The sequence below is a fragment of the Phyllobates terribilis genome, unplaced genomic scaffold (genome assembly GCF_046119375.1).
Source record: "Phyllobates terribilis strain yellow unplaced genomic scaffold, ASM4611937v1 Scaffold_36__1_contigs__length_13169755, whole genome shotgun sequence".
In the NCBI taxonomy this organism is placed as follows: domain Eukaryota; kingdom Metazoa; phylum Chordata; class Amphibia; order Anura; family Dendrobatidae; genus Phyllobates; species Phyllobates terribilis.
Window position 1 is genome coordinate 11,242,914 of NW_027362796.1, and position 72,089 is coordinate 11,315,002.

Genomic DNA, 72,089 nt, shown 5'->3' on the forward strand with positions numbered 1-72,089 from the left:
GCTACAGTGTTGAGGACACAAACACACACCCCATTAGTGCAGGGACACACAAACCACACAGCCACCCCTTTATTGATGGGGCCATAGAGACACTGCCCTTCATTGCTGGGGTCACAGACACACATCCCTTTGGTGCTGAGGTCACACAAACAGACACAGACACACACCTTCAGTGCTGGGGCCACACACACAGCCCTTCAGTGCTGCATTTCAGGGGACATGTACACGTGTGCCAAACACATGTGCACACACCCCTTCAGTGCTACAATGTTGAGGACACAAACACACACCCGATTAGTGCAGGGACACGCAAACAATCACACAGCAACCCCATTATTGATGGGGCCATATCAACACACATCTTCAGTGCTGGGGTCACAGGCACAAATCCCTTTGGTGCTGAGGTCACACAAACAGACACAGACACACACCTTCAGTGCTGGGGCCACACACACAGCCTTCAGTGCTGCATTTCAGGGGACATGTACACCTGTGACAAAAACACGTGCACACACCCCTTCAGTGCTGCAGTGTTGAGGACACAAACACACACCCCATTAGTGCAGGGACACACAAACCATCACACAGCCACCCCTTTATTGATGGGGCCATAGAGACACAGCCCTTTGGTGCTGGGGTCACAGACACACATCCCTTTGGTGCTGAGGTCACACAAACAGACACAGACACACACCTTCAGTGCTGGAACCACACACACAGCCCTTCAGTGCTGCATTTCAGGGGACATGTACACGTGTGCCAAACACACGTGCATACACCCCTTCAGTGCTGCAGTGTTGAGGACACAAACACACACCCCATTAGTGCAGGGACACACAAACCATCACACAGCCACCCCTTTACTGATGGGGCCATAGAGACACAGCCCTTTGGTGCTGGGGTCACAGACACACATCCCTTTGGTGCTGAGGTCACACAAACAGACACAGACACACACCTTCAGTGCTGGAGCCACACACACAGCCCTTCAGTGCTCCATTTCAGGGGACATGTACACGTGTGCCAAACACACGTGCACACACCCCTTCAGTGTTGCAGTGTTAAGGAAACAAGCACACACCCCATTAGTGCAGGGACACGCAAACCATCACACAGCTTCCCCGTTATTGATGGGGCCATAGAGACACACATCTTTATTGCTGGGGTCACAGACACACATCCCTTTGTTGCTGAGGTCACACAAACAGAGAAAGACACACACCTTCAGTGCTGGGGCCACACACACAGCCCTTCAGTGCTGCATTTCAGGGGACATGTACACGTGTGCCAAACACACGTGCACACACCCCTTCAGTGCTGCTGTGTTGAGGACACAAACACACACACCATTAGTGCAGGGACACACAAACCATCACACATCCACCCCTTTATTGATGGGGTCACAGAGACACCCCTTCATTTCTGGGGTCACAGACACACATCCCTTTGGTGCTGAGGTCACACAAACAGACACAGACACACACTTTCAGTGCTGGGGCCACTCACACAGCCCTTCAGTGCTGCATTTCTGGAGACATGTACACATGTGCCAAAAACACGTGCACACATCCCTTCAGTGCTGCAGTGTTGAAGACACAAACACACACCCCATTAGTGCAGGGACACACAAACCATCACACAGCCACCCCTTTATTGATGGGGCCATAGAGACACAACCCCTTCATTGCTGGGGTCACAGACACACATCCCTTAGGTGCTGAGGTCACACAAACAGACAAAGACACACACCTTCAGTGCTGGGGCCACACACACAGCCCTTCAGTGCTGCATTTCATGGGACATGTACACGTGTGCCAAACACACGTGCACACACCCCTTCAGTGCTGCAGTTTTGAGGAAACAAGCACACACCCCATTAGTGCAGGGACACGCAAACCATCACACTGCCACCCCGTTATTAATGGGGTCACAGAGACACACCTTCATTTCTGAGGTCACAGACACATATCCCTTTGGTGCCGAGGTCACACAAACAGACACAGACACACACTTTCAGTGCTGGGACCACACACACAGCCCTTCAGTGCTGCATTTCTGGAGACATGTACATGTGTGCCAAACACACATGCACACACCCCTTGAGTGCTGCAGTGTTGAGGACACAAACACACACCCCATTAGTGCAGGGACACACAAACCATCACACAGCCACCCCTTTATTGATGGGGCCATAGAGACACACATCTTTATTGCTGGGGTCACAGACACACATCCCTTTGGTGCTGAGGTCACACAAACAGACACAGACACACACCTTCAGTGTTGGAACCACACACACAGCCCTTCAGTGCTGCATTTCAGGGGACATGTACACGTGTGCCAAACACACGTGCACACACCCCATCAGTATTGCAGTGTTGAGGAAACAAGCCCACACCCCATTAGTGCAGGGACACGCAAACCATCACACAGCCTCCCTGTTATTGATGGGGCCATATAGACACACATCTTTATTGGTGGGGTCACAGACACACTGTTATGATCTGCTACAAGCACTAAGGAAAGACAGGAGATCTGTCCCTACAATAGAACTATGCTAGATCCCTACGATGTAACGGGGAACCTGATCCTGCGATCAGACCCGCTAAAGTCCTCAGCTTGTCTGAACGAAGACCTATAGATGTGAGGGAGGGATCCCTACAAGAACTAGGGACTGGGAGAAAGATGGACACCTCCTAGCAGAAATTGTAGCAGTAAAAAGACAAACAAACAACATAGAACATAGAGGTCAAAAGACCAAGCTAAACTGACTGAGAAAGGTAACAAAGCACCTGGCTAGCTAAAGAGTAGAAATTACAATGAAGGCCAGCAAGGCCAGAAGGGCGGAGCAGGATTAAATAGGCAAAAAAGGTCATGTGACCAGCAAAATAGAAAAAAAACTAACAGGAGGGTTCTAACAGTACCCCCTCTTCTATGAGGATCCTCCAGATCCCCTAGGCCCAGGGTTATCAGGAAACCTCTTGTGAAATTCTCTGACAAGTCTGGAAGCAGAAACATCATCCGCCCTCACCTATGAGTTATCCTCGGGACCGAAACCCTTCCAAGCGGCGAGATACTGCAAACTCCCCCTATACCGTCTAGAATTAAGGATGCGGGAAATCTCATATTCCCCGTGCTCCACCACCGGAGGAACAGTGGCAGTGGCGTCTCTATCTGATACATCAGCTTTTTTCAAAAGAGAAACATGAAACACCGGATTAATCTTCCAGGAGGTAGGAATCTCCAACCTAACAGCAGATTGGTTAACTACCTGAAGCACCTTAAAGGGCCCTACAAACTTGGGACCCAATTTTTTAGAAGGAATCCTCAACCACAGATTCTTAGAGTACAACCAAACCATGTCACCAACCGTAAACAAAACCTCTTGACGTTTCCTGTACCTTTTAGATTTTTTGTTAGCCTCCTGAAGATTACACGCACATCCGTCCAAACTCTCTCCATATCACCGGAAAAACTCTCCTCCTCAGGCACAGCCGATACCAATTTGGAGAATGACCCAAAAGACGGATGTCTCCCAGAACAACAAAAAAGGCGAACACCCAGCAGAAGAGGATGTATGGTTGTTAAGCGCAAATTCAGCAAGCGGCAGAAACTCAGACCACCCCTCTTGATTGTCTGCCACAAAACAACGCAAGAACTGCTCAACATCCTGATTCTTCCTTTCTGTCTGGCCATTAGACTCAGGATGATATCCAGAAGAAAACGACAAATGAACTCCCAACCTGTCACGAAAGGCACGCCAAAAACGAGCCACCAACTGAGGTCCCCTATCAGAAACAATGTCAGTAGGAACACCATGGAGTCTGACAATTTCCTTAACAAAGGCCTTAGCGAGTGTCTTAGCGCAGGGCAGTTTGATGAAGGGAACCAAGTGACACATCTTGCTAAAATGGTTCACGACCACCCAGATGACCGTGAAACCCTCAGAGGAGGGAAGGTCAGTAATAAAGTCCTTAGCCAGATGTGTCCAAGGTGCACTAGGAACCTCCAGAGGGCAAAGCAACCCCACAGCAGGAGTATGAGAAGACTTAGATCTAGCACACACAGTACATTGACGAACCCACTTAATGACTTCCTTCTGCCATCCAGGCCACCAAAAACTGCGACCCACAAGTCTCTTGGTCTCAGAAACTCCTGGATGACCTGCCAACCGAGACTCATGACACTCAACAAACAAATCTCTCCTAAAGGTCCTAGGCACAAACAACCTCCCATGGGGAGTGTTAGATGGGGCATTCTCCTGTACTTTAAGAATCTCATCTTCCAAAACGGAGTCCAATGCAGCAATCACAACACCTTCTTGTAAAATGCTCTCCTCCTCAGCACCGACCATGGGAGAAAAGCTGCGAGACAAAGCATCAGCTTTAACATTCTTGGTACCCAGGATGTAAATAACAGAAAAATTAAACCGCGAAAAAAAAAGTGCCCACCTAGCCTGACGGGCATTCAAGCGCTTGGCAGCATCAAGATAGATCAGATTTTTATGATCAGTGAAAACCTGAATGGGAAATTCAGCACCTTCCAAGAGATGACGCCAGTGTTCAAATGCGAGTTAAATAGCCAGCAATTCCCGATTACCAATATCGTAATTAAGTTCAGTCTCAGAAATTTTTTTTTAAAAAAAGGCACAGGGATGTACTCCATCCTTGATTTCCTGAGACAACACCGCACCGACCCCCACAGAAGAAGCATCAACCTCAATCAAAAACGGCTTAGTCACATCAGGCTGCATAAGGATGGGGGCAGAGCTGAACATCTCCTTTAGAAACACAAAAGCTTCAATGGCCTCAGTAGTCCACTGAACCGTATTAGCACCTTTCCTGGTGAGATCGGTCAGTGGTTTAACAATAATAGAAAAATTTTTAATGAATTTTCTGTAATAATTGGCGAAACTCAAAAACCTCTGTATCGATTTCAAACCAATAGGCCTAGGCCATTCCTGCACAGCTTGAACTTTAACCGGGTCCATCTCAAAACCCTCGCTGGAGATAATGTAGCCCAAAAACGAATTCTCTGTACAGCGAACTCACATTTCTCTAGCTTAGGAAAAAGCGAATTGTCAATTAATAACTGTAATACCTCACGTACGCTCCGCCAATGAGACTCCAGATCAGGCGAATAAATCAAAATGTCATCCAAATACACACCCACATTTTTGCCGATCAAAGGTCTAAGGATGTCATTTATAAGATTCTGAAAAAATGCTGGTGCATTGGTAAGACCAAAAGGCATAACCAGATTCTCAAAATGACCCACAGGAGTGTTAAAAGCAGTCTTCCATTCATCACCCTCCTTCATGCGCAACAAATTGTATGCCCCCCGGAGATCAATTTTAGAGAACCACTTGGCCCCCACTAACTAGTTAAACAAATCAGGAATCAATGGCAGTGGGTAGGGATTGCGTACAGTAATTTTATTAATCTCGCGAAAGTCCAGACAAGGACGTAAACCGCCGTCCTTTTTTTTAACAAAAAAAAAATCCAACAGCCACAGGTGACTTAGAGGGTCTGATATGACCGGCGGCCAAGCTCGTCTGTATGTATTCCTCCAAAGCCTTTCTCTCAGGAATAGTAAGATTAAATAAACGACTTTTAGGAAGAGTCGCTCCAGGGACAAATTCAATGGTACAATCATAGTCTCTATGGGGAGGCAAAATTTGCGACTCCTCCTCAGAAAAAACTTTCCAAAAATCCTGAATAGGTACAGGTAATTCCCCTTTATCCACAGCAGCAATGCGCCCGTTACAACACTTGTCATAACACTTAGGGCTCCAGGACTTAATTTCATTAGTTGACCAATCCAGTACAGGATTGTGCAATTTTAACCAGTGTAACCCCAAAACTACTAGAGAAGGCAAATTATTTAATACCACCAAATCTAAATTTTCTTGGTGAATACCATTAATAGTGAGGGGAAATTCATAAACCTTGTGAGTAACACATTTCAAGGGAGAGCCATCGACAGAAACCTCAGCAATAGGGGATGACAAAGGTTTGGGTATTAATTTAGGTTTTTCCAAGAATCCCCCATCAATCACATTCAGAGTAGAACCACAATCCACAAATACCCGAAATTCAATTAATTCTTCCTGAGCTGCAGTAGTAGCAGAAAGAAATACCCCCTTAGTGTTTAAACAGGCTATACGGGCGTAACTGACCTTTTTTTTTTCTTTGTTCATACGAAGCACACAGTTCTTAATGAAATGGTCAGATTTTCTGCAATAAAAGCACAAACCTTCAGAAAACCTGCGGTCTTTTTCCTGAGAGCGGGGTGACATCGCTCCAATCTCCATCGGCTCTCCAATGTCAGTACAGACCCTCTCAAGACTCGGAGCTGACATGGCAAAGGATTTACTCTCATTAACCCTTGCACGCAGTCTCCTGTCCACCCGTATAGCTAATTGCATTGCCTCCTGCAAGTTTCCAGGTGTAGGATAAGCAATCAGCAGATCCTTAACCCTTTCACCTAGCCCAGCAAGAAACAAACTTTTCAGAGCTGAATCGTTCCACCCCACCTGAGCAGACCACCGACGGAAGTGAGTACAATAATTTTCCACATTACCTGATCCCTGCCTCAAAAGTCTCAATTCCGTCTCAGCTGATGAGACACGATCAGGATCATCATACAACATCCCCAAAGCAGAAAAAAAACTATCCACTAATCTAAAGCACAGATCACTAGGTTGGAGAGAAAAGGCCCATCCCTGAGGTTCTTTGCGCAAAAGTGACATTATGAACCCTATGCGCTGTGATTCATCACCAGAGGATCTGGGTCTCAAACGAAAATACAATAAACAAGCATTTTTAAAGGAAAAAAAATCTTGTTGTTCACCAAAAAATAAATCAGGCAATCGTACCTTTGGCTCCACAAAATGAGCTCCAGATCAGCTACTCACGTGTTGTTGGAGCTCGGCCACCTCCAGAGAGAGTCTCTGCAGGCGTTGAGCCAAATCCTGAACCGACACCATGATGGAAACTAGAGGTCTTTCCTTAGAGATATTTTTGGGCTGGACTTACTGTTATGATCTGCTACAAGCACTACGGAAAGACAGGAGATCTGTCCCTACAATAGAACTACGCTAGATCCCTACGATGTAACGGGGAACCTGATCCTGCGATCAGACCCGCTAAAGTCCTCAGCTAGTCTGAACGAAGACCTATAGATGTGAGGGAGGGATCCCTACAAGAACTAGGGACTGGGAGAAAGATGGACACCTCCTAGCAGAAATTGTAGCAGTAAAAAGACAAACAAACAACATAGAACATAGAGGTCAAAAGACCAAGCTAAACTGACTGAGAAAGGTAACAAAGCACCTGGCTAGCTAAAGAGTAGAAATTACAATGAAGTCCAGCAAGGCCAGAAGGGCAGAGCAGGATTAAATAGGCAAAAAAGGTCATGTGACCAGCAAAATAGAAAAAAAACTAACAGGAGGGTTCTAACACACACATCTTTTTTAGTGCTGGGGTCACAGACACACTTCCCTTTAGATCTGGGGTCACATAAACCTTCAATGCTGTGCCTACACACACAGTCACATGCACGCACACCTTCCTTCTTGCTGAATCCCAAAAAGTCTACTCACTTGATAATTGCCGGAAGTATGATAGTTACTCCACAGATCTCAGAACTGCCTTAAGGAAGGTCAGGAAGAAAGAAAACAATGCAGCTAATAATCATGTGGAAATATCATGGGGATGAGGACACAGTCCATACAGCGCACACTGCAGATCTCTTCCTGATCCTGCTCTGCTGTTTGTGCTGTGACACAATGCTGTGCAGCCAGTCCTTCTCCCTTTCCGATGTGACCCCTTTAAGTGATGAGCTACTTACCTGGACTGGTCCTCTTCAAGCTGTGACACAAGATGGCTCAGGAATAGAACTTTGTACATTCTGTAGCAGTTATGATTTCATGTGAGGTCTATGATGTCATGTTCTCAGTGCTGTCATGTGCTTTGTGATGTCATCATAACGGACACTGCTGTTTTATGTATCAAGTTTACACTTCAGGAAATAAATTACTAAACAAAAAAGTCACAGACTGCAAATATCCCCCAGCCCCATGTTATAATTCATGACAGCTATTTAAATGAACCTTTATTTTAATCCATATAACCTGCTGCTATATGAAAAAAACCTTGAGACCTGAACTGGAATTTAAATTGTCGTGCATGCAGCATGTAAGAGCATGTTCACACATGGCCACTAACCAGAAAAAAACTAAGACAGAAATACAATACACAAACACCCTGCAGTAAATAAATAAATCGCAATAGTGCATGAAAATAATAAAGCGTACTTAGTTAACAGAATTTTGATCTAAATAATGCGAAAGCCATCCTGCCACGTCACGGCGACCCTTATGGGACAGTCCTAACTCTAATATTTAAAACTTTACCGTTTGTCAAGTGACGTACATGTGGATAAGGTAAGAGAGACTGAACCAAAACAGTGGAAATGGAGACATGGGGCGCAAGATGAATAAGCTTTCCAGCTCACAGAAAGCATCTTGCGCCCCTTGTCTCTGTGTCCACTTGACAAACGGTATGGTTTTAAATATTACAGTTAGGACTGTCCCATAAGGGTCGTCGTGATGATGCGGGATGGCTTTCGCATTATTTTGATCAAAATTCTGTTAACTAAGTCCCCTTTGTTATTTTCATGCACTATTGCGGTTTATTTACTGCAGGGGATTTGTGTATTGTGTTTCTGTCTTTGTCTTCTACTGCTATGTGAGTTACAGGAAAACACTGGACTAAAATCACTGACTGCGGTGGAATCCCCAATAAAATGTACATTTTATTTCCTTAAATAACATTTTCCTATACACACCTTACCTAATAATCGTGACATTTTGTGGAGCGTGCGAAATATTCCCCTCCATTTAAAGTCTGCCAGCTGTGTTTTGTTGAACCTATTCACACTTGGTCGCAGACCAATACCACACTACAAGGCCAGTGCCTAAAACCGTGGTCATCAGACGTGATCCCATATCACTGCCGTAAAAATCCTGAAATTTTTGGGAGCTGTCAAATATTATACTCCATTTAACCCCTTTAAAGCATGGGGCGTAATAGTACGCACTAGGCTATCACCTCTGGTTCAGTGAGGGCTCCGGCGCTGAGCCCGCACTGAACCGGGCACATGTCAGCTGATTTATACAGCTGACATGTGCCCCCAACAGCTGCGGGTGGAATCGCAATACACCCGCGGCTGTTAACATGTTAAATGCCGCTGTCAATCTCTGACAGCGGCATTTAACAGCACCGCGCCGGAAGCGCTTCACTTTCCCCGCCCATCGGTGACCCCGTCATGTAATCGCGGGTCACTGATGGGTGGGCATGAAAACCCTGGGTCTGCAGCAGACCCCAGTGATTGTCATGTACTGACGCTATGAGCGCCACCTAGTGGTCGGCGCTCATAGCACAGGAGCATTTCTGATACATAGAGTTGATCTGCTCATTCCCTCTATGTAGCAGAGGTGATTGGACAGTTGCTGCTTCTAGCCTCCTAATGAGACTATAGAAGCAAGCAAAAAGTGTAAAAAAAAAAATGTTTTTAAAAATATAAAAAAAGAAAAAATATATATATAAAAGTTTAAATCACCCCCCTTTCGCCCCATTCAAAATAAAATTCTAAAAATACCACCCACATACACATATTTGGTATTGCCATGTTCAGAATCGCCCGATCTATCAATATAAAAAAAAGAATTAAACCGATCGGTAAACAGCGTAATGAGAAAAAAATTCTAAACGCCAGAATTATGTTTTTTGGTCGCCGCAACATTGAAATAAAATGCAATAACGGGTGATCAAAACATCGGATCTACCCCAAAATGGTATCAATGAAAACTTCAGCTCGGCGTGCAAAAAATAAACCCGGCCCCAGATCCCGAAAAATGGAAACGCTACGGGTCTTGTAAAATGGCGCCATTTTATTTATTTTTTTTAGCAAACTTTTAGATTTTTTTTTCACTGCTTAAATAAAAAAGAACCTATACATGTTTGGTATCTACAACCTCGTAATGACCTGGAGAATAATAATGGCAGGTCAGTTTTAGCTTTCAGTGAACGTGGTAAAAAAAATAAAAAAAAAACATCTGTGGTATTGCACTTTTTTTGCAATTTCACCGTACTTGGATTTTTTTTCCCGTTTTCCGTACACAATATGGTAAAACCAGTAATGTTGTTCAAAAGTACAACTCATCCCGCAAAAAATAAGCCCTCACACGACCATATTGACCAAAAAATAAAAACGCTATGGCTCTGGGAACAAGGGGAGCAAAAAAATGAAAATGAAAAACGGAAAATCCCAGGGTCCTTAAGGGGTAAAACTACAGTGTATGTGTGTGGTGCGTACAGCGTATACAGTGTGTGTGTGGCATACGGCGTATATAGTGTGTGTGTGGTGCGTACGGTGTATTCAGTGTGTGTGTGATGCGTACGGTGTATACAGTATGTGTGTGTGTGTGTGGTGCGTATAGAGTGTGTGTGGTGCGTATAGAGTGTGTGTGGTGCGTTTAGTGCGTATGGTGTATTCAGTGTGTGTGTGATGCGTACGGTGTATACAGTATGTGTGTGGTGCGTATAGAGTGTGTGTGGTGCGTATAGAGTGTGTGTGGTGCGTATAGAGTGTGTGGTGCGTATGGTGCGTATAGTGTGTGGTGCGTATAGAGTGTGTGTGGTGCGTATAGAGTGTGTGTGGTGCGTATGGTGCGTATAGAGTGTGTGTGGTGCGTATAGAGTGTGTGTGGTGCGTACGGCGTATACAGTGTGTGTGCGTGGCATACGGCGTATTTGCATATAAAGGATGTGATGTTGTGTTTTGTGTGTAACACAGACCTGTAGAAGCGTCTTCACGTGAATCAGCTGTTGTCGGCTTTTTTCTTCCCCGCTCTCCCTGCTCGCCGGACTTTTTATCCTCATGGAATAAAGATACTGCTTTGAAGGACTGGTGAGTGCAGCTCATTTTTCTTTCTTATGGTTATCTTGGAATTATTGACAAGTTTATTATGACATCATAAAGGTGAGTGCAACCAGCACTTATTTAATATATATTTGAATCTTGATACTGCACTTACAATCTGCGCTCTCTCCCCTCTACTTATTTTATAGTATGTTTTTGGAGTGTGGGAGGAAACTGGAGAACCAGGAAGAAACCCACACAAACACGGGGAGAACATACAAACTCCTTGCAGATGTTATCCTTGGTGGGATTTGAACCCAGGACCCCAGCGCTGCAAGGCTGCTGTGCTAACCACTGAGCCACCGTGCTACCCTACCTTTCCACCCCTCTTTGTTACTTCGGGAGCCGGGCTAACTATGGGGCAGCCGCCACTGGCCGTTGAGCGCTGGTCAGCTGCCCATATATTGATAGATTGGATGATTCTAAATGCAGCGACACCAAATATCTGTATATTTTATTTTTTTTGTTATTGTTTTATTTTGAATGTGGTGAAAGGGGGCGATTTAAACTTTTATATTTTTTTAATATTTTTAAAAACATTTTTTTTTTACTTTTCACTTCCTTCAATAGTCTCTATGGGAGAGTAGAAGCTGCGATCATCAGATCACCTGTGTGTAGCAGAAATGCTCACTGGCTATGAGCGCTGACCGCTAGGCGGCGTTCATAGCATCTTGGCAATGACAACCGCAGGGGTCTCCTGCAGACCCCAGGTTGTCATGCCAACCCATTGGCGATTCACGGTCATGTGAACTGGTTTTGGCTCCCATTCTTGAGAAAAAATACTGAACAAAAACTGATAGTGGGGCCATAGCCTTAATTTGAGGGTATTCACATCCTAATTGAAGGGTTTAAAATTACAGCTCTTTAATATGGAGCAGTATCTTTTTCATGGGACCAAAGTAATTGGACAATTATCTCAAAAGCTCTTTCATTGACTGCATGGGCTCTTCCCTCATTAATCCATCATCAAGTAAGCAGGTAAAAGGTCTGGAGCTGATTCCAGGTGTGGCATTTGTATTTGGAAACTGTTGCTGTGAACCCATAACGCGGAAAAGAGCTCTCATGGAAGTAAAACAGACTATCATTATATTATATTAATATTAAAGTGTAAGAAATGCACAGTGGCATAAAGTAACCTCACCAGTCAAAAGGGAAAAACACACCCGACGCACGTTTTGCACCTGGCTTCGTCATGGGGAGATGGTGGACTGAACAACCAGGCTATTTACATGTAGGACCCAATCAAAAAAGTTGTAACGCATGTGGATTCCTGCACATACAAAATCAATGGAACATCATCCAATAAGCGGTAGTGACTTCAGACGCTATCTTCAGATGGCACGCCCACTGAAAACAAGGTGCCTGTGCGCATGATTGATGGTGCTGTTTTCATGTGATGCGACCAACACGTGAGAGGAAGCAGTCATCTCACCGGTGACGCGCCAATACTGGAGGTGCTGACGGATTCGGCACATAAAAAAAATCACATGATAATGAATAATGTGGTGGCAGAATGGGAAGTGATGTACGATCACATCATTATAGTCACGGTCATGTGGCTGGGCGGAGAAGATCACATGGATGGCAGTCACATGATCAGTTCTTCACAATACAGATGGACAATGACCCAAAACATAGTGCGAAAGCAACCCTGGAGTTTTTTACTGTAAAGTAGTGAAATATTCTGCAATGGCGCAATGGCCGCGTCAGTCACCAGATCTTTACCCCATCGAGCTGCATTTCACAGGCTGAAGACAAAACATAAGGGAGAAAGACCCACAAACATCCAACAACTGAAGTCACTGCAGTAAAGGCGGCAAAGCCTCACAAAGGAGGAAACCCGGCGTTTGGTGACGTCAATGGCTTCCAGACTTCAGGCCGTCATTGCTGCAACGGATTCTCTACAAAGTATTAATGAGCATTTTATTTATGGTAAAGTTAATTTCTCCAATTACTTTTCAGCCCCTGGAATGAGGAGGCTTCGTAGAAAAATGGTTGTAATTCCTAAACGTTTCACAGGAGATTTTTGTTTAATCCTTTTAATTAAACCTGAAAGTCTCCACTTCAATTACATCTCAGTTGTTTCATTTTAAATCCAGATTAGCGGCCTGCAGAGCTGAAATCACGAAGATTCACTGTCCAAATATTTCTGGACCGAACTGTATTCATATATTTACACTATATGGACAAATATTGCATCTCTTGCCCCCAAAACAAAACCCAAAATGTTCTCCTTCCCCTTTTCCTAACTCCCAATCCCCAAATAGACAAGGACATTCGGAGTTTCCAATCCTCCCTCTTTGGCCACGGCCCCACTATCAGTGTTTGGTCAGTAATCGGTCAGTATTTTTTCTCAGGAGTGGGAGCCAAAACCAGGTGAGGAACAATCAGAGAAAAGGTATAATAGAAACAAGTCACCAATTCTACATTTATCACCCACTCCTGGTTTTGGCTCCCACTCTTGAGAAAAGATACTGACCGAATACTGACCAAATACTGATAGTGGGGCCGTGACCTTTTGTAGACAAAGCATCTTCAGCCTCGGCTCTTTACCTCCTACAGACGAAATGGTGGGAAAACGAACCACTTTTTATTAATCCGTTATATTTTATTACAGTTTTTACTACAGGGAAATTACAATAAAATGTCCCCAATCCCTTTTCCCTTCCCACAATCCATAATGCTGGGGTAAGATTATCTCTACAGAGACCCCTGTACAGGAATATTAGGGCTCCAGCGACATCACATCTATTATACAGAGAATAGCGCTATCTCCATAGCTCTGTACACAAGGACATAGAGATCAGACAAGGTCCTCATATTCAGGCAGCTTCTATTTTACTCCAACCCTCTTTATAAGAACAAGATCAGAGTCTCATTATACCGAGCAGAGAAGCTCCAGGGACAAAGACCCCGTCTGCTCCTAACACGCCGGGGGCCCGGAGTATCCAGCCACGGGGCCCGGATTCTCTCATTTGTGGCCCCAGCGTTTCTTGTAGAATAAATCCCTTTCTCATCCAGTCCTGTAGTAATGACTTTGTTATCAGGTTTTGTAGGAGGGTTCGTCTGACTCCATCTTGTTATCAATACCTGTGCGAGAAACAGGAGACGTCCGAGCGCAGCTTTACCGAGTGTCCAGTGTCAGTTCTTCTACAGTCTGATAAAGAGCCGCGGTGTCTGCGACTGAACCTGGGAGTATACAGCTATAAACAGCGTACACACACGGCTCCTCTCCGTACACCTCGTACACACGCGGCTCTGCTCTGTACACCTCGTACACACACGGCTCCGCTCCGTACACCTCGTACACGCGCGGATCCGCTCCGTACACCTCGTACACGCGCGGCTCCGCTCCGTACACCTCGTACACGAGCGGCTCCGCTCCGTACACCTCGTACACGAGCGGCTCCACTCCATACGCCTCGTACACACGCGTCTCTGCTCCGTACACCTCGTACACACAGCTCCGCTCCGTACACCTCGTACACGCGCGGCTCCGCTCCGTACACCTCGTACACGCGCGGCTCCGCTCCGTACACCTCGTACACGCGCGGCTCCGCTCCGTACACCTCGTACACGCTCGGCTCCGCTCCGTACACCTCGTACACGCGCGGCTCCGCTCCGTACACCTCGTACACGCGCGGCTCCGCTCCGTACGCCTCGTACACGCGCGGCTCCGCTCCGTACGCCTCGTACACGCGCGGCTCCGCTCCGTACGCCTCGTACACGTGCGGCTCCGCTCCGTACGCCTCGTACAGGCGCGGCTCCGCTCCGTACGCCTCGTACACGCGCGGCTCCGCTCCGTACGCCTCGTACACGCGCGGCTCCGCTCCGTACGCCTCGTACACGCGCGGCTCCGCTCCGTACGCCTCGTACACGCGCGGCTCCGCTCCGTACGCCTCGTACACGCGCGGCTCCGCTCCGTACGCCTCGTACACGCGCGGCTCCGCTCCGTACGCCTCGTACACGCGCGGCTCCGCTCCGTACGCCTCGTACACACGCGGCTCCGCTCCGTACGCCTCGTACACACGAGGCTCCGCTCCGTACGCCTCGTACACACGAGGCTCCGCTCCGTACGCCTCGTACACACGCGGCTCCGCTCCGTACGCCTCGTACACACGCGGCTCTGCTCCGTACGCCTCGTACACACGCGGCTCTGCTCCGTACGCCTCGTACACACGCGGCTCTGCTCCGTACACCTCGTACACACACGGCTCTGCTCCGTACGCCTCGTACACACGCGGCTCTGCTCCGTACGCCTCGTACACGCGCGGCTCCGCTCCGTACACCTCGTACACGCGCGGCTCCGCTCCGTACACCTCGTACACACGCGGCTCCGCTCCGTACACCTCGTACACACGCGGCTCCGCTCCGTACACCTCGTACACACGCGGCTCCGCTCCGTACACCTCGTACACACGCGGCTCCGCTCCGTACACCTCGTACACACGCGGCTCCGCTCCGTACACCTCGTACACGCGCGGCTCCGCTCCGTACACCTCGTACACGCGCGGCTCCGCTCCGTACACCTCGTACACACGCGGCTCCGCTCCGTACACCTCGTACACACGCGGCTCTGCTACATCCACACTGTAAACCCCTCCTGACCCCACACATAAACTTCAGCTCATCCAGCACCATGACAACCAGCACAGCAGAGTCCTGCATCCACTGAGGCCCCTGATCATGTGACCCCTGACTCCTCCCCTCCTGTGACCTCATCACAGCTCCTGTGCGCACAGAGCAGCCATATATGTGGTGGCTGTTCTGCAGGTGGAGGTATGTGGAGACCCCCCATTACTGGGCGCAGGGGGCATTAACCCCTTCAGCACGGAGACTCTTTTGGGGTCTTGTGTTGCCCCTTTATAAAAATCATAAGGTTTATGTTCTGTTTCCTGTAATAGATACATACGACCCAACTATGGAGACAGGAAGGTGGAAACGTATTGTTCTCATAGTACAGGACCCCTTTACTGCCCCACAGTGTAATGCCCACATTATGCCCCTTATGCAGGATGTGTGATGCCCCCACACAGTGTAATGCCCCCATTATGCCCCTTATGCAGGATGTATGATGCCCCCACAGTGTAATGCCCCCATTATGCCCCTTATGCAGGATGTATGATGCCCCCACACAGTGTAATGCCCCTTATGCAGGATGTATGATGCCCCCACAGTGTAATGCCCCCATTATGCCCCTTATGCAGGATGTATGATGCCCCCACAGTGTAATGCCCCCATTATGCCTCTTATGCAGTATGTATGATGCCCCATACAGTGTAATGCCCCCATTATGCCCCTTATGCAGGATGTATGATACCCCACACAGTGTAATGCCCCCATTATGCCCCTTATGCTGTATGTATGATGCCTCACACAGTGTAATGCCCCCATTATGCCCCTTATGCAGTATGTATGATGCCCCCACAGTGTAATGCCCCCATTATGCCCCTTATGCAGGATGTATGATGCCCCCCACAGTGTAATGCCCCCATTATGCCCCTTATGCAGTATGTATGATGCCCCCACAGTGTAATGGCCCCATTATGCCCCTTATGCAGGATGTATGATGCCCCCCACACAGTGTTATTCCCCTTATGCAGGATGTATAATGCCCCCATTATGCCCCTTATGTAGGATGTATGATGCCCCCACACAGTGAAATGCCTCCATTATGCCCCTTATGCAGGATGTATGATGCCCCCACACAGTGTAATGCCCCCATTATGCCCCTTATGCAGTATGTATGATGCCCCACACAGTGTAATGCCCCCATTATGCCCCTTATGCAGGATGTATGATGCCCCCACACAGTGTAATGGCCCCATTATGCCCCTTATGCAGTATGTATGATGCCCCCACACAGTGTAATGCCCCCATTATGCCCCTTATGCAGTATGTTTGATGCTCCCACACAGTGAAATGCCTCCATTATGCCCCTTATGCAGGATGTATGATGCCCCCACACAGTGTAATGCCCCCATTATGCCCCTTATGCAGTATGTATGATGCCCCACACAGTGTAATGCCCCCATTATGCCCCTTATGCAGGATGTATGATGCCCCCACACAGTGTAATGGCCCCATTATGCCCCTTATGCAGTATGTATGATGCCCCCACACAGTGTAATGCCCCCATTATGCCCCTTATGCAGTATGTTTGATGCTCCCACACAGTATAATGTTCCCACAGTACCACCATCCCCCCACACACAGTATAATCAGTTGCGAAACTAGGATCTGATGGGCGCCTGTGCAAATTTCGACTGACGCCCCCTATCTGGTTGAAAATATGTATGCCCCTTTTCCTGGGCCCTATCCAGGTATATGCCCCCCTTATTCTGTCGCTGTTCTTTAATGTATAGAAAAAAAATAACTATTATACTCACCAGATGCGAACTTAGAAGTCATGGGGCCCCATAGCAGAAGTATAATGCACTCTCCAGGTCCTCCATACAGTATAATGCACAACCTATAGTCATCCATATAGTATACCTCACCGTCCATAGTCCTCCATGTAGTATACTATACCATCCATAGTCCTCCATATGGTATACTGCACTCCCCATAGTCCTCCATATAGTATAATGCACTCCTCACAGTCCTCCATATAGTATACTGCACAGCCCATATTCCTCCATATAGTATAAGGCACTCCCCATAGTCCTCCATACAGTATATGGCACTCCCCATATCCCCATAGACCTCCATATGGTATAAGGCACTCCTCATAGTCCTCCAGATAGTATAAGGAACTCCCCATAGTCCTCCGTATAGTATAAGGCGCTCCCCATAGTCCTCCGTATAGTATAATGCACTCCTCATAGTCCTCCATATAGTATACTGCACAGCCCATAGTCCATATAGTATACTGCACAGCCCATAGTCCATATAGTATACTGCACAGCCCATAGTCCTCCATATAGTATAAGGCACTCCCCATAGTCCTCCATGTGGTATAAGGCACTCCCCATAGTCCTCCATGTGGTATAAGGCACTCCCCATAGTCCTCCATGTGGTATAAGGCACTCCCCATAGTCCTCCATGTGGTATAAGGCACTCCCCATAGTCCTCCGTATAGTATAAGGCACTCCCCATAGTCCTCCGTATAGTGTAAGGCACTCCCCATAGTCCTCCGTATAGTGTAAGGCACTCCCCATAGTCATCCGTATAGTATAGGGCACTCCCCATAGTCCTCCATATAGTACAAGGAACTCCCCATAGTCCTCCGTATAGTACAACCCCGGAGGATATTCATTCAGTTGTTTAATGTTGTTGAAAAAAAGTAGATCACAGACATGGCACAAAACTAAAGTCATTTCAAATGGCAACTTTAGGGCTTTAAGAAACACTAAAAGAAATCAAGATAAAAAATGTGGTACTCAGTAAGGGTAATTTTTTGCAGACCAAGCAAAGGGAAAAAATGATGGAATCACTCAATTCTGAGGAAAAAATGATGGAATCATGAAAAACAAACACACAAAAGAACACGCCAATACATCACTAGTATTTTGTTGCAGCACCTCTGGCTTTAATAACAGCTTGCAGTCTCTGAGGCATGGACTTAATGAGTGACAAACAGTACTCTTTATCAATCTGGCTCCAACTTTCTCTAATTGCTGTTGCCAGATCAGCTTTGCAGGTTGGAGCCTTCTCATGGACCATTTTCTTCAACTTCCACCAAAGATTTTCAATTGGATTGAGATCCGGACTATTTGCAGGCCATGACATTGACCTTATGTGTCTTCTTTCAAGGAATGTTTTCACAGTTTTTGCTCTATGGCAGGATGCATTTTCATCTTGAAAAATGATGTCATCATCCCCAAACATCCTTTCAATTGATGGGATAAGAAAACTGTCCAAAATATCAATGTAAACTTGGGCATTTATTGAAGATGTAATGACAGCCATCTCCCCTGTGCCTTTACCTGACATGCAGCCCCATATCATCAATGACTGTGGAAATTTGCATGTTCTCTTCATGCAGTCATCTTTATAAATCTCATTGGAACGGCACCAAACAAAAGTTCCAGCATCACCACCTTGCCCAATGCAGATTCGCGATTCATCACTGAATATGACTTTCATCCAGTCATCCACAGTCCATGATTGCTTTTCCTTAGCCCATTGTAACCTTGTTTTTTACTGTTTAGGTGTTAATGGTGGCTTATGTTTAGCTTTTCTATATATAAATCCCATTTCCTTTAGGCGGTTTCTTACAGTTCGGTCACAGACATTGACTCATTTCCTTATTTGTTTTGTTGTGCATTTCCTGTTTTGGAGACATATTGCTTTAAGTTTCCGGTCTTGACGCTTTGATGTCTTCCTTGGTCTACCAGTATGTTTGCCTTTAACAACCTTCCCATGTTGTTTGTATTTGGTCCAGATTTTAGACACAGCTGACTGTGAACAACCAACATCTTTTGCAACATTGAATGATGATTTACTTTCTTGTAAGAGTTTGATAATCCTCTCCTTTGTTTCAATTGACATCTCTCGTGTTGGAGCCATGATTCATGTCAGTCCACGTGGTGCAACAGCTCTCCAAGGTGTGATCACTCCTTTTTAGATGCAGACTAACGAGCAGATCTAATTTGATGCAGGTGTTAGTTTTGGAAATGAAAATTTACAGGGTGATTCCATAATTTTTTCCTCAGAATTGAGTGATTCTATATTTTTTTCCCTCTGCTTGGTTTGCATAAAATTACCCTTACTGAGTACCACATTTTTAATCTTGTTTTCTTTTAGTGTTTCGTAAAGCCCTAAAGTTGCTATTTGAAATGACTTTAGTTTTGTGCCATGTCTGTGATCTGCTTTTTTTCAACAACATTAAACAACCGAATGAATATCCTCCGAGCCCGGTGATTCCATAATTTTTGCCAGGGGTTGTATAATGCACTCCCCAAATTCCTACATATAGTATGTTTCTCCCCATAGTCCTCCGTATAGTATAAGGCACTCCCCATAGTCCTCCATATAGTATAATTCACAGCCCATAGTCATACATATAGTATAATGCACAGCCCATAGTCCTCCATAATGTATAATTCAAAACCCATTGTCATACCTGTAGTATAATGTACAGCCCATTGTCATGCATGTAATATAATGCACAGCCCATAGTCATACGTATAGTATAATGCACAGCCCATAGTCATACGTGTAGTATAATGCACAGCCCATAGTCATACATGTATTATAATGCACATAATACACATCCCATAATCATACATATAGTATAATGCACAGCCCATAGTCATCCATGTAGTATAATGCACAACCCATAGTCCGTACATGTAGTATAATGCACAGCCCATGGTCCTTACATGTAGTATAATACACAGCCCATAGTCCATACATGTAGTATAATGCACAGCCCATAGTCCGTACATGTAGTATAATGCACAGCCCGTAGTCCGTACATGTAGTATAATGCACAGCCCATAGTCCGTACATGTAGTATAATGCACAGCCCGTAGTCCGTACATGTAGTATAATGCACAGCCCATAGTCATCCATGTAGTATAATGCACAGCCCATAGTCATCCATGTAGTATAATGCACAGCCTATAGTCATACATGTAGTATAATGCACAGCCCATAGTCATACATATAGTATTATGGCCTAGGGTACCATGTACTCACTGATTTGAAAAACAACACATTATATTACCTTCACTCCGCCGCGCAGCGTATTTTTCTAGAGCTGGCAGCTGACTTCAGCATGCATGCAACAGGAGCGCATGATGTCACTTCCATTCGCCCCTAGTCAAGTGCCCGCCAAAGTCAGTGTTGATTGGTCAGCAGCGTGTATTGTGGCACACGGACCCGATGTGAGTGAAATACTAGGGATTAATGAGGATCTGGGGGGGCTGGGATATGCAAAGAAAGTAGGGAGCTGAGTAGGAGTAATAAATGTGCTAATAGTATTAAATGTCTGCTGGCAAATGCAAGAAGTCTTGCAAACAAAATGAATGAACTGGAAACTCTTTTATCAGTCACAGAATACAATGTGGTGGGCATTACGGAAACCTGGCTGGATGAAAGCCATGACTGGGTGACAAACATAGAGGAATATACTACATTTTGGGACATAGTCAGCAATGGTGTGATGCAGGGATCTGTGCTAGGACCGATTCTTTTTACCTCTTTATTATTGACCTTGGGAATGGGATTGTAAGTAAAGTGTCAGTCTTTGCTGACGACAACAAGCTATGTAGGATATTAAAATCTGATCTTGACATTACAATATTGCAAAACGGATAAGGTGACTAAAAGGGCAAACACTTGGCAGATGAGGTTTAATGTAGATAAATGTAGAGTAATGCACCTAGGACGGAGTAACCCCGTTGCTGCATATACTGTACACTAAATGGGAGTATGCTCACGACTACAGAACAGGAGAAGGACTTGGGTATTCTGGCTACAAATAAGCTGAGCAGCAATACTCAATGTCGAGAAGCAGCCGCAAAAGCAAACAAAATTTTAGGATGTATAAAAGATATAACTAAAATTGCGTGATCCCAATGTATGGGATTCAGTTTTGGGCTCCACATTTTAAAAAGGATATTCAGAAGTTAGAGTCAGTTAATAGGCGGGCAACTAGATTACAAGGGATGGAGGCCTCTCATATGATGAGATGTTGAAAAAGTTGAGCTTGTTTAGCTCAGAAAAACAACGCCTCAGATGGGATCTTATGTACATGTATAAATATATGTGTGGTCAGTACAAAGGACTACCACATCACCTATTCCTTCTAAAGACCATACTAAGGACCAGGGGGCACTCATTACGGGTGGAAGAAAGGCAATTTTGGCACCTAAACAGGAAAGGATTCTTTGCAGTCAGACTGTGGAATGCCCTACCACAAGAGGTAGTAATGACAGACACTATAACAGCTTCAAAAAAAGGGCTGGATGATTTGCTCGATACACATAACATTGTGGGTTACAGTTAAATTAGACAAAATGTACAATTGGGGGAGGAAGGTTGAACTTGGTGAACCTAGGTCTTTAGTCAGCCTACATTACTGTGTTACTATGTTGCTATGAATGTGAGTCTGAAGACACACATTTAGCTGAAACGGCTGGCGTTGTCTAGGCCCAGTCGTAGCTGTGACTGCGGTCATTAAGCTTCTAAATATAATGCTCCCACAGTACCTACAGCATATACAGTTACAAAAAAAACAAGAAAACTTACTACACCAAATCACAGAGACAATTCAGTTTAGCCGAAGGAGAGCACTTAATTTGGCCGTTTCGTGAACGGGGGTTCCTGCGTGAACGATATGTATCTCTCTACATGAACATATCCCACACATACACTCCCCCGTGATGACCTCACATGGGCCAGGTTGTGCGCTTGTCTCAGTCCTTCATGATTTTATGCAACCCCCAACTTATGTGATAATTCCACTCCGGATGATCGCAGAAGTTGTAGATTGATGCCATATTTTCCATCTGGATTTTATCTTTACTTAGAGACCAAACATGGCATAGCTGTTGTCAGTTATGTGGCCAGTGTGCATTTATGGCTCATTGGCAGGGGCTACAGTAATGAGAAAATATGTATCATTTCTCTGGCTATCTCCAGTGCTGAGCATGTATGTGTGAAGATATTCAAGGTAATCCCCTGTCAATCACTGTGTACTACGTGACGGTGATTACAGAGATCTCCATACACAGTATAATCTGACTCTTTTGAATACACTGCAGCTTGAAAAGGAGGGGGCTGAGAAGCGAGGAGTGAGATCTCCCACAGCAGCTGACAGCTACACAGGATGTCCCATCCCCCAAGCCATGAGGCAGGCTCTTTGTGTAAGATACTATAATTTAATGTTGAGTTATGGGAGAACGATATGTCCCAGTGATAAACAAACCAGATTTTTGGAAACTGGAAGGAAGGGAGAATCTCACCAGCCCTTTCTCCACCGCCCAGCTAGCAAGGATAGAGAGATATGCAGCACAGCCTTTCGGAAGCCCCCAGGGCCACTGTGTTTGGTCTCCACGTATAGCAGAGGCCTAGCTGGGTCCATTGACACCAGAACCGGTTCCCTGGGACTATCCAGTAAGGAGGTATAGCCCATTTTAGTTTTGGGAGTCTCTTAACTAAGAGAGACCAGGGGAGGAAATTTGGGCGCAGCCACAAGGCCGGATTGGGAGTGATCCAGAGGGGTTAAGTACTCCTGGAACCCTGACATCATCGTCTTTGTTCCTGGGGAGGTCGTGCCATCAAGACATGTGGGACAAGTCCATCAACCAAGTGAAGGCCTACAAACCTCTCCTGTGGCAGCCCTTCCCCAGAAAGACAGGTCATCCATCTAAACCAGTAACTGACTTGTAATAACTGCCTTATACCTTTTGCACCGATGCTTTTTTGCTTGTAACTCTGACCACTGTATATGTATAACCCTTATGTATATAGTGTATTGTTTAGTGTGCCCTTATGGCGATTAAATATATAACTTAATCTTGGGCTGTTCTTTTATCTCGACCCACGAAACTTACGCCTGTTGTTCGGTCCAACGAACAAGCTACTGGACTGGTTTCTAGCCCGATATAGTCTATTATATCAAATAGAAACTGATGGTAGCTCTCCCAGGCTGACTAGGCTCTGCTTCACTGGAGCTAGTGAGCGGAGCCTCTCAGCCTATCAGGGTTGTGGGCGAGTGTGGTGCCACATCAGTGACTGAGTGGACCACCTCTACCCACTCCCTGGTTCCTTCCTGTCCCGTGTGGACAGGGAGTGTCTGCGCAAAATGTACCAACCTGACCTTACACGTCCTTCGGGGGGGTGCGGAATGTCACGTAGGTGCAGAGGGCAGGTCCTTACCACGTGCTCCATCTGACATAACTGTGACGTCAGGTGGGAGGCGGGGTGTGAATCCATCACAAGAGGCGGCAACAGCGAGGTTCTGCGGATTCACCCCGTTGCCGCTTCTTCACATTATGTCTCATTAATATTGGATTCATATAAATTCCAATATTCTATATTTTCTTTCGGAGACATCCTGACTGCTGAACCTGTGCTGATGAAAGGAATGTGTATGCTGGGTGACCTTGGCTATTTCTAAAGAGTGTGAGATATTCCCTTTTATCCTTAAAATACCTTTTCCTGTCTGAACAAATAGTTTAATCTGCACTCTTTGTCTATGCACAATACACACCCTCATAGTCTTTCCCCTACAAGAAGAAGCTCTTGCATGTTAATTAATCTGATTCACTGTTCTGCAACATTCAATTTTTTACTGGTATTAGTTTCTTGTCTAAGTCTTAGAGACTGTCAGCTGTTTGTCTTACTAGAAAACCTTGTGCCTGCTTTAATCCTCTTACTTCACAAGGGGCGGCCTGCATGTTGATGAGGCTGGTTCACTTCACACTATAGGTAATTTGTTCAATCCTACATCTAAGAGTGTCAACTCAGATTGCAAATGACAGAGGGAAGGAGGGAGGGGGACAATTGACTTCAGAGATTTTTATTTTCTATGACATATCCAGAAAAAAAACAAACACTGTAACTGGAGACATTAGCATCAAGTCACTCCTTTATTGGTGTTCTTATTAACAAGCTTTTATAAATGAGATCTAATGTGATAAAAAGGTTACAGCCTGGGTAAGACAGAAAACTTTCATATAGATTACCAGTGATGATGTAATCAGTGAAGGACTCTGGCCAAATATGTTTCTAGAGCCATAGTAGAAGATGAAGATGTTATCCTAATCATGAAGTAGTTATTTCTTGGGTCATGTGTAATGAATAAAAACAAAAGGTGTTCACACCCCTATAGGGAAAACATATAGCTACTACCTAATTCCCCGAAGGTAAATGAACCCTAATTCAGGGATGTGTTGAAACATGACTTTTAGTTTTTCTTCTTAAAATAACTGTGATCAAAATTTTTTAAAAACACATCGGTGTGCCAGTGCCAGTCCTATACAATGTATGATCCACTGATCTATTCAGTAAGCAACGTGTTTAGATCATACCTAGCTATATATATCTGTTCATCATGACTGCAGTTCATGGCTTATTATTGAACTGAACTGAACCTATGTTGCTAATGCACTGACACCACCAATGCTGTTTAAGAGACAATCACATAGCCACCCCAAGGGCTTCCTCAGGTGGCTGGAGCTATAATGAATACAGAAATATGCTGCTGACCTTTTTAAAGCCTTTGGATATGCACCATAGGTCCACAAAGAACCAATAGACTTTCCAGCACAAATCAGCCAATCACATTCTGTATTTTTCGGACTATAAGACGCACTTTTCCTCCAAAATTTTGTAGGAAAGTGGGGGGTGTGTGTTATAGTCCGATATACATAAATACTGTGGATGTGGGTGGTGGGGGAAGCGACAGCGGCGGAGGAGCGGGGCACAGGAAATGAATATTCATCGGAGTGGGGAGTAGTGAATTTCATTTTCCTTCATAGCCGTCACACTGTGCCTGCAGTGCGGCTCCTGGTATGTATGGCACCTTCATCCCTCTTCCTGGTATGTATGGCACCCTTCATCCCTGTATGTGTGGCCCCCCTCATCCTGGTATGTTTGGCACCCCCTGATCCCCCTCACGCTGCACAGAAAAAAAATAACAATTAAACTCCCCTCCTCTCTCGTCCCGCTCTTTGCTGGAATAGTCACTGCTCCCCATGCCGGGACTGTGTGCGTGGGAAGCAGTGACCATTCATTCTCCCTAATAGCGCGTACACTGTATGCACAACGCGGCTCCTGCTGGGCTCGGCGGTCACCGTGCCTGCTATTAAAGTCCATGAATATCCATGGGCTTTAATAGTGGGCACGCTGACCACCGAGCGCATCAGGAGCCGCGCTGCGGCTACAGTGTGCGCGCTATTAAGGTGAGTGAATGATCACTGCTCCCCACGCACACAGTCCTGGTGTGGGGAGCAGTGACTATTCCGGCAGAGCATCTCGCTGCTTGAGGGCGCATGGCAGTTACGCCATGCGCGGCTCACACAGTGAGATCCCTGTCGGCAACAGAGCTGGACGCAGTGCTGGAGGAGAGAGGAGGTGAGTATGATTGTTTTTTTGTTTTTTTTGTGTAGCGTGACAAAGCGGGATGAAGGGGGCCGTACATACGTACATACCGGAATGAGGGGGGCCATACATACCGGGATGAAGGGGGCCATACATACCGGGATAAAGGGGGCCATACATACAGGGATGAAGAAGGCCATACATACAGGGATGAGGGGGGCCATACATACAGGGATGAAGGGGGCCATACATACAGGGACCAGGATGAGGGGGGCCACACATACAGGGATGAAGGGTGCCATACATACCAGGAAGAGGGATGAAGGTGCCATACATACCAGGATGGGTGTGAGGGGGGCCATACATACCAGGAAGAGGAATGAAGGTGCCATACATACTAGGATGGGTGTGAGGGGGACCATACATACCAGGATGAAGGGTGACATACATACCAGGAAGAGGGATGAGGGGTGCCATGCATACCAGGATGGTGGATTGGGGTGCCATGCATATCAGGATGCAGATGGGGGCCATGTATACCAGGATGGGGGATATTAACAGAATTGGGGGACATTACTCCTATAACAGTGTCAGCAGCAGACCCCCTCCCCCTTAACAGTGGATCATGATCACATTTTTTGCTTATAAATTTTTTTTTTATTTTCCTCCTCTAAAACCTAGGTGCGTCTTATGGTCCTAAAAATACGGTATATATCGCATATGCTTAGCAAATCTCATAACTGATACAATGACCAATCGTGACAGTTATGTATTACTTTCCCAAGATGCCTCATCTCAGAGAGCCTATGATTCACCACCGCATCAGATGCCAAGGGGGGACCAACCTATATCCTAGGACCTGATAGGTGTTCCCGTGTCCACTTGCAGCGTCGATAGCCCGTGTACGCTGATGTCAGGTTATTTACCTTTTTCCCTATTGGATAACAGAGCCAGCCACTCATCGCATGCCATGTCTCGCCCTCTGATAGGTGAGTGTCAAATGACATCGCTCTCCATGGGTAATGGAGCCGGCCACTCATCGCATGCCACGTCTCGCTCCCTGATAGGTGCGCGTCAGATGACATCACTCTCCATGCGGTGACATCACCAGACATGCGCACTCACCAAAATTCCAAACTCAGGACACATTGTGTTTCAATAACAAACTGCGCATGTCCTCAAATCTCTTAAAGAGACATGATCCACATATGCAGAAAAGGAGAGATAGACAAATAATCATCATCTCTCCCTATCAGCGTTATTCATTACTCAAATCGAATGTCTGTGAACTATATAGAATAGTTGCAGGGACACAATATTTATATAAATATGAATAAATTCTCTATGCTAATCTCATTAATTACTCAGATCAATTTCATATAAGCCATAAATTAATCAGTTGAAATTGTCTAAATCCTACTATTTACATAAAAAAATTAATTGCTGGTTTACTCTCAAAAGGTTGTAACACTAACCATCAGACATATTTCCATATATCCTAATAAGTCTTGTTATCACAAAAACTTATATATAATTAACTCAATAAATTAATCATCTACTAGTATGTTGTTATTCAACATTCATAGTGTAAATAGGCATAATTCATTCATGTCACTCATATAAATGCTCCTATAGGAAAGCACTATAGCTAAATAAATCCTTCATTAAGCCCCATAGGACTACGTGAATTAAGCTTATAGATCCATCTAGCTTTTTCCCTCAAACATAATTGGTCAAGGTTACCTTTCCTAGGGCCAAGGGTCATTTTACAAATGCCCCAAAATAGCAGTTCCAGGGGTTTTTCTGCATGTAAACCTCTCATATGCTTTGAGAGAACCGTATCTGCACCAGTATTAATAGAGCTAAGATGGTTAGATATTCTCCTCCTAACCTCCTGGATGGTCTTCCCTACATACAATTTAGGGCAGGGACATTTCACTACATAAATTATCCCCTTAGATCTGCAATTAATTTGGTCCCTAACGAAATACTCATGTCCATCAGTTGGATTCGTAAAAGTCGTAACCCGAGTCATATATTTACTAAAGGAGCAGCCCCTACAAGGATCGGAGCCTCCATGATGTTTCGCTTGCCAACTCAGAATACTGCCTGCTCCTCCTAAAATTTCTGTAATTGAGGAAATCCCTCAAATTTTTCCCTATATGGAAGGTAATTTCCGGATGTCCACCAACAATCGCCCTCAAATCGGCATCAGCTGAGAATATAGGCCATTACTTCCGCATGATGTTATACACTGTGCTTGTCTGATCATCATAGTTTCCTATATGTCAGACTCTATTATTCTCTGGTGCATTCCTCTTGGGGCATAGCAGCGAATCCCTATTAGTTGTCTTAGCCCTATTAAAGACTTTGTATAGCACCTGTTTCGGATATCCCCTTGCTGTAAATCTTGAGAATAGATTCCTACTCTCTTGGATAAAAGTATCCTCATCCAAACAATTATGTCTCGCACGCAGGTATTGACCTACCGGTATACCTGCTCTCAACACCCTGGGGTGCCAGCTATCCCAATGAAGGAGATTGTTGGTGGGGGTCGGCTTACGAAATATGTCCATATGAATATTACAGTTCCCATCAATTTGGTTTGTCAGGTCAAGGAAATTGATCCTCTTAAAACCGATTTCATGGGTAAAGAACATTCCAATCCGATTCTTATTCAAAATAGATACAAAATCCCAAAAAAATCTGTCACCATCCCACAAAATCAAAACGTCAATGAACTTACCCCAAAATAAAATGTGACTAGTATGAAAACTGAAATCCTCATTGAAAACGTGTTGGTCCTCCCACCACCCCAAAAATAAATTTGCAAAGGTTGGGACACATGTTCCCATTGCGGTCCCTTTCTTTTGATAGTAGTAAAATATATCATCAAAGGTGAAAAAATAATGCGTAAGTACGAATCCTAAGAGTGACAAAACAAGAGTTATGTGATAAGAATTGTCTACTCTTCATATTTAAAAAAATACGCAATTGTCCCAATGCCCAGCTCATGGTTGGTATTACTGTAGAGGGCCTCCACGTCCAGACTAGTCAGAATGATGGTATCAGATACAGTAATATCACTTAGTTTAGAGACTAGATCTTTTGTGTCACTTATAAATGAGGGTAATGCATGAACAAATGGTGTTAAAATTTCGTCAAGATATGTACTCGCGCTCTCTGTCAAGTGGACTTCAAGCACTTCATGCTTCCCTCTGCCGAGAAGCTTTTTGGAGAAAGAAATTTCATTCTCCAGCAGGACCTGGCACCTGTCCACACTGCCAAAAGTACCAATACCTGGTTTAAAAACAACATCATCACTGTGCTTGATTGGCCAGCAAACTCACCTGACCTTAACCCCATAGAGAATCTATGGGGTATTGGGAAGAGAAAGATGAGAGACACCAGACCCAACAATGCAGATGCGCTGAACGCTGCTATCAAAGCAACTTGGGCTTCCATAACACCTCAGCAGTGCCACAGTCTGATCGCCTCCATGCCACGCCGCATTGATGCAGTAATTGATGCAAAAGGAGCCCCAACCAAGTATTGAGTACATTTACTGAACATGCATTTCAGTAGGCCAACATTTCGTGCTGACTTTGGTCTTGATAAAACAAAGGACCTACACCAGCAGATGACATGGCTTCCCAAAACATCACTGATTGTGGAAACTTCACACTAGACCTCAAGCAGCTTGGATTGTGTGCCTCTCCATTCTTCCTCCAGATTCTGGGGCCTTGATTTGCAAATGAAATGCAAAATTTACTTTCATCTGAAAACAACACCTTGGACCACTGAGCATCAGTCCAGGTCTTTTTCTCCTTGGCCCAGGTAAGACGCTTCAGGCGTTGTCTATTGGTCTTGAGTGGCTTGAGACAAGAAATGCGACACTTGTAGCCCATGTCCTGGATACGTCTGTGTGGTGGCTCTTGAAGCAATGAATCCAGCAGCAGTCCACTCCTTGTGAATCTCCCCCAAATTTTTGAATGGCCTTTTCTTAACAATTCTTTCAACCGGTTATCCCGGTTGCTTGTGCACCTTTTTCTATCACACTTTTTTCTTCCACTCAACTTTCCATTAATATACAACCCCTGGCAAAAATTATGGAATCACCGGGCTCGGAGGATGTTCATTCAGTTGTCTAATGTTGTTGAAAAAAAAGCAGATCACAGACATGGCACAAAACTAAAGTCATTTCAAATGGCAACTTTAGGGCTTTAAGAAACACTAAAAGAACACTCCAATACATCACTAGTATTTTGTTGCACCACCTCTGGCTTTAATAACAGCTTGCAGTCTCTGAGGCATGCACTTAATGAGTGACAAACAGTACTCATTAGGGTAGGGTCTGAGCACATTGCTTACTGAATAGTTCAGTGGATCATACATTGTATAGGACTGGCACTGGCACACTGATGTGTTTTTATCAAATTTTGATCAGTTATTTTAAGAAGAAAAAATAAAAGTCATGTTTTAACACATCCCTGAATCATTTACCTTTGGGTAATTAGGTAGTAGCTACGTGTAATGAATATCTCCTTAAGTATTGCTAATGCCGATTCCAGTGCCAGTAAATGAGACAAGAATTAGCGTTATGGAAGATGAGTCTATGAGAAAAGTGTTCAGCTGCAGACTCCAAGGAAGAAACTGCTTGTTGTCTGTGGCCTAAAATATATAGGTTTTATTAGTAGATGACAGGGAAAAAAGTAGAATGTTGTAAACTAATAAAAATACCATGGTTGCTTGGGTCCTCCTCCAGTCTCTTCATTTCCTGGTCAATCCCAACGTACTTGTGATTCCTACAGCTAATCAGTTGCCAAAGCAGTGGCCAACTTAGCCAATGATTGGGAGCATGGAGGAGATGTCCTTTTCTGCAATTCAACTTATGTTCCAATCCATACAAGACTAGAGAATATAACATCTACACGTTCTATCTCCTGATATATTTCCCCTTATTGTCTCCAGTAATTGTATTATTACACAGAATTCTTTATGATGTTCCATCACTTTCCTATTTAGGACATCTTCTATATTAAGAGAATTTTTCTGAATCACCTATCAAGGATGGATATTGACAGAGACAAGATGGCGGAGAGGATATTACACCTCACCCTAGAGATCCTCTTCCGGCTTACTGGAGAGGTGAGAGATTCTGATGACGTCACATTACATCATTCTTATCTATGGGAATAACAGATGGACAGAACTGGAGAGGTGAGGACTCTGGAAATGTCTGTAGTGAGATTTATTATTGTGTCTCTCCATAACCAGGATTACACAGTAGTGAAGAAGACCTCTAGTGAGCGCTGCCAGGCCCCTGTGTCTGAGGGATGGGGAAGACCCCTGAGCCCAATCACGGGACCTCCACCTCACCCCCTGATACATGAGGACATCAATGACCAGAAGATCCTAGATCTCACCTACAAGATGATTGAGCTGCTGACTGGAGAGGTGACACTTCTGGGAATGCTGGGACATTATTAGTAATTATATGAAGGGATCGGGGGGATGACGATATCATTGTATGTGTCAGGTTCCTATAAGGTGTCAGGATGTTGCTGTCTATTTCTCCATGGAGGAGTGGGAGCATTTAGAAGGACACAAAGATCTGTACAAGGACATCATGGAGGTTCCCCAGCCCCTCACATCACCAGGTAATAGACAGGACTAAATACACACTGCCTATAATTATCTGTATGTAAAGAATGAATTCAGTCCCTGTATGTGTTTCCTCCAGATCTATCCAGTAAGAGGACAACATCAGAAAGATGTCCCCGTCCTCTTCTTCCACAGGACTGTAAGCAAGAAGATCCCAATGTTCCACAGGATCATCAGGTAGATGGAGAGAAGGTGTCATGAGATCTCCCCTATGCTTGTGCTCAGTCTTGTTTTATCCACCAGTATTATATCTTTTATATTTGTGTAATGAGATCGGTGGAGATGGCAGGATTAGAGCTGATCATAGATGTGACTTCTCCATCTGTCTGTGACTTTTACATTATTTGTTTCAGGGTGAAGATCTGACCCATATTAATACTACAGAGACATATGTGAGGGATGATGAGCAGTGTAAAGAGGAGATTCCTACATATGACTACCCAGGTGAGTAGTAACCACTAAATACAGAAAAATCACAGATTCTTCTCAGTCACTGGCTGTGGCTGCTTTATCAGTCGGATAGTCCAATCATATCTCAATCGTGTGATCACCATTTTGCCGCTAGACTACAACATTCGCCTCCAAATGAAAAATTGTTCTAATTACTTGGTGAAATTGTGAAAGCCCTTTTCTATAGATCTTACAACCTGAAGGATCCACCTACCCCCTGGGTTTAGAAGACGCTGACCGTTACCTGCCCAGATCTGTGAACTACAAAGCCAAATGACAGCGTACGTAGAATGTGCTGACAAGTGAGAAAATCACTTGAAGAAAAATATTATGATGAGCCTGTAAGAGAAAGCGGAGGGTAATGATGCTGTTGGCTTCCTAGATCCCTGATATCTTATTGGATGAATCTCCCTTCTCTCCCTTCTGTGCTGCTGAATGTGCTCATATGGTCCCTACAAGACCAGGTCCAGTCTTTCTGGCCAAACTTCACTTTTATGATCGACAACATTAAATGTGCAGTGAGGGCCAAGTGTGAATTTCTGTACAATAACAACAGAGTTTCCCTTTATCCTGAGTTTACAATTTCTATTGCAAACCAACTAACTTCAAACAGGATTGTGATAAACTATACAAAAAACATTACACCTGTGCCATGATATATCTCTAAGCTGTGCGTGGCTGATGGCTGTAATATACATTTATTCACGCCTGCAGGAGATGTGTTGGCTCCAGCCCTGGTTTCATGGATTCACTCCACGTCATAAATTCCATTATGTTTTTAATCCTCAGGAATTCAGATTACTGCACAATCTCTCCTGAAATGGGGGCGCTAATACTTTCTCTACTCTTCTGGTCAGGACTCCCAGTAACGCCAATGGTCCACCATAAATGAATCCAACTCCGGTTTAGTGTTGGAGTTCTCCCCTCATACATAGGATGTAACATTTTTTTATTCATGTCTTTTTTATCCCTGGTTCCTTTTGTTTGATAGTTTAAAGTGGGATCGGCCGGCCTCACTTAATGTTTAACTCCCTGATAGTCTTTCATAAAAGATCTCCATTACCTCTTCCAAATGCCCGAGTTCTGAATTTAAGACACCTCATCTCTGCACTATCATAACAAGTTCTCTTTAAATGTCTAACATTTCTTCTTGAAACTCCATGTGACAGAAAATATTGTCTCTTACGATAGTTTAGATTCCTAAGAGCCGCCGAGCCCCATACTCTAATTACCAGAGAGGTTTCACCACTAGTTACTCATTTTTACTGATGAAGACTGTTGAGTTTGATCATTTCAGTTGACGTGTCATTATTAGTGTTAAGCGAGCATGCTTGTTTAACCCTTTAAACGAGCACGCTTGGGTGCTCGGTGAGTATTTTCGTCGTGCTCGGCGTCTATGTTTGAATCGCCACGGCTGCATGTCTTGAGGCTGTTAGACAGCTGTGACACTTGCAGGGATTTCCTGTTTGTTAGACAGCTGTGACACACACAGGGATTGCCTAACAGCCGTGACACATGCAGCTCAAACATAGATGCCGAGCATGCTGCAAATACTCAGAGAGCACCTGAGCACGTGCTTGTTTAAAGGGGTAAATGAGGATGCTCGCTCAACACTAGTCATTATCTATGGTCACATTTTTTGACTACAGTAGTTAGTGTCCAAAATAATTTGATTTAACCACTTCCCGCAGACAGTTTTATGTTGCTAATCAGGCTCCATTTTTCAAATCTGACGTGTGTCACTTTGTGGTGATAACTTTGGAATTCTTTACAATGGATAATAGGAAACAAATGGACCTTAAAAATTATTTTCCAACTTCTCTTGAAACCGACAATACCCTATATACGGTCGTACACTACTATCTGGGCACATGGCAGGTTAAGAAGTGGAGGAGAGCCATTTAGCTGCTTGAATGCAGATCTTGCTGGAATAGATTGCAGACATAATGTATTGGGGACACTGTTCATGGTCACCTGACAGCTCAGAAAAATGGCTACCACGAACAGGGTTGGTGCTATCTACTCCCGTTTTTCAGATCCCAGGGATTGCTTGGCTCAACATTCTTTAACCCCCTTACATGGATCTGGACTTACAAAGAGACCCCTAGGCTTGGGCCACGGTATTACCTGCTATTCTGTGTTGTGAGATGGCAAGAAGAATAGTCAGGTTGCCGGGTCAGAACCATGAGGGCAGAGAAAAATCAGAAAACACGAGTATTCAGTAAATGGGCCGAGGTCACAACCGGAAACAAATACACAAGATGGGAGATGAGCACAGGGGACAGAACCAGAGGAGAACAAGGCTGTATCTGGCAGCTTCCGGCAATATACTCCGAACTTTAGTAGGGTGTGGTGCTTTCCAGTTGGCTGAAGCACGGAGCGAGATGTGCCCTTAGTCATAGGATATCCTATAACTAAGGGCCCATCTCGGTGCCAGAAACACATAAGGAAGTTTGATTTTAACTCGGTTTTAATGATGCACTAATAAAGAATCAATTTTTACCTGGATGGTGATGCTGAATTACGTTCCTCCTCCCTCCTACCTTGATTCAGACATAAGCACTGACCTAAAAAGGTGCAGGGACATGTGACATAAATAATTTTTAATGTTTTGACCCTGCCAGAATCTTATTTATAATGTCGCTGTGAAAAAAGAGAAAAAATCTATAAATGTCAAAACACGCATACATATTTACTTATATACCGAAGTTATATACATAAGGCTTTCACATGTTCATCATAAATGTGCGACAGTTACAAGTACAATCTTCAGCAGCTTCTAGGACATCCGTCCTGCAGGTAAGTATTGCTGATATTCTGGGCGCATGGTTAGTCATTGGTAAAAAATGGGACAATGGAAGCAAAAAGATTAATGATTAAGTGGAGGAGCAATGGAGCCGGAGGAGGACCAAGGAGTAGAATGATAGAGCTTAGATGGTAAAGAAGTTAGGTATCAGGGCAGTGACATAAGGAAAATGGGTCACCAAATAGATGAGTATAAAGGCATGTTAGGTATAGGGCAGAGACATATGAGGAATAGTGTTGAGAGAATCTGTTTGACATTTCAAATTTGTGTTCGTGTGCGGGGTTCCGAATTGTTCTCGCCAAAAAATCGGCTCCACCCATGAACATCCCTGATTTTCCACGCTGTCACGCAGATGACAGCTGCGTGACAGCGTGGCAAATTAGGGATGTTCATGGGCGGAGCCGATTTTTTGGCGAGAATAATTCGCAAACACGAATTTGAAATGCCGAACAAATTCGCTTAACACTAATGAGGAATATAGGTCCCCACTTAGATAAGTAATAAAGCTTTTTAAGTAACAGTTAGAGACATATAGGGAGTACAGGTGCCCAAACAGATCAGTATAGAGGCATGTTGTATGATCTTGCCTGGTGGCTTGCTTGACTGCACAAAGTATGCTGGGTGGGTACCTTTAATGGAGCTGTGAACAGCTCGTGCATCTGTCTCTGGTTGAGAATGAAGGGTTTATGTATGTTTCCGCCATTACCACCGGACCGGAAGTGCGTGTGCTCAAACCCGCCCCCCAGAAGTTGCGTCAAGGGCGGGTGATGTGGCAGGGAGAGTGGGTCTGTTGGGGAGGGCCCGTCCCCCATAGGGCCATGTCACATGTGTAGCGTAACCATGGCGACAGATGAAACCCGCGCATGAGCTCTAGGTTATATGCAATAGTTATTTTATGTTGTCATCACGGTGCATCGATGAGGGGCAAAAGGGAGGTTGATCTGGGTGGGAGAATAAAACGACTTGTGCTGGTTGGATCAAATGGTGCCCGGGATTAAAGCAGTAATGGAAGGGGGTGTAAGGAATGTATGGAGTCCTGTATTAAACTATAGAGTGTGAGGCCATGTTTTTTTTGTATGTAATTAGGTTTGCAAGAATAATACATGGGAGTTGTGTGTAAGAGGGTGAGGAGAAGGTGAGGAAGGGAAGGGGTGGAGAAGGAAATCAGTGGGGGGGGGAGGTGAGAGGGGAAGGGGGTTTGAGGAACTCACCTGGCGAGAAGGAATAGGAGTAGGTTGTAGAGCTGATCTAGTGTGTTTTGAAAAAAGATTAATCAGGTTAGCCAATCTATTTCACAGTTGAGTCCCTGTGTCAGTGTCTGGAGGGTGTGTATCCAGAACCACTCCTGTTGTTTAAGGTGTTTGATATGGTTACCATCTCGTCTGGGTACTTTTTCAATCACCTGGAACCTGAGTTGTGATACTGTATGCCTGGCGCTGGAGAAATGATGGGATAGTGGTAACCAAGTTTTGCCGCAACGAATCGTGGAATTATGGCTGGCAATGTGGTCCCTGATGTGTTAAGTAGTTTCCCCTACGTATAGTAGACAACATTTGATTACATACAGTACAGACCAAAAGTTTGGACACACCTTCTCATTTAAAGATTTTTCTGTATTTTCATGACTATGAAAATTGTACATTCACACTGAAGGCATCAAAACTATGAATTAACACATGTGGAATTATATACTTAACAAAAAAGTGTGAAACAACTGAAAATATGTCTTATATTGTAGGTTCTTCAAAGTAGCCACCTTTTGCTTTGATGACTGCTTTGCATACTCTTGGCATTCTCTTGATGAGCTTCAAGAGGTAGTCACCGGAAATGGTCTTCCAACAATCTTGAAGGAGTACCCAGAGATGCTTAGCACTTGTTGGCCCTTTTGCCTTCACTCTGCGGTCCAGCTCACCCCAAACCATCTCGATTGGGTTCAGGTCTGGTGACTGTGGAGGCCAGGTCATCTGGTGTAGCACCCCATCACTCTCCTTCTTGGTCAAATAGCCCTTACACAGCCTGGAGGTGTGTTTGGGGTCATTGACCTGTTGAAAATAAATAATGGTCCAACTAAATGCAAACCGGATGGAATAGCATGCCGCTGCAAGATGCTGTGGTAGCCATGCTGGTTCAGTATGCCTTCAATTTTGAATAAATCCCCAACAGTGTCACCAGCAAAGCACCCCCACACCATCAAACCTCCTCCTCCATGCTTCACGGTGGGAACCAGGCATGTAGAGTCCATCCATTCACCTTTTCTGCGTCGCACAAAGACACGGTGGTTGGAACCAAAGATCTCAAATTTGGACTCATCAGACCAAAGCACAGATTTCCACTGGTCTAATGTCCATTCCTTGTGTTCTTTAGCCCCAAAAAGTCTCTTCTGCTTGTTGCCTGTCCTTAGCAGTGGTTTCCTAGCAGCTATTTTACCATGAAGGCCTGCTGCACAAAGTCTCCTCTTAACAGTTGTTGTAGAGATGTGTCTGCTGCTAGAACTCTGTGTGGCATTGACCTGGTCTCTAATCTGAGCTGCTGTTAACCTGCGATTTCTGAGGCTGGTGACTTGGATAAACTTATCCTCAGAAGCAGAGGTGACTCTTGGTTTTCCTTTCCTGGGGCAGTCCTCATGTGAGCCAGTTTCTTTGAAGGTTTTTGAAGCTCCACTTGGGGACACTTTCAAAGTTTGCCCAATTTTTCACACTGACTGACCTTAATTTCTTAAAGTAATGATGGCCACTCGTTTTTCTTTACTTAGCTGCTTTTTTCTTGCCATAATACAAATTCTAACAGTCTATTCAGTATGATTATCAGCTGTGTATCCACCTGACTTCTGCACAACACAACTGATGGTCCCAACCCTATTTAAAAGGCAAGAAATCCCACTTATTAAACCTGACAGGGCACACCTGTGAAGTGAAAACCATTTCCGGTGACTACCTCTTGAAGCTCATCAAGAGAATGCCAAGAGTATGCAAAGCAGTCATCAAAGCAAAAGGTGGCTACTTTGAAGAACCAAGAATATAAGACATATTTTCAGTTGTTTCACACTTTTTTGTTAAGTATATAATTCCACATGTGTTAATTCATAGTTTTGATGCCTTCAGTGTGAATGTACAATTTTCAAAGTCATGAAAATACAGAAAAATCTTTAAATGAGAAGGTGTGTCCAAACTTTTGGTCTGTACTGTATACCACCACGTTAGATTCTCTGCAGAATGAATGAGGACAGACATGGTGAAAGAAGTAGACATCGCAGGAGTAGATCTCAGAGGAAATGGGACACACGCCCTAATATGACAAAATGGCAGAAAACCAGAGTAGTAGAAATTCCCATAAGGTGACTCCATTTTGGATTTTATAACCCTCAGTGAAATAATCTATAGGAGTAGTGACTATTTTGACTCCACAGCCACTTTCCGGAAATTAGCACACAGTGGATGTTGGAACGTGAAAATTGAAAATATACTATTTTATTGCCCAACACATACCAGATTGTGCTCCAGGAGACACAGACATCATAAATGAAGTGGGTTCTTCTCACTATAGTAATGCCAAATACATGGATGCTATGTGGTTTGGGCACACTGCAAGGCTCAGAAGCAAGGGGGAGATCTGACTTTGGGAGAGTGGATATTGCTGGATTGGTTTATGGAAGCCATGTTGCTTTTCAAGAGCCTCTCAGACCAGTGCCGTAACTATAAACTTCGGGGCCCCAGGGCAAAACTTCATTGTGGGGTCCCTCAACATTTCAATCACTAGAGGTTGTGCGTAACGTGGTGAAGCCTGCTACGCATTGCTGTATACAGCACACAGGCTTCACCACGTTCCGCAAGACCTTTAATAGATTTTGTTGTTTATGATGCAAGTTTTAGAAGTTAAATATTCAGTGAATATGTTTGGAAAATTAATAAGGTGAATAATTCCAAATATTGCACAATTTTAAAATAACTGTATATGTTTATTAAATAGCAGGGCTTCTCACATCTGTCACAGAGATATGTGTCTGCTGAGACTGTCTCCTCTCAATGATGCTGAGAGTTTGTTACAGTCAGTGTGCACTGTGCCGGCCTCGCCAACTCTCTGTGATCTCCAGACTAACATATTGTTACAAATCTTGTGCTATGAGACTTTCCAGGCCAGTGCAGGTTTCCATTCATTGACAGCTGGCAGAGCTCCTGGAAATTATTGAAATGATAGTCTCTCCTGTCCTCCGGGTGACATTGTCTGACAGGAATATAGGAGCTGGGTATTTTATGAGAAATTAAAGTATTAAAATACAATTTTTTACCATCAGTTTGGGGCCCCTTGGGTGGTTGGGGCCCCGGGGCAGTGCCCCGGCTGTAGTTACGGCCCTGTCTGAGACCCTAATAATGTGGAAACTTCTTTTTTTCCTTTGACAGATGATGGATCGGAGTAGGGACTTGTTTTTTGTGAGATGAGTAGAAGATTCTATTGGTGTTATTTTCACCTACATAACATTGTTTGGTGGCTTTATATTCCATATTTGGGAGGCAGAATTAACAGACAGTTGAACACCACGGTCTACTGGTTCATCCTATGAGGTTTTCTATTAGACTGTGAACTGTCATTGTCTTGGTGAATCATTCAATGTTTTTACATAACTTGCCATTCCTACAGACACTTTAAGTAGATATGTTCAAAAATATAAAATTCAAGGATATTTTATTCAAAAATAGTAATTTGTTTTATTTTTCGCAGATGACAGTACCCAGAGATCAGAGGGACAGCTGACATCTTCAATTTTTAAATCAGATGATCTTGAGATCCCACATAATACAACTGAAGTGAATGCCATTACTCCAGATATACCATCATCCTTTCACACAAAAGATTTGTCATTTGATTCTTTAAAACAGGTCCTGTCTTCTGATTTATTACTGACTACTAAGGAAAATCATAGCCACAAAAGAGGCATTAAGAAACAAACTGCTCCTAAAGCAAAGAAGCCATTATCAGAATATGGAAATAGTCATCAAAAAATGTATACAGCAGGGAATAGATTTTTTTGTTTCAAGCATGGGAAATGTTTTAACCAAAAATCCAATCTTGTTAGTCACCAGAGAAGTCACATAGCGGAGAAACCATTTTTATGTTCAGAGTGTCAGAAATGTTTTACAGAGAAATCCACTCTTATTTCACATCAGCGAATTCACACAGGGGAGAAGCCATTTTCATGTTCAGAATGTGGGAAATGTTTTACAGAGAAATCAAGCCTTACCAAACATCAGAAGACTCACACAGGGGAGAAGCCTTATTCCTGTTCAGAATGTGGAAAATGTTTTGCAAGGAAATCAAATCTTATAGCACATCAGAGAACTCACACAGGGGAGAAGCCATTTTCATGTTCAGAATGTAGAAAATGTTTTACAGAGAAATCAAGTCTTGTCAAACATCAGAGAACTCACACAGGGGAGAAGCCTTTTTCATGTTCAGAATGTGGGAAATGTTTTACAAAGAAATCAAGTCTTACCAAACATCAGATAACTCACACAGGGGAGAAGCCTTTTTCATGTTCAGAATGTGGGAAATATTTTCAAAAGAAGTCAAATCTTATCAAACATCAGAGAGCTCACACAGGGGAGAAGCCTTTTTCATGTTCAGAATGTGGGAAATGTTTTACAGAGAAATCAAGTCTTATCAAACATCAGAGAACTCACACAGGGGAGAAGCCTTTTTCATGTTCAGAATGTGGGAAATATTTTACAGAGAAATCAAGTCTTACCAAACATCAGATAACTCACACAGGGGAGAAGCCTTTTTCATGTTCAGAATGTGGGAAATATTTTGCAAAGAAGTCAAATCTTATCAGACATCAGAGAACTCACACAGGGGAGAAGCCTTTTTCATGTTCAGAATGTGGGAAATATTTTGCAAAGAAGTCAAATCTTATCAAACATCAGAGAACTCACACAGGGGAAAAGCCTTTTTCATGTTCAGAATGTGGGAAATGTTTTGTAGATAAATCAACTCTTGTTAGTCACCAGAGAACTCACACTGGGGAGAAGCCATTTTCATGTTCAGAATGTGGAAAATGTTTTGTGAAGAAAATATCTCTTCTCAGTCACCAGAGAACCCACACAGGGGAGAAGCCTTTTTCCTGTTAAGAATGTGGGAAATCTTATACAAGGAAAACGAGTCTTATCGCACATCAGAAAACGTACACAGGGGAGAAGCCATTTTCATGTTCAGAATGTGGGAAATGTTTTGCAAAGAAATCAAATCTTATCAGACATCAGAAAACTCACATCAGGGAGAAGCCTTTTTCATGTTCAGAATGTGGAAAATGTTTTTACCATGAATAGGATGTTGTTATACACTAAAGAAGCCACAAAGGGGAGAAGCCATTTTCTTGTTTAAAATGCGGGAAATGTTTTACAGAGAAATCAAATTTTATCAGACATCAGAGAACTCACATAGGGGATAAGCCTTCTTCATGTTCAGAATGTGGGAAATGTTTTAACCAGAAAGTTCATCTTGATAGCCACCAGAGAACCCACACGGGAAAACGTCGCAACTACACCCAACTGGTCTCTGTATAGACTAAAAAGGCCCTAGCTGCACAACTTAAAACACCACCTCGGATCTAACTCTGTAATAGGCCGCTGAGGGGTTTCTTGTACCTTCTGAGGAATCAGAGGAGAGGTCGCAACACATTGTCAACAAGGGGAAAGGAAAGGGAGAAGTAAGATACAAAAACCATGGGTGAGAAACTAAGATACATTCATATAGGGCAAAGAAGGCAAGCTAAGGAGAATCAAAAATAAAAGGAACAAGTATAACCTCCCAGAAGCCTAACTGGTAGAAGGAAAAGCTGCTGGGAGGGAAAGCAAACAGATGGGGAGGATAGTTTCACCTTTGATGAAACTTACAAAAATCATCCTCACCCACAATTACTGTGAATTTGATAACCACACATATCTACATGAGACTGGTACAGATATAGGAAGTAAAATGGCTTAACAGTATGCAAATTTTCATGGTCAAGCTTGAAAGTGACTTCATGTCCTCACATCACATCAGGCCTCTGGCCTACTACCGTTACATTGACGATAGTTTAATCATCTGGACAGAGTCTGAGCAACAGCTAAAGATGTTCCTTGATCTGATTTAATCAATTTCATCCCACCGTCAACTTAACACTCAACTACTCCTGTACTGAAATTAACTTTTTGGACACCATCATTAAGTTGCAGAACAATGAAATAGAGACGTCCGTGTACCAGAAGCCAATTGACCTTCCAACATACCTTAAATGGGTCAGTTTCCATCCAAAACACACAATCTCCACTGTCTACAGCCAAGCCATTAGAAAAAATCGGATATGTTCCAATACTATGGACAGAGACAAATACCTTGGTGGCCTCTGAAACACCTTTTTGAAGCAGGGCTACCATCAAACAACAATTGAAAACCAGATTGCAAAAGCCATCAGACTATCAATCATGTCCTACATTTCAAAACTAAACAAGAGAGCAACCGGGTGCCTCTCGTAGTCACTTACAATCCAAATCTGGAGGTGTTAATGGTAGCTGCACGGAAATTACAACTATTATTACAAAAAGATGCCTGATTACAATCTATATTTTGAGACCTCCCACTTCTGTGATTTAGGTAGCCACCAAGTCTAAGAAGCTTCATTGTCAGAAGCTCCCTGTCCTCTCCAACAGCTTCAGGTACCTTTCCCTGCAGCCAGAAAAAATGTAAAACCTGTCCATTTATAATGAACACAGACAAGATGAAGATACACAACTCACATCAGGAGACAACCACAAGATCCCAGGTACTTTCAGCTGCATCATATCTAATGTAGTGTACTTAATTATATGTTCCAAATGTTCAATTGGGGGTCTGCATGTAGGGAAAACAGGGCAAAAACTTAGAACAAGGATGAATTCTCATCGCCACACAATAAAAGAAAAAAGAACAGATCTACCTATGGCCAAACATTTTTGTATCCTTGATAACCGCATCATGGACATGAAATTACTTGTATTAAAATGTAACTTCAAATCTCAGAAAGACAAAAAAAATTTGGGAGTACAAGCTTATGACAATCTTTGACACACTCACAGAGCAGCAATGAATGTATCGTATGGATTTATGTCTTTCTACATCAACTAAGGAATGTGCTCCTCAGACCATTTTGGGAGTTTTACAATCATGGACCAGACCTCAATCACAGGACAGTAAAACTTTCACACTCCTTATCTATGAACTGTTCCAATATTTACAGCCACAACGACTTCTCCCTCTTCAATACTGATCGTTCTTCTTCACGTCACTTGTCTTATCTATTGCATTATTCCTGTGCCCTGCTGCGTATAAATATGTGACTCTTCAGATTGTGTTATAGTATGCCTGATGAAGAGATCTGAGTAGTCTCGAAAGCTTGAAATTTGTTACCATCTTTTCAGTTAGCCATTAAAGGGTATCAACCCCTGAGGACTCTCAAACCTTAATATTTTTCTATCTACTGGCTAACACGATACTATGATATATATTTTTTGCGAAATTTTTGCTAAACTTGAGAAATGTGTTTTTTTTTCTGTTCAGGAACTTTCATTCATGGGTGTTACGGGTCCGGGTGGTGGAACCTCTGTGCTTTGGTGCAAGGAGGGACCAGAGGGGCGTAACTAAGTGCCTACTCGGACCGACCCAAGTCACACGGCGGCTTAGTCGACTCCGTGAACCAGGGAGGGACCGGGCAGGTGAACCAGGTGCCACTCTAGGACCGACCTTGTGTGATAGCAGGTGACTCCCATGGGTCAGATGACAGGAGCTGACCGGTACAGCGGATGAGCACGGCAGGAAGGCTGGCGGGTGATCCGGGTAGATAAGCAGGCAGGTATGGCTGATAGCCAGACAGGTGCTCCGGGTAGGCAAGCAGGCGGGTGCAGCAGATAGCCAGACAGGTGCTTGGGGCAGGCAAGCTGGCGGGCAACGCAGGTAACTGGCAGGTGCTCCAGGTAGATAGATTGGAGGGCATGTCAGGTAACTGGCAGGTGCTCCAGGTAGGCAGGCTGGCGGGCACAGCAGGTAACTGGCAGGTGCTCCAGATAAGCAGACTGGCGGGCACGGCTGATAGACTGGCAGGCAGGATTGTTAGACAGACTGGCGGGCAAGGCTGACGCAGCGGGACCTGAGGGCTGAAGAAAGTGTTAGCACACAAAACAACAACCTTGCACAGGCACCTTCATTTTGGAGGAGGTGCCTTATAAAGGGGAAGTCCTCCGGGGACTCTTTAGGACGGCGCCCGGCCCCTTTAAGAGGAAGGAAGCGCGCGCGCACCCTAAGTACTGTGCCCGGGAAGCTGCGCGCGGTGCGCGCCACAGCAGCAGCAGTAAGGCGCCGGACCGGGACCACGACAGTGAGGGGAGCGCCGTCTCTGCCCGGCAGGAGGCAGAGACGCCAATGCTACAATGGGGTTCATTTTATCAGCTGAAGGGTTTAAGATGGATCCTTGAAAAGTTTTTTCTTCATTATGGTTTCCATCCCCATTTTGGTGGATTTTCAAAGATAAGTTCTGAATGTACTGAGGTGGAGGACGCCAAAGAGAAACATGGGGATGTTACATGGGTTGAAAAAAAAAACCTAGGTCCATCAAGTTCAACCCTTCTCCACCAATTATACATTTTTTGTCACTAAATTATCTATAACCCACAATGTTATATGTACTGAGGAAATTATCCAGCCCTTTTTTAAAATTTGTTAGTGTTTGCCATTACTACCTCTTGTGGTAGAGCCTTCCACAGTCTGACTGCTCTAACTGTAAAGAACCCTTTCCTGTTTGCCGGAATGGCCATTCTTCCACCAGTAATAAGTGCCCCCTAGTCCTTAGTATGGTCTATGGATGGAATAAGTCAGCTATTGATAGTCACCATCGTGCTCTCTAGAAACCCCAGAGCATCACCTAAGAATAAAAGTAAATCATAAGCATACAATGCCGCCTTCTCTTCCTTGGTCCCATATTTAAATCTCAGAGGTTTTACTAATTATTGCCACAAGAAGTTCAATTGCTATTTGTCAGGGAGATATTGGTATCAGGAAAATATTCTTCCATATTTCCCTGACATGGATATTGACCATTTCTCCCTTTTGTCAGTACAAAGCTGCCTCCATAAAAATCTTAGCACAAAGCCCCAATTAACACAGTCATGAGTAAGGCCTTAAACCAACTGCTGTCAGCCAAGAAGTGTTACAAGCTACTTAGAATGCGAGCCTCTTGTACCTGGATGACGCAGGGGGTGATTAAAACGCAGGATTGCCATAATTTGCGTGTAACTGGGAAAGCTTGTTTCCCGAGCTTCAAACAGAAATCTATAGACACTTCGACTTCCAAAACGAAGTATGAAATATTGTAAGTTTCATACTTCCGACAATAATGGGACCTATATTTTTAGTGGCAGGGACAGCCGAGAAACGTATACATAATTTTTCATTATTGTAAGCAAGATCAGGGAGCTGTAGCGCGAAAACACCAGAATAACAGACTGCAGCTATGCAATGTGTGGTCTCTAAATGCAGGTAAAATCATAACAGAAAAAATGGCATAGTTTGCAAGCTTCTGCGATCAACGAGCAATGAGTTATCGCAGACGTTAGCATTTTTAATAAAAATGTGCAGGCTGGAGACCAGCCCACATGATGTCACCACAAGGGGTGTGTAGACAGATCTCCACTTAGGTATAAGAGTACCCATGGAAAATACATAACCACTCATTTCCAGGGGGGTATAAGGATTATAAGCAACGGGTCTCGTTCGATAACGCTCAAATCAAACTGAGGAGCCACTCCTCCACCTATATTGAATCGTTTCAGCGATCGTATAGTAAGTTATCTTTTTTTATCCTGTTTATTTTATGTAACTGCTTATGTATTTTAATGTCTCCTAGGTTCAGGCCTGTTTGTCTTATTTGTTTAGTGGATTGTTTGTTGAATTGTTGCCGGTAAAGTTAGGGTAGCACCCTGTTGATTGAAGTTCTCATAAGATCTAAAGGGTAAAACCAGACATCTCTGAGAAGAAAGTGAGGTAGAGGTTAAAAGTCTAAATCTCATGTTAAGGGGAAGTAGCCTTATGCTTCAATAGGAGATCACTCTTGGCCTGGATCTTGGATCTGTAGTTGATCAAGTGCATGAGACAAGACTGTGGCAGTGATTGCCTGAGGGAAAAGATTATATTCAATCTGTGTCCCTGTTTTAGTGAAGTGATATTCACTGGTTTCTGTATTGTGTTTCGTTAATTTGTAATTTTTGTTTGGAAAGCTGATTTGTTTATTTTTGTTGTCTTCTGTGAAAATAGTTAGAAGTAATTAACATGGAAATAGTCAGTAAATTTATTGAAAAATATGCCTCTGCTCAGTTCAGTACTTGTGCAGATGATGCATTGACACATCAGTTTAATGACCTTATGAAACAATGTGAAGGGCAGAATGATAACAAAAGTAAATTGTCGAAAAAGAAAGCAAAGAAAGAGAAGTTAGCAAATGTTTTGTGTATGTTGTTGAAAATGAAAGGAATTGCAGAACAAAAGGAATTGCACTGGTATTCAGAGAAAGCTCAATTAAGAGGTGAAGTGGACAAAATTGAACAGGAAGTCAGTCTGGCTATTGCTAGTGCTGAAGATCATAATTGTGAGTGTGAAGATCTAAGGGATGAGGTAGACAATATGAATTACCAAAATTGTGAATTAGAAGATAAGCTGGAGGAGTATAAGGAGAGATGTAAACTTAGGGAACAGCGTATTGCTTTGCTAGAAGGAAAAGAAGCGAAGTATAATGATGATATGACAATACTTAGGAACCAGTTGTATGATGCTAATGTAAAATTGGAGCTAAAAGAACATTGCATTATGTCCTTGAAATCACAAGAATGTACTAGAGTGAATAACCATAGTTATTGTAATCAAATGTGCAAGTCTGCTGATCAGGAGGAAAGAGATTGGAAAAGAGGGGAGGAGCAGCCTGTGTGCACGGCTGATAACCCTGAGTATAACCCAGATCGTAGTTCCTCTCTCTTTACTCCTGAGTCAGGAGGGAGCAGACAAAGGAGAGACAATTTGCTTAGTAACAGCAGTAATTTAGTCCAATCCACAACACTCTCCATACAGGATAAGACAAATCTATGCCAGATATTAGGGAAGTTTGATACAAGTGCCTCAGCCATTAGTCTTTCCAATAAGTTAGAGGCAGTAGTGACACAATACAGTCTGGGTAATAGAGCTGCATGTGCCTTACTTCGGGTATGGCTCCCATCTCAACTTTGTGAAAAACTGCAGCCCCCTGTAGGAGCTCACAAAGGATTATCTGCAGATCTTGAATGTAATTGGGGAAATGCTAGAGACAGAGTGGAGGAATTAAAGAGAGTTATAGGGGGACGAGATATGAGAGGTACTAATGCCTTAGAAAATGCAAAATTAAATAGAGGAGATGATCCTATTATTTTTTGCAGTGAATGTTTGACATTATATCGTTCTACCTATAACTGCCCTGACATGTCTCCTGATGATAGCCGTTTTCTATATTCAATGGCTAACAACTGCACCTTTGTTGATTATCCAACAAAGGTTGCCTTGAGGAACGCAAATTCCTATCAAGCCTTTGTAAATATATTAAAGGATTGGATTCAGGATACAAGTCATGACAACAAGCCCCAAAAGAGGATATCAGAGGTAGTCAAAAATGAAGGCAAAGTAAGATTTATTGGAAAATGTTATAAATGTGGTTACACAGGTCACACTATGAAAGAATGTAGAAGTAGTAAAAGAGTTATCAATAATAGACCTTTTAATAATAGGAAGCAAAGACAAGAACCAAATACTGCAAGGAATGGAGAGCATAGTCTTCCTGAAGTTACATTATATGGCCCACTTCTGGATGAACTGAGGAAGATTGGGAAGGCAATGGCAGAAAAGCCAGAGGAATTAAAGACCCCACCTTCAACAAATCCTTATGTAAAACAATAGGGATGTCACGCCCCAGTGTTGTCCCTAGTGAGTCAGCTTAGCAGGGACAAGGGCGGGAGACCCCTTATTCAGGGTACGGTAGGGGGCCATCGTACAAACATTTTACTGGATACAGGGGCTGCTGTCAGTTTGACTAATCTGGATTTGATTAAAGACCCTGGTGGTAAACACATTTTTCTGAGAGGATTTGGAGGACAGTTAGTATCTTCAGAACAATCTTTACCAGTGACAATAAACCTGGGAAATCTATGTGTTGAGTATGGCTTATATCTTTCACCAACACATGAAGGTACCATTATTGGGTCAGATATTATGAAGGAATATGGACTTATTCTTGATTTATGCAACTGGATGTTGTGGAGAGGATCACGGTATAAAGGCTATTTAAAAATGGTAACTGACAATTATGGTATTGATTCCATCAAAGGTGCTCAATCTTTAGATCCAGCCATGATATTGAGAACAGATGATGAAATATTGGCCGACATCTTGTGGCAACATAACAATGTGTGGGCAAATTCAAAAACCCAATGTGGCAAGGTGTCCAACATGGTAGTAATGGTAGAGGGTCCTGATCCCCCACCCCAAAGACAGTATAAAATACCACCAGAGTCAGTCCCCTACATTAAGAGAATACTGGATGATTTGCTGATTCAAAATGTCATCAGGGAATGCCAATCCACTAATAATGCACCCCTATGGCCAGTTAAGAAACCAAATGGTTGGCGTCCGACATTGGACTACAGAGCTTTAAATAAGTGTACCCCTCCTGTCACTAATGTGGTTGCCAAAATGCCTGACATGATGACAGCACTCAAACCCTCCTCCACTGTGTATTAATCAATAGACATCTCAAATGGATATTTCTCCATTCCTTTACACCCTGACTGTCAATACAAATTTGCATTTACATTTCAAGGGAAACAGTTAACATTTTGTCGGTTACCACAAAGATTCAGGTCCAGTTCTACTTACTTTCATAAGTGCATGGTTGAAATTTTGTCATCTTTTTCAGAACCTGATTGCATTGTACAGTATGTAGATGACGTTCTGCTCCAAACTGACACAAAAGATCAGCACTACACATTGTTGAATGAGCTGTTAACACTCCTTGAGAAGGCAGGCCTCAAACTTAATCCTAACAAAGCCCAGCTGATGAGAGATTCTGTGTCATTTTTGGGAGTAATAGTTTCAAAAGGGGGGAGAATTCCTGACCCCAACAAATGTGAAACTATTAGGAAGTTGCCTAGGCCAAACACAAAAACAGGAATGAGACAGTTCTTGGGACTTGTCGGATTTTCCAGAGATTTCATAGAGGGATTTGCTGAGAAAGCAAAACCCCTCTATGAACTCCTAAAAGGTGATCAGGGAGAAGCTGACCCACTGGAATGGATGGAAGAGCATGAAGGAGCTTTTGTCAGGTTTAAAATCAGCCTCACTCAAGCACCTGCTCTGAGCAATCCAAACCCAGATCTACCTTTTGCATTACAGGTTCATGCCTCTGTGATAGCAATTACGGCTGTATTGCTGCAGGAGAGGCAAGGAAAATGGGTTCCAGTCGGATACCTATCAAGGTTGTTAAGTCCTGTGGAAATAGGATTTGATGATTGTGTTAGGAATCTGTTGGCAGTGCATTGGGCAATACTATCCACAGAGTACATAGTAGGATTTTCTAAAATCATACTCCAAACACCCCACACTCCTATCAAAATGCTCTTGGAGCGAACACTCAGTGGTGTATCTTCTCAAAGGGTAGCAAGATGGCTTGTACATTTAACACCTAGGAACATCACAGTGACTCACGATACTAACTACATCCTGCCACAGTTGATGCAATACAAAGGGGAAAAACATGACTGCGGGGAGTTACACATGACCAAGACACAGGAAGTGTTTAGGTTAATGACAGGAAAAGAAGATCTAAAAATTTGGGTGGATGGAACAAGGTATTGGGAAGAGGGACAATTTTACACAGGTTATGCCCTGTGGTGTCCTCAAGCAAATTAACAAATTCTCATTAAATGCCCAAGGAAATTCTCAGCGCAAAGAGCTGAACTGGAAGCTGTGAGGGAAGCAATTTTGCATTTCAGTACAGGGCCTATCACAATTTTCTCTGATAGTGCATATGTCACAAGATCACTTACTGAGTACATGCCTTTATGGCACACAAGAGGATTCAGTGATGCATCAGGTAAGACACTAGTACATGGTTCAGTTTTGAAAAACATTTGGGAAAGGACTAGTGCAGAACCACGAAGAGTGGCAATAATAAAGGTGAAGGCACATCAAAAGGGCAGTGACGAAATTACAGTTGGTAATAACAAGGTAGATGAATTAGCCAAAGAGGTAGCAATGATAGGAGAAAAGTGGACTTCCTATGATGTAGAGGGAAAGCAAGCCTGGGAAGAACAAGATTTTGAGGACAAGGACAAAGATGAGGTTGAATTAGAGTGTTTACCTGTTGTTAAAACACCTACATCTTGTTTGGCAGCAGAGCAGGATAAAGACCCAGTTTTAAATCAAATAAAATGCAAAATTAAGGAAAAATCATCAGATAAGCCCCAAAAATATATCCTGCAAGATGAGCTATTGCTGAGAGAGACTTCAGAAGGCCCTAAATTTGTAGTGCCATCTCAGTACCAAAAGGATATTGCTAAAGAAAACCATAGATTGACAGGACACATGGGGGTTGACAACACTTTAAAGTTTATTCAAACCAAGTACTGGTGGGAGAACATGAAAACTAGTATTACAGAAATTTATCCAAGAATGTTTAATCTGTGCCCAAATGAACCGTAGGCCAAGGGGACAAAAACCTGTGCTTTCCAGGGTGCCTTTGGCTGAGGGGCCATGGGAGAGATTACAAATTGACTTTGTTGGTCCCTTGCCAAGTGCTCCAGGAGGTTATCGGTACCTGCTAGTGATAGTTGATGTTTTTTCCAAATGGGTGGAAGCTTTGCCCATAAGGAAGGACACTGCTACCGCAACAGCAACTGCATTATGGAGGGAAGTTTTCTCAAGATGGGGATTCCCAAAAGTCATTGAATCAGACAGAGGTACACATTTCACCGGCAAAATCATGACTAATATGTGTGAAATGTTGAATGTAGAACAGAAGTTTCATGTCTCATATCATCCGCAATCATCTGGGATGGTAGAAAGAATGAATCGGACTTTAAAAGAGAGATTAAAGAAAATGGTGTTGCAATCCGGAAATAGTTGGCTGTGTCACTGTCATGGTTGTGTCGCCACGAAGATCGTCACGATTGCACAGCCTGACTTCTCGCAGCTGAGTTTTTGGTGTTTTGTGCTTTTCGGCAGTGAGGGAGTTAACTCTCTCTCTCTGTGCTAGACAAGGTCCAGCCTCGCCCAGCTGCAATCAATGCTGCAGTAGTGAGATTCCTTCATATGTCTGCTGATCTGTTAGGGAAGTTGTCGGTGAAAGCATTTCATGCAGACTAACAGAGCTTATCGTGGTATTTGGAGTTTCAGAGCTAAGTGTATTTGGAGTGGTTTTTCCCTTCCTCGCTTTATCATTTATCTCCTTTCCCGTTGGTGTTCCCTCTGTTGTGGTTGTGTAGTTTTTGTATGCAAGGTGGTTTTGGTTTTACCCTTGTACTGTCTCGTTCGTCTAAGTACTGAGTGTTGGCATATTATTACCTGCCCCCTTTTGTTGTGATCGGGGTCCTTCTCAGGACTAGATTACTTAGGTGCAGGGATCCTCAGGAGGTAGGGGTTACGCTGGGGGCCTGGACCTCTGTACCTTTAACAGTACCTCCAGGTAGAGGGATTAGTCAGGGCCCCAGCTTAGGGTCAGCTTAGGCCCCCTACCTCCAGTACACAGAGACAGCGTGACAGTCACCTGCCTGCAATTCTACTGGCAATACGGGGCACGGATGCAAAGAGCACTGCAATCACCCCATATCAATTAATGACTGGTAGAGTAATGAACCTTTGCCATCCTGCGGATCCCAAACTTAGTACTCCCATGAGAGAAAGTGCAGAGAAGGAAAAATTCCTGATTCAGTTACAGGACCAAGTGCAAAAATATTTAAATTTTGCAGCTGCCAATATGGCTCCAAAGGCAAAGGAAGAACCAGGCAAGCCACCAATAAAATTACAACTAGGTGACAGGGTGATGGTAAAGAATTTTGTACCCAAATCTTCATGGGATGCAAATTGGACAGGACCTTATGTGGTAACTGTTACGCTGAGTGAACAAGTGGTAAAAGTTAAACGAGTAGAGAAGAAAAGCGTCAAATGCATGAAGAGAAGGGATATAGAAAAGTGGGTTCATGCAGATCAGTGTAAACGGATATAACTGATAAGAATTTGATGCCGCTCTTGTTCTTGTTTTCCAGGATCCTAAATGAAGCGTGAATTAAAAAATGGAAATTTCTGGATTCTGGATATTAGAATTGCAGCAGTTTTGTTGTCAATTTGGATCATCAATGCTATGGAATCAACTCACATTGATCACTCTGGAGATATCGATCAGGGTATATTACCTAACGAGAAATATGGGAACGTAATATTTACACACCCAGACATAAACATTGATGCAGATTCTAACTATAAAAATAATGGTGTTAAAAGTAGGACAGTGAGACTGATACCAGAGGGTAAAAGGGTAACTGGGAGATATTATCAGGGTCCCAGCAATCAGTATAGTGTTGTCTTTTCATTTGGGAGAGTCAATCACAGTTCTAGTACCCAGAGGTTAACATATATGGAAGGTGTACAAAATATAGATCCAAGATCACTGCAACCATTTATGATGGCTACAGTATATGTAAATGAAACTGGGTACTGGTTGGGGGAGGAGTCTAAGTTACCCAACAAAAATGAGCAAAAGGGGATAGATTATGGGTCCTTTAGTGACAACTTAAAAGAAGGAGAATATTTGTTTGTATGTGGAATATATTGGCATAATAATATACACCCAATGTTCAGGCCAAAAAGGATCACCTTAACATATCGTAAGGCGTGCATTGGAGATTCCACAGAGGTTGAGATGTCAGTTCAGCAAGGGCAAAATTATATAATTGGTTCCCTATCTAAACCATATAAATCCTATAGGGAAATGGTTGGTTATTGGGCATGTGGAACACCAGAAATAGAAATAGGTGAGATGCACATTATTGATGCCGCTCCAGATCATATCAAACCATGCGTGTCCAATGAATCTGACAGCAATCAACGGACAATGTACTTAGAAGAAGGCCACCCTTTACAGGTCAACCTAGATTCTACTAAAACCATTGCTAGTGACGTTCAATATGCATTTGTTACTTGGCGAGTTAATATCTCTCTATGGTTGATAAAGACCTACTATCCAATTTGTGCAGGATGTACGCTAAATCATGTATGTGCACTATATCGGTGGTTTACTACTAAAAATGCAGAAAATCGGATAAAACACCATCATAAACTATTTAATTTGAGGAATGACAGAGGGCAAAGGGATACTTTCAGCACACTGTTGGGAGGATTAGGAACAGGTATGGGTGTAATTAACGAAGCTGATATCAGTAGTTTAAGGACAAAACTTGTAGATATAGCAACCAATAGCAAGAAAGGTTTTGAAGTACAAAGAAAAATCAATGATATAATTAACAATTTACAACAAGATCATGTAAACACTTATATCAGGTTAGCGAAAGATTTTATCCAACACTTTAAAGAATTAATGGAAGATACACTGACTAGAGGTAGAAATATGTCTTGGGCTCTAGTCTGTTCACAAGGACAAATGGCTTATCAACTAACATCAAGTTAGCGGTACAGTCCATTTATGATGGACAATAGCCATTTAAATAGTTGTCTCAAGCCATTACTGTGTTACCTGAACTCATGAGCTTTACACATTCTAAATGGTGGGTGAACACGTGGGTTGGGTGCAGCAACTATGACTTTGAGAAATGCTATGCTTAATTTATTCCATATACTAAGTCACCTTTAGAGCTCATGCATAGAGTTAGTTCAATTGGTATTTTAACTGGAGATTCTACATTACTACACCCGAGATTAGAACATCCTCAAGTGATTAGGAAAAATGGAAGATGGAAACAGGTTGACATTTCACTTTGCATACAAAGGAATCATAATATTCTATGTACGCCAGGACAGTTTAGGTTGGTTGAAGACAAATGCTGGAGTAATTCATCCACGTGTATTCTAGATGAGGAATCAATCTCAAAAGACAAAGCACCAATCTTCTATCTAGGGCATAAAAGAGTTTGTTTCTTCCTCCTAAATACCACCAATGTATCTATAACAACACAACATTGTTCTGTAATGACATCTGTAACCAGGGGAGCATGGTGCACTCTTAGTGGGGTTACAGAAATCAAGACACCCAACTGGGTTTACGCAATTCCTACTATTGCTAATCTGTCAGTTGATCTGAAATATCACACTCCAGTTAATTTGCAAGCCTTAAGCCTAGGAATGGGAAAAGAACTTGGAGAATGGTTGGTAAAATTCAATAAGGATGAATATTTATTGATGAAGCTTAATCAAGAAAAGGCAAATGCCACAATTCTATTGCATCATGACCAAAATGAACTAAAGGAAGTTACCCATCTGTTAGAAAATAATGCCAAGGGTTATTGGTGGGAGGTAATATTTGGTCATTCAAATGCGGCAAATGGCATACTGAATTATTTAATCCACCCAATTGTCATATTACTTGTTGTTTCTGTAATTTTATCGCTTTTTCAAGTATACATGTGCTGTGTAACCCGTTACCTATATAAAAAGGTACAGAGTTTAACTATAAAAGAACTAGCCAGTGTCAAAATTGCATCATGTGACACAAATGTACAAATTCCCATTGAATTAGAAGAAATTGTAATATGTGAGAACTGCGGCAGAAGAGGGCACAGTAAGAAAGATTGTTTGATTCCAAAGCGAAACCTATAGAAAAAGCCTAGTAAACATGGATATTCTATCACAAATTATGTTATTGTTTGTTGGTTGATCTAAATGATTTTTTGTGTGATGTGACGATCATATGTATAATTTGATGTGTATTTTCTTTATATGCCTCCTTCAATGTCCTATTAGAAATCAAGCTATTGAAAAGTTAATTTTTTTTTTTTTTGTAGTAAATGTTGGCAAATGATGAGTGAATGTGTTAGAAGACTCCTTGCCCTAAGAAGAAGAATCAACTATGGTGGTGTTATAGCAGAAGATGGAGTCTCTCAAGTTTAAAGGCCCCATCTATGCTATATAAGTCTGACAGTTATTTTAGGTAAAAACAACAGCAAGCTGAAATGTTCCTTCTTGTATCAATAGCGTGTCCTTGCTAAGAAGATAAAGTGTACTCCCTGGCCAGATATTTCATCTTGTAGCAATAATGTGTTCTTGCAAGAAGATAAAATGGCCTTGCTAACCAGATAAGTCTAATTAAATATTTTAAAGCATACAGAAACTAGCTTTTTTCGCTTGTTCAGCTAAACTGTATAATCGAACCATATATGGCAAATCCGTTTCCTGCCTTCAGGGTGTATATTAGCCCTGTGTTTTGTAATAAAGTTTAGAGTATGTTTAGACACAAACATCCTGTCCTGTGTCTTCTTCTCTCCGATATCGTAATCCAAAGGATAGAAGACCAAGAATGCAGTGACGACAGCTGGCGCTTCGAACAGGGACCTTGAGTTAATCTACCCAGGGGTGCTCGACCGGTCCGAGACATGGGACGAGTGAAGCTCTCTGTTGGTGATATATACAGTGCTGAGGTAAGAATAACTGTTATATTCTACCTAATTAGATCACTGCATAGAAGAGACTCCCTCACCCCCGAGCAGTCGGCTCCCCAGCTAAATTAAACAGATTGTTGTCTGGCTCAGGTCCCTTTGAACCAGTAAAATCCCTCAGATAAATTGACAGTCCTGCCTTCTATCCTTTGGAGAATTTAAGAATGAAAGTATGGATCCAATGATTGTGTTGTGGATGTGTCCCGGGATTGATGTTTTTGGTCTGTTTTTCTGGCTGGCGTATAAGTCCTAGAGAGGCTAGTAGTGGAATGGTTCAGAAACCTTTGTGGCCCATTGTCTAAGTGACCATTGTCTAAGTGACTGAGGAGTCTCTTCTAGGTGAGGAGAACCGAAAAAAATGGGGAACCAAAATGCCAAGGAAGGCATTATAGCCAAAGACTTAGTGGTACGCAGAGAAGGGAAACAGGCACTGATTGGAATTGACAAAATATTGTGTAAAGCGGGAATGAATGAGAATGGAGAGATGAATGGAGAGAAATGGAAATCCTTCTTTAACTCCTATCATGGATGGCTGAAAGATAAGGGTCTGTTAGGAACAGTGGATGTATGGATGAATGCATGCTCTTATTTTGAAGGAAAGATTGAAGAATTAGGAGACGGACGTTACAGACTGACAAAAACCGGAATGACAGATTTTCCTCCCTGTCCGCTCCCGACGTCACCCCCACCCCAGTATCAGAATTCCCAGGAACCTAAATGTTGGGTTTGCCCCAGATGTGGACAGCAGAACCCCTTGACAGTAGACATCTCTGTGGCATGTGGAGGACCGAGACCCCACCCAGCTAGACAATTCCCAATGAGAACGGTAGTTGTGCCAGGAGCAGCGGGAGCAGCAGCAGCAGGGGGGGGATGCAGTGGTTCCAGGTCAGGAAGCTCGTACAATGTTAATGTATAGACCATGGAGTCCTTCAGAGCAGTTGGCACTGATCTCCCAGCTGCCAGACCCATCCCAGTCCCCTATGCGTTTCGCTAGAATGATCACCACCATACAGGATACGTACCATGCCACTAGAATAGATCTGCAGGGGGTAATTAAGGGAAAATTGGCAGATGAAGCCCGCTATGATAGGTTGATAGATGAGACAAAAAAACAGTATGCCAATAGGACCGGACCCGTAGATGCAGAATCTAATGATGCAGCAGCTGGAGTCCAATTCGCAGCAGCGTTGGTAAAAGCATGTCAAGACAGTCAAGCAGAAAAGCAAGTTACACTAGAAGATAGAGTGCAAGGGAAAGAGGAAGATCCTAAGGATTATTTCTATGCACTAAAGAAAACCTGGTCAGAAATGGGGTTCAACCCCGGGAATAAGACTAGTGAGAGGGTATTAGCAAGTGCTTTCATGAATGGACTAAAGAAAGAGATTGCAGAGAAGGTAAAAGCAAGTAGACCGGACTGGAGATCAGTGAAGGCAGAAGATTTAGCTAGAATAGCTCAGGGGGCACAGCATGACATAGCGCAGGCAAAAAGAGCTGCCAGAGTACATATAGTAGAGACGACCCCCAGAAACAACAGAGGCAGAGGACGGACTGAAGGAGGAGGACAGAAACTGTGTTACGGATGTAAAAAGCCAGGACATTTTAGAAAGAACTGTAGGACCAACCCGTATCCAAATGCTCAGAGTACGGGTCCTCCAGTCGACCAAACAACGCCCCCATAGGATGAGGGTAGCTTGCACATGAACCCTCTCATCTCCTTACCCCCAACTCCCAGTTGTATAGTGCAGGTGAACCTACCAGGGGGACATGAAATCGATTTCCAAGTAGATACGGGGGCCGACAATTCAGTAATTACGCAAGGTGATTGGCCATATACTGACACTGATTTTTCACATCATGTCATTGCCACCCCCTTCAATTCCCCATCTGTCCTGCTCCCTGTCACTAAAAAATTCCCCTGCAAATTCAAGGAGCTACTGTACATAGCCAGCTCATGGTATCGCCCCAAGGCCAATGTAATCTTTTGGGAAATGATGTGTTGTCCCAATTACAAGCACATATTGAGTATCATCCCGATGGCACTGTCACCATGACCCCAGGTTTAAAACCAAGTACCCTTTGCAAAATGATGTCACTAGATATTGCCAGCATAGAAGAGACAAATGAGTTTCCCCTGATATTAGAGCAGGCTGTGCCACATGATTTTTGGGCCTCAGACAAAACAGATGTTGGTAGGTTAAGAGTTCAACCAGTAATGGTGAAATTAAAATCAGGAGCAATCTTACCTCAACAGAGGCAGTATCCCCTTAGCTCGGCTCAGGAGAATGCCATAGCCCAGCAAGTCCAAAAATGACTACAGAGAGGAGTCCTAGTCAAAACCCAGTCCCCTTGCAACACTCCCCTGTTCCCAGTAAAGAAAAAGAGCGTGCCAGGACAACCAGCCGCATATAGAATGGTCCATGACCTCCGGTTGGTTAACAAAGCCACAGAACTTCTAACACCAGTTGTGCCCAACCCGCATACTCTTCTGTCACAGATACCTTCTAACTCTCTTTGCTTTTCAGTGGTCGATTTGGCAAATGCATTTTTCAGTGTACCATTACATCCTGACTGCCAGTACTTGTATGCTTTCACATTCCAGGGTAGTCAATATACATGGACAGTGTTGCCACAGGGTGCCCAGAATTCACCCACAATGTACACTGCAAGTCTGCAGGAAATACTGGAGGGATGGTCAGAACCACATATCGTTGTTTTGCAATATGTCGATGACCTGCTCATTTGTGCCCCCTCCAGGAAACAATGTCATAGTGCAACTATATCGCTTATGTTGTTTCTCTATCGCGCTGGCTGCAAGGCATCGAAAGATAAGCTTCAGTTTTGTAAATCTTCAGTCACCTTTTTGGGACATTGCATTACACCAGGAGCTCGTCATTTAACAAATGCACGTAAACAAGCAGTACAGGCATTCACCGTCCCCATTAATGTTGCAGCCCTCAGAACTTTTCTTGGACTTGTTTCCTATTGCAGACAGTGGATTCATGCCGTCTCTGTTTTAATGCAGCCCCTCTATGACTGTCTTACTCCAACACCTTTTGTACTAACATCAGAGGCAATAGACTGTTTTTATTCTCTCAAAAAACGTATTTTGGCCGCTCCAGCTTTGGGTACCCCTAATTATGAGCTCCCATTTACTCTGTACCTTCATGAGCAAGCTGGACATGCAGCAGGAGTTTTAACTCAAACACACGGTGATAATCAGAGACCTGTTGCCTACTTTAGTGGCAGATTAGATGCGGTAGCCAGAGGTGCACCATCCTGTGTACGTGCTCTGCATGCTGTTGGACTATTACTCCATAAATCCGCAGACATTGTTCTAGATCATCCGCTCACCGTGCTAACACCTCATGATGTCTACACTATATTGAATCAAGTGCAACCCGCTCACCTCTCAGCAGCACGTCATCTCAGGTTACAATGTGCACTGTTAATGCCTCCCAATGTTTCTTTACAGAGGTGTACTACCCTGAATCCAGCAACTTTGTTACCTCTCTCGGATCTAAAGGAGGAGTCAGGTACTGTGCTTTCTAAGGAAGATCCAAGAGAGGAAGTTCCTCATGACTGTGTACAAATGATGGCACAAGAAACGGCAGGTTTACCTACTGTATTTGAACATGAATTACAAAATGCAGATTTTGAATTTTTTGTAGATGGATCCCGTCACCAGGACGATTCAGGTACTTTCCATACTGGATATGCAGTTGTCTCCCTCAATGCAGTAATCAAGGCAGAACCAAGGCTCCCACACCAGTCGGCTCAAGAAGCTGAACTTAGGGCCCTAACCGAGGCCTGTAAACTAGCGGAAGGTAGTATTGTTAACATTTACACAGATTCTAGGTACGCATTCGGTATATCGCATGATTTTGGTCCAATATGGAAGTCAAGAGGTTTCCTGACGGCAGCAGGACACCCCATTAAGAATGCTGATGCGGTCCAGCAGTTAATTGATGCGCTACAACTACCCAAACAAGTAGCTGTCATAAAGGTAAGAGCACATACCAGACGCACCGACCAGGTAAGCAGAGGTAACGCAATGGCAGATGCAGCGGCAAAAACAGCAGCCTGTAAGCCGCAACAAGGGTCAACAGTACGTCAGTTAAGTGCCCCTAAAAACCCCTTTGTGTCGGAGGACATCTTATCCCAAATGCAGGCTCAGGCTCAAAAGGAGGAGGTTGATAAGTGGTTAAAGGAAGGAGCATGCCTGAATGAAGCAAATGGGGTATGGGGGAAAGGGACACGACGATGCCTTCCAAGGGCACTGTACCCAGCAGCTGCCCAGATACTACATGGGCCGACACACCAATCTAAAACGGGTGTGATGAGTGTGATGCAGAAACATTGGGTGGCACCAGGATTCTCCACCTGTATTGAAAACCTGGTACAAGGGTGCATGATATGTGCTACACATAATCAGGGTAGAGTAGTTAAAACACCACCCAAACACCCCCCCCGGCCCCTCTATCCATTCCAGAGACTGCAAATTGATTATATTCAGCTGCCAAAGTCAGGATCATGGGAATATGTGTTGGTCTGTATTGATTTGTTCTCAGGATGGCCAGAGGCTTTCCCGATTGCCAAAGCCACGGCTGCGGCAACCGCAAAGAAACTGCTTGCGGAGGTGGTCTGCAGGTATGGGGTACCAGAGGTAATTGAGAGTGACAGAGGTATACACTTCACAGGTGAAATAATGAATGAAGTCATGTCAGCTCTAGGAATTCAACAAGCATTCCACACCCCATATCACCCACAAAGTAGTGGAAAAGTGGAAAGACTGAATGGGACATTGAAATTAAAAATTCAGAAAGCCATGGCTGAGACAGGAAAACCATGGCCGGACTGTTTACCGCTTGCTCTGTTTTCAGTAAGATACACGCCTAATAAAAAGACTGGACTCTCTCCATATGAGATATTGTTTGGCAACGTACCCAGCCTAGGGTGTTTCTATCCGCAAGCATTAGAAATGAACAACCATGTGCTAAGTTCCTATGTAAGGGCTTTACACAAAAAGATTAAGCAAGTACATGATAATGTCTTCAGTTCTCTTCCAGATCCAGATCAAGACTCTAGCAGCCATACGCTGCAACCTGGAGACTGGGTGGTTATAAAAAGACACGTGAGGAAAAGCCTAGATCCATGGTTTGACGGACCCTTTCAAGTTCTGCTGACCACAAGTACAGCCGTTAAGCTAGAGGGAAAAGAGACCTGGATCCACGCGTCCCATTGCAAAAAGATACTAGGAGAACCAGCGGACAAAGAATGAAGACATTGTTTATACTTACCTGCATCCTTACAACCACAGGTGCATGGACTAGGTTGAGCGCCACAGATGGAGATGACAATAGATTCATTAGACACTATCTTGCTCTAATCGATGGACTAAAGGAGCAAAACCAGACCATTGCTAATTGTTGGATATGTACACATGCCCCTGTGACATCCACTATCATACCCTTTCTCGCTGTTCCAGTCTCATGGGAAGAGATAAACTTTTGGGTGAACTGTTCAGATACTTGGGCCAATAATTCCACACAGAGATTTTCCTTTCTAAATCCCGCAAATTGGTTTAAAGGTATCGGTGGGTGGTTGGCTGGTATAGTACAAGCTATTTTACAGGTTTTGCTAATGTGTCTTGCGGTTTATTTGGTTTTTAAGCTTTTTCTAATGTGTATTCAGCGTTGTACTAAAAGAAAACATAGAGATTCGTATTGATAACTGAAGGAACAAAAGGATGGAATGTTATAGCAGAAGATGGAGTCCCTCAAGTTTAAAGGCCCCATCTATGCTATATAAGTCTGACAGTTATTTTAGGTAAAAACAACAGCAAGCTGAAATGTTCCTTCTTGTATCAATAGCGTGTCCTTGCTAAGAAGATAAAGTGTACTCCCTGGCCAGATATTTCATCTTGTAGCAATAATGTGTTCTTGCAAGAAGATAAAATGGCCTTGCTAACCAGATAAGTCTAATTAAATATTTTAAAGCATACAGAAACTAGCTTTTTTCGCTTGTTCAGCTAAACTGTATAATCAAACCATATATGGCAACTCCGTTTCCTGCCTTCAGGGTGTATATTAGCCCTGTGTTTTGTAATAAAGTTTAGAGTATGTTTAGACACAAACATCCTGTCCTGTGTCTTCTTCTCTCCGATATCGTAATCCAAAGGATAGAAGACCAAGAATGCAGTGACGACAGTGGCGAAGAGGATTCTGGATTTGTGGCTCCTTAAAAGTTATGTGTCATTCAGACACAAAGGGGGGCATGTTGGAGGCCAACAGGTACAATATATATATATCATAGGAATGACTGAACTCTGTATTGAATTTGAGTGCTGGATATTTCCAGGACTCTATCAAGAGATACTAGGTACAAGGTTGTGAACCTGCTAGGCGAGAAGGCCGGTGTTCTTTGTGTGATGTCCTTTGTTTTAGTGATAAAGTAAAGGTTGCATCTACATATGGAATGAGTATAGGCCCTCCAGCCTCTTGGATGATACAGGTACACACACCTTCTGTGGTGAACTTGAATACAGATCCTGTTTGTCACCTAGTGTAATCTACATATGTACACTGCCCCTCTGGACTTGAATTGCATACCATTGCTCCTGAGGTATACATCCTGTCTCCAGCCTATGGATATGTATATTGGTGCACAATGCTTTTGATGAACATCTTGGAGCCAGCCCAAATGGAGTTGAACCTGTCCTACACAAGGACTTTCTTCCAGAAGTACAAGAGTGCCATCTGCAGGAAGGTGTTGACCAATGCAGCCAATGACAATGCTCATACTACCCTGAAGATGATTGGATATTTGCCACAGAAGATACCGGAGAAGAAGGGCGGAGTCGGGGGTTGTATGTGGGTGTGGATGTGAAATTTTTAGTATAAATGAAGTAGAGTCAAGACTATCTCTCTCTCTCTGCCATGAAGGATCATTGCTAAGTATACTTATAATTGTATTTTCTCTAATTAGAGGACATTGAAGAAAGGTTCTATTGTGAAATTGTTGATTGAATTGCCTTATTATTATCTTATTTTTCTTGCTATTAAACATTTGTATTATTTTCCCAAACTTGAGTTATTGATTATATAGGAAAGGTTCAGGACAGGATATAGAACGGGAAATCACAACCTACAATCCTTGTATATATTTTTACTAAACACTGCCTCCATTTTGGATTAAATATAAAATTTATTAGTTCTGTTTGTTTTGTCCTGTAATCATTCCCTTCACCGAAGCCATATATGCTACCAAAATACAGGCGTCCGGCCAGGCCTGCATTATATTTCAAACTCGGCCGGTGGTGGCAGAGAATAATAATAATTGGGCTATCGTGAAGCTGATAGTGACCGTACGGAGGGCGTAAACACGTATTCCATGTTTTGGAACCCAGAGGTGTGACGTCATGCTCACTGGTCACTCGCCAATACCCACGTAGCGAGCAGTCTGGATTGCGTGCTCGCGATTCTGGACGAAATACTGACAGCGTGACGGCAACGGCGAAATATTGCGTGATCTCCCCAGTGTCGTCGATGTGGAGTTCCTGACAAATTGGTGGCAAGCGGTGGGATTTAACAGAACATCAGTGGCTGGATTGAGCAATCATTCCTGTCACTAAAAACTTGCACGATTCTTGCGAGAATTCTGTGCAAAGATTTAAGAAATCAGACTCAGTGTTTTAATATTTTTTATCTGGGACATTACTATATGTCGCATGCACATCGGACTGCGTTATACCAACTACAGTCACTCCGCAATACCGTCATAAAACCAGCTGACAAGGGAGGGAACATCGTTCTGTGGCCTCATCAAAAGTACGAGAGAGAGGCGTTGCGTCAACTCAAAGATGAAGACACTTACTCTAAATTATCCTATAATCCGACAGCCTCCTTCTCTGCTGTCCTTTAGGGAATCTTGACACGTGCCTGTGAGCGGGGTACGATAGATAAAGGGACTGTTGAGGCTTTAACCGTACGTTTTCCTAAGACAGCAACATTCTATCTGCTTCCAAAGATCCACAAGGATACCGTCAACCCACCGGGACGTCCGATCGTGTCCGGAGGAGGGGGTGTGCGCGTGCGTGGCGGTGCTCCGTTCCCTTGTGCCCGGGCCCGGCTGTCTCAATGCTGCCAGTGCGCTCCTGCGATGTGTCATTGATGCATTCGCCGACGCGCGTGCGGTGGGCATGACGGCCGGGACTCGCGCGGCGGGGGGGCGGGACTCCGGACCCACGCGCCGCTAATCCCCCAATAGGTGGTTAGTATTGTGGTCACATGCTCATGTAGGGGAGCACATTAGGAATGTCCTTGTGGCACTCTAGCACACGCGTACCTTGAAGAAGGCAGACAAAACGCACGTCTGTTCAACCACCACCTGCACACCAGGGATCCTTCTGGATCAGAGGGCTTTACATTTTGAACCATTTAGGTGAGTGGCAGCGCTGGGAGTAGTAGAATAAGGAACGGAATCTTCCATTTGCCCTGGTCCATTTGGACCTTTCCAACTTCAGGAAATTCTCCTGCCAGTGATGCTGCATCAGTAACAACCTCACTGATTTATAATTATTGCCACACATCTCTGAAACCTCAGGTTGTGTGTCCCTGGTCGGCTAGAACAGGGTTCCCCAACTCCAGTCCTCAAGGCCCACCAACAGGTCATGTTTTCAGGATTTCCTTAGTATTGCACAGGTGATGGAATTATTGCCTGTGCTGATGATGGAATTATCACCTGTGCAATACTAAGGAAATCCTGAAAACATGACCTGTTGGTGGGCCTTGAGGACTGGAGTTGGGGAACCCTGGGCTAGAAACCCTGCATTTTACACTGTGTGCCGAATTATTAGGAAAGTTGTATTTTAGAGGATTATTTTTATTATTGATCAACAACTATGTTCTCAATCAACCCAAAAGACTCATAAATATCCAAGCTTAATATTTTTGGAAGTTGGAATGTTTTTTTTTTTAGATTTGGCTATCTTAGGAGGATATCTGTTTGTGCAGGTAACTATTACTGTGCAGAATTATTAGGGAACTTAATAAATACCAAATATAATCCCATCTCACTTGTTTATTTTCACCAGGTAAACCAATATCAGTGCACAAAATTTAGAAATAAACATTTCTGACATGCAAAAACAAAAATCCCAAAAATTAGTGATCAATATAGCCATCTTTATATGATGACACTCAGCAGCCTCCATCCATAGATTCTGCCAGTTGCTTGATCTGTTTTCGATCAACATTGTGTGCAGCAGCCACCACAGCCTCCCAGACACTGTTCTGAGAGGTGTACTGTTTTCCCTCCCTGTACATCTCACATTTTATGATGGACCACAGGTTCTCTATGGGGTTCAGATCAGGTGAACAAGGGGGCCGTCATTATTTTTTCTTCTTTTAGACCTTTACTGGCCAGCCACGCCGTGGAGTAGTCGGATGCATGTGATGGAGCAATGTCCTGCATGAAAATCATGTTTTTCTTGAACGATACCGACTTCTTCCTGTACCACTGCTTGAAGAAGTTGTCTTCCAGAAACTAGCAGTAGGTCTGGGAGTTGAGCTTCACTCCATCCTCAACCCGAAAAGTTCCCACAAGTTCACCTTTGATGATACCAGCCCATACCAGTACTCCACTGGAGTGGAGCTCTCTGCCCTTTACTGATCCAGCCTCTGGCCCATCCATCTGGCCCATCAAGAGTCACTCTCATTTCATCAGTCCATAAAACCTTTGAAAGATCAGTCTTAAGATATTTCTTGGCCCATTCTTCACATTTTATCTTATGTTTCTTGTTCAAAAGTGGTCGTTTTTCAGCCTTCCTTACAGTGGCCATGTCCCTGAGTATCGCACACCTTGTGCTTTTTGATACTCCAGTAACGTTGCAGCTCTGAAATATGGCAAAACTGGTGGCGAATGGCATCTTGGCCGTTTCACGCTTGATTTTCCTCAATTCATGGGCAGTTATTTTGCGCCTTTTTCGTCCAACACGCTTCTTGCGACCCTGTTGGCTATTTGCCATGAAACGCTTGATTGTTCTGTGATCACGTTTCAAAAGTTTGGAAATTTCAAGACTGCTGCATCCCTCTGCAGACATCTCACAATTTTGGACTTTTCAGAGCCCGTCAAATCTCTCTTCTGACCCATTTTGCCAAAGGAAAGGAAGTTGCCTAATAATTAAGAACACATCATATAGGGTGTTGATGTCATTAGTCAACACCGCTCCTCATTACAGAGATGCACATCACCAGATTTACTTAATTGCTAGTTGGCTCTCAAGCCTCTGCAGCTTGGAGTAGGACAACATGTATAAAAAATATGTGATCGAAATACTAATTTGCCTAATAATTCGGCACACAGTGTATAGCTCCCATCCTATTTATATGAAGTTATTGGTATATTTTATCATGTAATTTGTATTTAATAAAATGATGCTTTTACTGCCGCAATACTCATTTGTTCTCCTCTTTTCTTCTACATTACTATATGTGTAGCTGTTGCATCCCCTTCCCTTCTCTTGTTTTTCTGTCCTATCTTTTATTTGGCAACAATGGCTACACATGGAGAGCCCTGGTATCACCAGCAGTCCAAGGACGTTTTTACTGCCCTCTGTGAGCTGAGACAGATTGACCCCACAGGCAAACCAGGCACCAAATGATTACTGAACTGTTGCAAGGTGCTGCAGAGCCTGACCAACAGCAGAGCCCTGGTGATGGGGCGGCCAGCCAAGGCCCCTGCTGCAGGAGTCCCACCTGTGACTGCCAGCCATACCCGCAGCCAGGGTAGTGTGGACCCGCACCTGCAGATGGCCCTGGAGCCGCTCGCCGCAGACAATCATAATGGACTGCTGCAGCTCATCCTGAAGTTTCCAGGAGCGAGCATATCAACAGGCAAAAACTGACCGAGAAACTGACCGACAAAACCAGCTGGAGCTAGCCCGAATCCAACTGCAGACATCCTCCACACAGACCTGTGAATCCAAGAGTGCTAACTGTTTTAAACCCCGTCCTGAGCATTTCCCTGTGATGGAAATGGATGGGGACTTGGACACATTTCTGCGAGGCTTTGAAAAGGCCTGCAGACAGTATCAGTTGCTAAAGGACCAGTGGGCAAGGTACTTAACTCCAGGGCTCAGTGAAAAGCCCTGGAGGTGTTTGCTTCTCTCCCTCGAGAACAAGATGGAGACTACGAGGCCGTCAAGCAGGCCCTGATAAAAAAAGTACCAGCTGACTCCAGAGGTTTACCAAAAAAAGTTCAGAGCCCTCCAATGTGGACAACATGATAGCTACAGTGACATGATAGACGGGCTCAGAATCAACTTTGAGTAGTGGATCCAAGGACTGTCAGTCACCACCTTCGAGGACCTGAAGGATCTGATGGTGAAAGACCAGTTTCTTCATCTTTGCCCACTGGAAATGCAATAGTTTATGTTTGACCGGGAGCCGAAGGAAGCCACCAAAGCAGCCCAGATCGCGGATGTCTATGAGGCCAACCGCACTCCAGAGGTGCGGAAGTCAGCCGCCGCCAGTGGGAAAGGGGGTAAATCTACTGTACAACTATCCCCAGTGTTCCAGCCAACCGGCCCTCAGCGGGTTCTGCCCCATCTTCCAGCACCTGGACTGCATTTAACTCCCGTAAGTGCTATACTTGTGATCAAATGGGTCACATCAGTCTTGTCTGCCTGGAGAGGCAGAAAATGGACATCACACCTGAGGCCCCAGGGTCTACTGCAGCTATTCTTTTTGTGGGTGGGGTGGTTGGCAGGGCCCGGGAGAACTTACAACCTATTACTGTGGGCAGCACCATTACTGTTGGCCTTAAGGACACTGGCGCAGAATGTATCCTCATCCGCCCTGAGTTCGTGTTACCCGAAGAATTCATTCCTGGGAAGACCCTGACTGTCACCAGGTTTGGGGGTGTTCGCCATCCCATACTGATGGCCCGAGTTTTCCTGGACTGGGGTGCGGGGAGGGGTGTAAGGGAAGTAGGGGTGTTGGAGAATCTCCCCACTAATGTGCTATTGGGAACTGATCTGGGACCGTTGGTTGCCCGATGCATTCCTGGCAACTTTCCCAGATCTGATCTGTCATGTAATGCAACTGTCAAAAATGTCAATGTGATGTATAATAAAAATGTGTGTTGTGGTAAATGGGAACTCAGCCACCCCACCCCGCGGAGTGATGCGGCTGAGGATCCCCTAAAGTGAGCCAGCATAAGTGCTATGGGCAATGGGAGCAGGCACGGACACCAGGAAGCAAGTTGTCCCGTGCAGGTGACCAGTGTCACGCCAGATAGTGGGATGGTCAATGGTAGCTGCCCCATGACTAGCACGGCTCCAGAAGTGATGATAAAGGATGGGGAGAAACACGGGAATCATAGGGAAAGTGGTTCTGTGCCACTGACCAGTGTCACGACGGACTGTGACATGGCCGGTCGTAGCTGTTCCATAGCTAGCCTGACCTCCCAGGTAGCCATGAGGGGTGGAAGGTTAGGCCCCACAACCAGGAAAGGTAAAAGGAAGGTGTGTCCCCCATCTGTTAGGAGTATGGGAGGAAGGCACCCATAGCCTGTCAGGTGTGGGGAAAACGTATCCCAAACCTGTCAGGGTGGTCAAATCAGCTGGAAGGGTGGGCTGGGAGATGGGCTTAAGGGGTGACCTGTAAGTCAGCCCCCGCGCCACCTCAAGGAGGGGGAGATGTCAGGGAGATATTGATGTCAGGAAAATATTCTTCCATATTTCCCTGACATGGATATTGACCATTTCTCCCTTTTGTCCGTACCAAGGTGCCTCCATAAAAATCTCAGCACAAAACCCCAATTAACACAGTCATGAGTAAGGCCTTAAACCAACTGCTGTCAGCCAAGAAGTGTTAGAAGCTACTTAGAATGCGAGCCTCTTGTCCCTGGATGATGCAGGGGGTGATTAAAACGCAGGATTGCCATAATTTGCGTGTAACTGGGAAAGCTTGTTTCCCGAGCTTCAAACAGAAATCTATAAACACTTCAACTCCGAAACTAAATATGAAATATTGTAAATTTCATACGTCCGACAATAACGGGACCTATATTTTTAGTGGCAGGGACAGCCGAGGAACATATACATAGTTTTTCATTGCTGTAAGCAAGAACAGGAAGCTGTAGCGCAAAAACACCAGAATAGCAGACTGCACCTATGCGATGTATGGTCTCTAAATGCAGGTAAAATCATAACAGAAAAAATGGTGTCGTTTGCAAGCTTCTGCTATCAATGAGCAATAAGTTATTGCAGAAGTTAGCGTTTTTAATTCAAATGTGCAGGCTGGAGACCAGCCCACATGATGTCACCGCAAGGGCCGTGTGGACAGATCTTCCCTTAGGTATAAGAGAACCCATGGAAAATACAGGAACATTCATTGCCAGGGGGTATAAGGATTATAAGCAACGGGTCGCATTCGATAACGCTCAAATCAAACTGGGGAGCCCCTCCTCCACCTATAATGAATCGTCTCAGTGATCGTATATTAAGTTATCTTCTTTTATCCTGTTTATTTTATGTAACTGCTTATGTATTTTAATCTCTCCTTTGTAGCATCCTTGTATATATTTTTCCTAAACACTGCCTTCATTTTGGATTAAATATAAAATATAATAGTTCTGTTTCTTTTGTCCTGTAATCGTTCCCTTCCCCCAAGCCATATACGCTACCAAAACTCAGGCGTCCGGCCAGGCCTGCATTATATTTCAAACTCGGCCGGTGGTGGCAGAGAATAATAATAATTGGGCTATCGTGAAGCTGACAATGACCGTACCGAGGGCGTAAACACATATTCCATGCTTTGGAACCCAGAGGTGTGACGCCATACGCTCACTGGTCGCTTGCCGATATCCACATAGTGAATAATCTGGATCATGTGCTCGCGATTCTGGACGAAATACTGACAGGGTGACGGCAACGGCAAGATATTGTGTGATCTCCCTGGTGTCGTCACTGTGGAGTTCCTGACACTATTGTAATCAATAAGGGAGACAGGGTGTACTCTTGCCTTGTTCCTCTGTGCAACAAAAATTGTTTAGACTTAGAGCCATTTGCTCCTATTTTGGCCTTTGGGTCCGAATAAAGCAATTGCACCCATTTTATAAATTTGTCACCAAAATCCATCTTCTGCAACGTAGCCCACAAATATTGCCATTCTCTACTGTCAAAAGCTTTAGCGGCATCCAAAGACAGGATCACTCTCTGACCAATATTATCAGCCCTTCCTTGCATATTAATATAAAGCCTTCTGGGATTGATCACAATAGACTTATTGAGCATAAATCCAGACTGATCGGGATGTATTATTGAGATTACTTTTGAGAGTTTGTTAGCAATAAGTTTGATGTCTAATGTTAAAAGAGAGATGGGTCTATGGGATGCCGGCAAGCTGGGTTCCTTGCCTTGTTTAGGTAATACCGTAATTATGGCTTCCTGCATGGATGTGGGCAATGATCCCCTCTCAAAACATAAATTGTATACCTCCAATAACACTGGTAGTAATACTTCCTTATATCTCTTATATAGTTCCACTGTCCATTCCTGATGCTTTATCGGTGGCCATTGAGCTCAGTGCCCATTCCCATTCTATAGCGATTCATCTAATAAATTCCGAGAGTCTTAAGGAAAGGACAGAGAGCTGAGCTTTATCTAGGAAAGTCTGTTCTTCTGAGGGTTGAACCCGAGAAGTGTACAGCTTTGCATAGTATTCCTCCAACACTTTCAGTATGTCCACTGTGGACTGTACCACATTACCCTCCCTAGTCTGCATTCTAGGTATAAAGGTGGAGATCCTCTGGGCGGCAGCTATCACAGATTATACAGGTGCATCTCACTAAATTAGAATATCATCAAAAAGTGAATTTATTTCAGTTCTTCAATCCAAAAAGTGAAACTCATATATTATACAGAGTCATTACAAACAGTGTGATCTATTTCAAGTGTTTATTTCTGTTAATGTTGATGATTATGGCTTACAGCCAATGAAAACACAAAAGTCAATATCTCAGTAAATTACAATAATTAACATACGTGACCTGCTTTATCCCCCTCTTCACAATATTGCATCTTTTGAAATGGCTTCTTCCTTCCTGCAGCGGCAATGTTCCCTGATTCAGCAGGTCCTGAGCTGCTTTCAGCCTGTTTTGCGCAGCCGGCGTTGGATCTGTAATCATCGCATTCTCCGCATCTCCCAATTCCTGAAACACCAATGGATCCTGCTGCTTATTCCGGGATTTAGCTGCTGAGATTTCTGTTATAAATATTCCTCTAAGGTCGACCTTCATGGCTTCCCATACATATAAGATAGAAGTTGTATTTTAAATAATCACAAGATATTACATTTTCCCCTCAAAGGCTATAACTTGCATCCAAAAGGGGTTTAATTTCCCTGTGGGTCAGGGACGTGGCATGGCCGGACATGTGAGTGGACGTGCGGCAGAAGATCTCCGGGGATAAGTAGTGGATGGAGTCATCCAAGATGGTGCTGGCGCTTCTTCAGCAGGTACAAGAGCGGGAAAGTCGGTGGCTGCAGGCGCAGCACTTAGGCTCTAGCTGGCTTTGCTAGAGCTCCAGGCACAGCAGTTTGCATCGGCCGTGAGGCACATATATAAATTATTGAGGTGTCTAACCACATCTCTGCACTCTCAGAGGAATTTAACAATACTGCTGAAAATGACTGAAAGTTCCTGCGCCCTGCAGCCTCAGTCAGAATTCGCTACTTTCCATCATAACACAAATCAGCACATAACTGAGCCTACGATAAAGGATGTATTTATGGCTGTAACACAGTATGGATCTGCGCTATCTTCACTCAGCAGCTAGATGGGGGAGATCAAAGAGGAACTTTCTTATATGAGGCAAAGGCTACAAAAAGTTAATGACCGAACCAAAGTAGCAGAATTGGTGATCTGGTGGATAAACGTCCTCAAATTATCTGGGACAGCCAGAGACATGATCAACAAATTTTGGCCCTATTATCTAAGACAGATGATTTGGAGAACAGATTCAATCGAAATTACATAAGAGTGATCAGTGTCCCTGAAAAAACTGAGAGCAATAACCCTACTGAGTATTCTGAGAAATGACTGCGCTGATTGGAACTGAGTATCTGTCTCCGCTCTTTGCTTTGGAGAGGGCGCATAGAGTGCCATCCTGGCCACTGCCACCAAGGGCTCCTCCACGTCCAGTTTTAATGAAGCTGCTGCATTATAAAGACAGGCCATCGTTAAAGCTGGCCAAAATAAAGGAGACATTTCCATCAATGGCCAAAGAATTTCCTTTTCTCTGGATTACGCCATTGAAGTTACAAAACGCAGGGCACAGTTTCTAGCTGTAAAACGCCGATTGTGTAGCTTGCACACACCATACTCCATGCTTTACCCTGCGAAACTTAGGGTGGCGACTCTGGGAGAGACCTTTTTCTTTGAACATC

General features: G+C 43.8%; 2 protein-coding genes across 2 annotated transcripts; both read left to right on the forward strand.

The window, feature by feature from the left end:
• The first annotated feature begins 15,679 nt into the window (after positions 1–15,679).
• Positions 15,680–43,374, forward strand: LOC141182838 (uncharacterized). The gene is made up of 7 exons (XM_073660970.1): positions 15,680–15,765; positions 31,009–31,131; positions 31,261–31,440; positions 31,523–31,643; positions 31,727–31,824; positions 32,001–32,091; positions 39,620–43,374. Exons 2-7 carry the CDS (start codon positions 31,054–31,056, stop codon positions 41,023–41,025), a joined length of 1,974 nt encoding a protein of 657 aa, XP_073517071.1. The 5' UTR covers positions 15,680–15,765; positions 31,009–31,053; the 3' UTR covers positions 41,026–43,374.
• A 2,266-nt stretch (positions 43,375–45,640) lies between these two features.
• LOC141182850 (posterior protein-like) lies at positions 45,641–48,723 on the forward strand. Its single transcript, XM_073660977.1, has one exon. It carries the CDS (start codon positions 46,235–46,237, stop codon positions 47,879–47,881), a length of 1,647 nt encoding a protein of 548 aa, XP_073517078.1. The 5' UTR covers positions 45,641–46,234; the 3' UTR covers positions 47,882–48,723.
• Positions 48,724–72,089: the final 23,366 nt, after the last annotated feature.

Excerpts from the sequence above, each read along its gene's own strand:
- LOC141182850 (XM_073660977.1), top strand. The coding sequence starts at position 46,235 with ATGGAAATAGTCAGTAAATTTATTGAAAAATATGCCTCTGCTCAGTTC.
- LOC141182838 (XM_073660970.1), top strand. The coding sequence starts at position 31,054 with ATGGATATTGACAGAGACAAGATGGCGGAGAGGATATTACACCTCACC. Across the intron at positions 31,825-32,000 it reads ATGTTCCACAGGATCATCAG|GGTGAAGATCTGACCCATAT; the intron begins GTAGATGGAGAG and ends TATTTGTTTCAG. Across the intron at positions 32,092-39,619 it reads TCCTACATATGACTACCCAG|ATGACAGTACCCAGAGATCA; the intron begins GTGAGTAGTAAC and ends TATTTTTCGCAG.